A 50,858-nucleotide genomic window follows, 5' to 3' on the forward strand; every position below is an offset into this window, starting at 1 on the left:
AAAAAAAAAAAAAAAATATATATATATATATATATATATATATATATATATATATGCCACCAGCTCTATAATTTGTGAGAAAGGGAATACTTATTTGGTTTAATTATCTTATTTATGCCAAAATATGTTAAGATTTGATTTTGAATATCCAAAGCCTTAATAAAAAGGAAAGCCTTCATAAAAACACAAAGCATAACAATATAAAGTAAAAGGTCATTCTAATGAGAAGATTTCTAAGACACATTATTAAGTTAGAGTAAGAAAAGAAAGGTACAGAACAGCATTGCTATCATTTGGTGCAAAAATAAATATATGCTGTGTGTGCCTGAACTATATCTGGAAGAATATTTTTATTTTTAAATGTGTTCTATGGAATTTGGTTTTTTTTGTTTTTGTTTTTGTTTTTTGGCACTGGGGATTGAACTCAGGGGCACTCAACCACTGAGCCACATCCCCAGCCCTGTTTTGTATTTATTTGGAGACAGGGCGTCACTGAGTTGCTTAGCACCTTGCCATTGCTAAGGCTGGCTTTGAACTTGTGATTCTCCTGTCTCAGCCTCCCAAGCTGCTGGGATTACAGGCATGCACCACCATGTCCAGCCTAGAAGAATATTTTAAACTGCTGGGCAGTTGATATTTCCAGGGAGAGGTACTTGGTTGTGGTGGGTATGCAGGGGAAACAAAGAAGGAAGGATTATTTTTTATATGCCCTGTAGCATCTTTTGAATTTTGTACCAGTGTGTCAATTACCTTTCCTTAAAAAAAAAAAAAAAAAAAATCAGTTCTAGCTGGGCACAGTGGCACATGCCTGTAATCCCAGTGGCTGAGGCAGGAGGATCGAAAGTTCAAAGCCAGCCTCAGCAACTTAGTGAGGCTCTAAACAATTTAGTGAGGCTCTAAGCAACTTAGTGAGATCCTGACTCAAAATTTAAAAATCAAGAAACGGGCTGGGGATGTGGCTCAGTGGTTAAGTGCCCCTGGGTTCAATCGCTGGTAACAAAAAAATTCAGTGTTAAAAAAAAATTCATCCTATGTGACCAGGGCATGACCAGAACCTAAACACAAAATTCTCATTTCTGATTGTTTCATTTGTTCCAAAGATGCAGTGAGTTGTTTGCACTTCATAAAAGGCCTCTAAAATGACTGACTTATCTCATTTTCAGCGGATCAATCCCTCTGCTGAAATGGTGATGATTGATAGAATGTTCAACCAGGAGGAAAGAGCTTCCCTATCCCGGGACAAACGTCTGGCACTTGTAGACCCTGGTAAGAAACGTTGGTGTACAAGTAGGGGAGGGTTACTGCCAAGCTCCAGGGACCTAAGAGTCTGGGGAATCTGTGTGGATGACCTCTGGGTAAGTCCAGAAGGTATGAATTCTGGGGAGGGAAAAAAAAAAACAGAACTGAGAGACATATGAATCCTCTTTTTTTTTTTTTAATATTATTTATTTTTGTGTGGTGCTGAGGATTGAACCTAGCACCTCACACGCGCTAGGCAAGTGCTCTACCACTGAGCCACAACCTCAGCCCCAAATATGAATATTCTTAGAAGTCTCTATTCTACAGAATTCAGATTGGAATTCTACATTTAGTTAAATGAGTCTTTTTTTTTGGATACTGGTGATTGAACCCAGGGGTACTTAACCATTGAATTATATCCCTTTTTTGTTTTATTTTTGAGACAGGATCCTTTTTATTTTGAGACAGAGTCTCCCTAAGGTGCCAAAGCTGGACTGGTACTTGCAATCATCTTGCCTCAGCCTCCTGAGCCACTGGGATTACAGGCTGCATTACTGCACCCTGCTAATTGAATGCATATTAGATTTGTTCCATATTCTGCCTTTTGAAAATGAGTCTGGAGCCAGGCATAGTAGCACGAACCTCTAATCCCAGATATTAGGCAGTTGAGGCAAGAGGATCCCAAGTTCAAGGCCAGCCTCAGCAAGTTAGCCAGACTCTGTCTCAAAATAAATGAAAAACTATCCCAGTGACTCAGGAGGTTGAAACAGGAGGACCACAATTTCAAGGTCAGCCTTAGCCATTTAGTGAGGTCCTAAGCATCTTAGTGAGACCCTCTCTCAAAATATAAAACCAAAAGGATGTAGTTCAGCAGCAAAACGCCCCTGGGTTAATCCCCAGTACCAAAAAAAGAAAAAGAAATAAAGAAAAGAAACTAAAGGGCTAGGGATGTGGCTCAAGCGGTAGCATGCTCGCCTGGCATGCGTGCGGCCCGGGTTCGATCCTCAGCACCACATACAAACAAAGATGTTGTGTCCGCCGAAAACTAAAAAAAATAAATAAATATTAAAAAAAAAAAAAAAGAAACTAAAAACAAAGATGTTGACGATGTAGCTCAGTGGTAGATTCCTTGTCTAGCATATGCAAGGTCTTGGGTTCAATTCCCAATACCACTAAAAATAATTTTTAAAAGAATAGTAATGAGTTCTGGGCTGGGAACGTACCTCTGTGGTAAAACTCAGGCTTGGTATGCAGGAGGCCAGCATCAAAAAAGAAAGAGTTCTCTTTATTTTTTTCTAACTTCTAAAATTTTGTTTTGTTTTTATTTGGTTGGTTTTTTGAGACAGGCTCTCACTATGTTACCTAGGCTAGTCTTGAACTTCTGTGCTGAAGGAATCCTTCCATATCAGCCTCCCAAGTAACTAGGACTACAGGCTAAATATTTTTAAATCAAATAACACTGTGATAATACACAGAATGTAAATTTTACCTTTATAATACCACCTATAAAAGAGATGTTTTAGTTCTTTGCTGTTCTTCCAGTTCTGGTTCCCATTTGCATACTTTATATATAGTTATAACCATTTGTCTTATACTAGATATTATTTTGTATTCTATATTTTTTCATTTAACACATCTGAAGTTTTATCATGTTATCATTTCAAAAATAATTTTTAATACATTTGAAGACATTAGCATAATGCATTTCCCCTGCTGTTAGACTGTTATCTTCCTGTGGCTTTCATTCCACTGATGTCTTTCTGATACTTTCATATTAAGGTTCTGCCTTGGGTTTGATGTGACTCAAGAATATTTTACAAATAGAATATATGATCCTCACACTCATACTAATGGGAAAGTCTGAAAGAAACATTATGAACCTAGCAAGAGCCAAAAAGGAAAAGAATAATATAGTATATATTTCTGTCCCTTTTTCTTAGAACCTGATGTCTCCTATTGCCTTTTGGTGAATTTGGCTTGTTCATAAACCCTCATACTTTGTCATAGGACCCTGTCATGAGCACCACTTGTGCTGGACTGTGTTTCCTTGTCCCCTGTGTGGTGTCTGCACAGCCTGTCTTTGTTGGTAGAATCAACTTTTTAGATTTCAAACTACATTCCCTGGATCTCATATTTTGGGCTTCAGTGAACAATTCATGTTCATCGTATACATACTCTTTGTGGTTTTGTAGATGTCATCAAAGCCCTACTTCACTTTCGTTACTTCCAGAGTTAACACTTTTTGTTTCCTTCCCACCACCAGCTGTACTGTTGACACACCAAGTCCTCATTTGTCTTGCCACCCACTGGCTTCTCCAGCCTTGCACAGTTCCGTGCTCACCCACAGACACAGTTCCTCCCCATCCCACTGTTCTTCTAAGCAGATACCATTTTGGATGTGTGTTGGCTATTCATTTGTGATCTTCAAAGTAATTGGTCCCTCACATGTGATCAGAGGGACTGAAGTCCATCCCCTTCCTCACAAAGCCCCATCAGGAAGAAACCAAGCTGATACCAACAACAAATTTCTGATTTCAGACTGTTTCAAAGCATTCATTAGCAGAAAGCTAATTTAAAACATTAAGAGAGGTGCTGGCTCAGGGGGACAGTGCATACTTAGTGTACAACAGGCTTGGGTCTCCATACCTGAGTATGGTAAAAAGATGATAACAACGGGGCTGGGGAATATAACTCAGTTTAAAGCACTAGCCTGGCATGTGTGAGGCCCTGAGTTCAATCCCCAGCACCACAAAAACAAACAAACAAATCCTATTAAATTATGCGTATATCTTTGAAATAATAATAATAATGCCACCAAGAAATCTGGATCTAATGGAGCTTTCTGCCCATCAGATTTTCCCATTGGTCTCAAGCAGCTGCCTTTTCAAAGAGGCTAGGCTTCCTTCATGGAATCTGTGACTTCAGAGCCTTGTTACCTTTTTAGGATGCCCTGTCAGTACCACATTGTGCTGAAACACTGACTCAGGGTGGGGCGGGGCTGAGTGGTACAGTCGGGGTCGCCCTCAGTACCCGACCACTGGAGTTGGCTACCTAGTCCTTGATCTTCCACTCACTCATTAATGTTCTTTCCATCCCCATTTCCAGAGGGGTTTCAGGCCGATTTCTGTTGTTCCTTCAAACTTGATAAAGCTGCTCATGAGACACAGTTTGGCAGGAATGACCAGCATGGCAGTAAAACAACCAGTTCTATACATCTGGCAGCCAAGGCCCAAAGCAGAGACCGAGCCAAACCAAGCGTGACCGAACCAACGAATCATGACCAATTTCATCTAGTGCCTAATCACATCGTGGTCTCTGCAGAGGGAAACATTTCTAAAAAAACGGAATGCCTCGGCAGAGCCCTGAAATTTGACAAAGTGGGCTTAGTTCAATACCGGAGCTCATCTGAAGAGAAAGGCAACCGGAGAGACCCCATGAAGACCAGTGAGTGCTCTCCTGGCCCTGAAGGCCACCGCAAAACCTTGTCCAGACCAGATCATGGTACTGAGAACAAACTCTCCGGTATCCTAGTAGACTCCCACTTGGAGATGTCATGTAACGATTCCTTCCAGGACAAAACTCGGAGGAATTCTCCAAAGAATGAAGTTTTACACACAGACATCATGAAAGGGTCAGGTGAACCCCAGCAAGATCTCCAGCTCACCAAGAGTTTAGAAACAACATTTAAGAACATATTGGAACTCAAGAAGGCTGGGCGGCAACCGCAGAGTGACCCCACGGTTAGCGGCTCTGTTGAATTAGATTTCCCCAACTTTTCTCCAATGGCTTCGCAGGAAAACTGCCTAGAAAAGTTTATCCCGGACCACAGTGAAGGCGTTGTAGAAACGGACTCCATTTTAGAAGCAGCTGTAAATAGTATCCTAGAGTGTTAATAGCAGCAGTCCCTCCCCAGCCCCCAGCCCTTGCCCCGGACAAGTTACATTCTCTCCTGGCAAAAGCAAATGGAAATGGTCTCCTGTCTCCAGCCTGCTTGGTCTTTCATCACAGGTTATTCTTTTTAATCTCAGTCCTGTTCTTTGTTTAAGAGCAATACTTGTCGTGGTTACAGGGAGATCCTTTAGTAAAATTCATCCTTGTTAGAGAGCAGTCTGGTAGGCCCTACACATTTCAAGTGTTATGAAAGTGCTTATGGTCATTTTTTGTTTGTTTTGTTTTTTTTTTAACACTGTCTCTCCATGAGCCCACAGTACACTTGACCCTGAGTAAAGTTTTGACAATCATAAGTCATTTGAAAAGAACAGACTTATTAAAGAAAATCAAACAGGACTGATAGAAGCTACTTTTTAAAGAATATCTCACTGCAGCTCCAAATTAGTGTTTTTTCTGTTTTGTTTTTTTTTTTTTGCGGGGGTATTGTTCGGGGAAGACCACCTCGTTCCTCCCCGCTCAGCCCTCTCTGAGCAGTAAGTTGCTGACTGCTCTGCCAAGGACTCTACAGCCCTGGTGTCAGAAGTCAGTAGCACATAAGCAGGGCATTTGCAGGGCTTCCCTGTTGATCATTCAAGTGCTTTTCCAATGCTCCTGGAGCAAAACCTCATGCTTTTCAGCATATCTATGTCAAATTTCATCTAGGGAATGCTCTGTTCTTAGTTGTAATAGCATGACTTGAAATAATTTCACCAGGCTGAATAAAGGAAAATGGAAACCAGTTAAGTGGCACAGTGTACAGGGGAGGCCGGGATAGAGCCATGAGGATTATAATATGTATATATGTAAAAGCATATATATGTTAACTATGAAAAAAAAACAAAGAGTTTTGCATTTTATAATTGGGTATAGTCAACATACAATGTATGTTTTGTTTGTTGCTGGGTTTGGTTTTATTTAACCTCTCTGTGTACCCTCTCCCACAACAAATAGCCAAGCATCAAAAGCACTTTCATTTGAAAACTAAGTTGCAATTTTTCAGTTCATACTTTAAGGGGACTTTGGCCTTGTTTCTGCTTCTTGTTTTCTGAGAACAGTAGTCACTCCTGTCAGCAATCATTACCAAAACACAGACAAACCAAAGGTAACCAGCCAGCCCATCACTGAAAGGAAAGAGCTGAGACATAGGATTCCCACTTGAGAGCCAAAGGATATGCCCTGTCATAGTTTGTGTTTGGCCTGTGTTCATATCAGTGAACACGACTTATTGCTTTATTTATTTATATTTCTTTTCAGGGAGCATTCCCCATTTTCCTTTCTTGTATAGCTGTCCCAGATCATCCCATTTCTGTTGTTTCTTTCATTTTCCATGTCATTGTAACCACCAATGGGAAGGTTACACACTGGTAGGTTATATGCATTCTTCTCTCACAGGGCATGCACATGTGTCTGAGCTGTTGGGATCCAAGGTCATTTTGGTTTCAGTGTATGCACACTTGCTTACTTACTCTGCTCATCTCCTTGTCCATAGAGATGTACCCATTGGTCTCCACTCTAACATATTCCCAGAGTGGGGATGATCCCCATTGTCATCATGTTGGGCATTTCTTTTCCAGATTGGCCTGCAATGGAAAAGAAGGCTTCTGATCATTCAGTACACAGCAACAGAAGACCTATATCTTCCCTGCCCCTCTGTCCCTCCTTACAAAGAAATCCCATGAGATACCCAGTCTGCATAAGAGCAAAGTACCTTCTCCCTACCCCCAAGCCCTGGCCAATTGAAATAGGAAAATGTGGGCCATCTAGGGTTTCCATTTTTTCCTTATTTGTGCCAATGTCCAAGTTGCGATTTCCCCTTCTTACTGTATTATAACATGTTAGAAAGATAAGTTGGTATTGCCAGTTGGACCTTTCTGTTTGGGCAGCCCTGGGTTAACAGCCCACCCTGAACCCATGATTTCACAGGCTCTTCTTCTGTTAGGGCTCACACTCCCCTAATTCAAGATGGTCCCTCCTGATCAAATTCTTCTCATTGTGGAACTTTATACCTGGAAGCCTTCATGTGGGCTGCTAATGAATTACATTAATTACTGTGAATCAGTGGAATTCTTAAGAGATAAGCTTCATGTACATTCGTCACCTCTCTTTCTGCCCTCTCCTGCCCTCCTACCCCACTTCAAGCTTTTCTATATGCCATCTTCAAGGGTTTTTAAGCCCTAACACTTGTCAGCAAATGGAGAGCCTAATTTACCAAAATGAAACTTGTAAATTTTTGTGTCCTTGTATGTAAGTTTACTTTTTATGGAGGAAAGATTCTAGATAATGACAAATGAAGATTACAAAATGTATTTTACTCCTGTGATTAGGTTACGTGCACATGGGTCATGACTCGCATGTCGAGCCCCTCTGGCGAAGGATAAGAGAGCTCAGCCTTGGACGCCAACATTCAGTTGTTCAGGTTCATTAGTCAAAGTTAAGTTTTAGAACTACTTGTACTCAGTAACAAAAATCATTTTCTTTTCTTTTCTTTCTGTTTGTTGTTGTGAAAAAAGTGTGAATTTGTTATTACGCATTTGATTTTCTGTGTCCTTAAGTACTGCCTAAAGATAAAGCAAATTTTAAACTGGCAATTACGAAAAAGAACTATTTTAGCTCTGAAGAATTTAGTAGACTCTGTTAGATTAGGGAGGCCTTACAGACTGACTTGACCTAAAGAGGACGCGTCACTCGCTGTCAGTGTGGTGTGGCTTTATTTGCTTAAATACCTTCATTTGTATAGTATGTCTCACTTGAAATTGCTTTGTATACATTTTGTAAAAATATTTATAAAATGTTTTGTAAAAAAAAAGTATAACAAATTGCAGTTTATTTTGTTATGTTGGATAAATACTGTTAAAAGAAACCAGTCAGTAACTATATTGTTAATCCATGGTTAGGAAATGTTTAGTTGGAGATTACAAAATGAAACAACCATTGCAATACAGCCAAAGATTTGGGAAAATGTGCAACTGTGATTGTCTTGATTTTGCAAAGAGGAAAGGATGCTTTCCACCCAAAAAAGGGTAAGTATTCAGCGGGAGTTCTATTTCAATATTACCATTCCCAAAAAAGTAATCTAACCAGCTGAGGAGACAGGATTTGACTTGATTGGCCTTTCCAAACAGTGACAAATGAAAGAAACAAAGTTGGTCAGTGAGGAATTTTAGTCACAAATGTGTGAGGCCTCCATCCCTAGTCCCGTCACTTGGGTCCTTAGTAAGAAAGGGAAAATGGGGGTCATTTGAAAAGTTACATAAGTGAATCATATTCTGCAGGAAGTTTTCTTCAATCTTTGTTTCTACAAAGACAACAAGAAAGCTAAAGGATAAAGAAAAATATTTTATGTAGACTTATTCCAGAATTAATGTTTCTCTTTGGATTCCCATATTTGACCAAGATGTATGGAGAAATACCTCTGTAACCACATCTGTAAAATCAGCCCCAAGAGATCCATTTGTGACTTCCTACCTTCACAAGTATGACTCAACCCAAAGTGTTTATTGGGGAAACTTCCAGAGGGTAAAATGTGTTTCAGGAAGGAAATTTTTTCTTTGAGATCCAGAATTTATACTTGCACTCCTTTATGGTCTAACTGCTTCCTCTTACCCTAATAGTGGTTGAAAAATCAAGATTCTGTAGTAATTAATGTAAACTAGATGTCATTCTCATAATACTGATAGAAGTTAAAATAATTATATCAGTGGACGAATGGATCCTTTGATGTCATTTGCAGTGTTGCCCTGAGATCACACTTTTCTTCTTGCAAAGGATAAATGTCTGTCCAGCAGGACTTCTTGCCCTGTTCAGGCCGCTTGCAATGGAAATGCCCGAGAAATGGAGTTAGAAGGAAGGACTACCTGGCTGCTGGGTTAGAATCAGGGTCTCTGCATTCCCCACGGGGCATGCACAGAGCAAAGACCAGACATCTTCTCTTAGAACAATGAAAACCCTCAGCCCTGTGTATAGGAGGTCATGTTCCAGGAAAGGGGGCCTAGCTGACACAGAAAAAGCAGTCTGTGGGTTATTGGGGGAAATGTAAGGGAAAAGAAAGAAACCCCCATAGCTGGGGGCACTGAAACAGCATTGCTCAGACTAGCTGTGCTATCTTCAAGAGGCTAGGACCTGGGCTGTATGGTCTGGCTTGACTCAGCCTCAAGTGTCCTCTTCAGCATAGAGAAGACCTCTTGGAATCCAGCATTGACTAGACTACCAAACCGTTCCTGAGGAGTTGACTCTGTGACAAGCACTGTGCTAGACTTTGGGATAGGTGGACAATACAGGAGTGATTTCTTCTCTCAAGGAGCCCACAGTCTTGCCAGGCATGGTGGTACACACCTGTAATCCCAGACAGAGGCCCTGGAAGCAGAGGCAGGACCACAAGCTCAAAGCCAGCCTCAGCAACTTAGTGAGGTCCTAAGCAACTTTGCAAGACCCTGTCTCAAAAAATAAAAAGGGCTGGGGATATGGTTCAGTGGTTAAGAACCCATAGTCTAGGGTCTGGGATTGTGGCTCAGTGGTAGAGCGCTCATGCGAGGCCCTGGGTTCAATCCTCAGAACCACATAAAAATAAGTGAAATAAAGATAGTGTGACCAACTACAACTAAAAATAAATAAATAAACATTAAAAAAAGAAGAAGAAACCCTAGTCTTGATAGGGAAGAACAAATACACAAGTTACTTTTGAGAACTGCCTAGAGTCCAGGAGAGAGGAAAATGGGATGTTGAGACTCCTTCTGAACTGTCACTTGGTAGAGAGCTGCCATCTATTTCCATGCCCTGGCTCTTCAGAGTTATGTCTGAGAAAAAAGTATGATACTTTCTACAGGAATGAAAAGAATGGATTTTTGTCATTATAATGTTAAATAATACAGAGATCTGATTCAGCATACATACAAATAGTAGGAGCACATTCAGATTATGAAGTGGATTCTTACTTGCCTAGCATGCAGGAGGCCCTGGGTTCCATTCCTAGCATGGTGCTCGCCTGCGTGTGCATACTCACACACACACACACACACTGAATTGTGTAAATATAAATAGCCTGTCCACATTGCTGCAGGTGAAAGACCTTTATGAGAAACCCTGATCTGCATCCCTCTGGAGCATGTGCTGGTGTGGCGTGGCCTTTGAAAACACTTGTGAAGGTTCAAGATCCTTGGGGGGGAAATCACTTCTTTTCAAGGTCAGAGAAAAGCAGTGCAACTAAAGGGACAGGAAGTGCAGCAGGAATGGGTTCCAGTACCTCATCTAACACATAATCAAATACACCTTTCTATAAGTTACTCTTAATCTAAGTTTCTTTGCTCGTAAAGTAAGAAGACTCATCCTGGCCCTCTACTTATGGGTAAGAAATAACGTTCCATTGTCCCTGAAATAATTCAGAAAAGGTTTGGTGTTTTCTGTATGGCTTTTGGTCCTTCCTGATATGCACTATTTCTTAAGCTCATTTTCTTTATCTATCTTCAACCCTCAAAAGACTGCTGCCCTCACCTCTTATCTCCCTTTTCTTTCCACATGCTTAAGCATGTTTTTCATCAGGATCAAAAGCTGTTGTTCACGTTGTCTTCCCCAACTCCAGGTTTATCTGTTCATCTCTCCTTCCTTCTGTCTAATAACCCCTTGCCACTCTCTGCAGATGCCCCGAGCTGCTCCCTGAGGCAGGAGGACTGCACTTTGAAGGCCACCCTCAACAACTTGGGGAGGCCCTATTCAACTTAGCAAAAAACCTGTCTCAAAAAATAAAAAGGACTGGGGATGAATCTCAGTGGTTAAGTGCCTCTGAGTTGAATTCCCATATCAAAAACAAAAAGACTGCAAGGAGAGTTATAATCCAAGAAAGAAAATTGGGGCAGAAAGGAACCTACAGATGGCTCCCCATTTAGGGTATGTCAGGGGTGGCAGTTTTGCCTGTTTGAGAAGGCATTGCTTAACTATCTCAAGTTTAAAAAAAAAAAAAAAAAAAAGATTCCAAATAATCCAGAAATGCAGCAATACTGAAATAATTTACTCAGAGATATTAGGAAACGAATCCCTGGAGTTAAATAACCACAAAATACTGTCCTAAAGAGTAAAAACGCTGGGTGTGGTGGTACATGCCTATAATTCCAGCAACTGGGGAGGCTAAGGCAGAAGGATTGCGAGTTTTGAGGCCAGTCTCAGCAAGTTAATGAGACCCTATCTCAAAATAAAAATAAAGACTGGGGATGTAGCTCAGTAAAGCACCTCTGGGTTCAATTCCCAGTACAAGGGGGGGAAAAAAGTCTAAAAACATTGTCACTGGGTATGGTAGGTGCACCTGTAATCCCAGCTATTCTGGAGGCTAAAGCAGGAGAATCCCAAGTCAAGGTCAGCCTGGGCAATTTAGCAATTTCTCAAAAAAAAATTTTTTTTTTCAAAAAGGGCTGGGAATGGGCGCTGGGGCTATAGCTCAGTGGCAGAGTGCTTGCCTAACGTGTGAGGCACTGGGTTCAATCTTCAGCAGTACCACATTAAAAAATAAATAAAAAGTTTTTCATCCATCTACAACAACAACAACAAATGTTTTTAAAAAAGGACTGGGAGTGAGGCTTAGTGGTAGAAGGCTTGTCTAACATACATGAAGCCCTGAGTTCCACCCAAGTACTGCAGAAAATAAACAAAAACATAGCCAAGTGATTTCTAAATCTGAAGAATATAATTACTCAACAAGCTTTATCATTCATATGTGATAAACAAAAAGCATACAACAAAAACATGGCTTCCCCTCCATTCTAGATTCAATTCCCACTTCCCCAAATAACAAATAACTTCTATCGGCACCACTTATATTGTTCTAAAAGTGTTACATACAAATAAAAACAAAAAAACCTGGAAAGATTCTGTTCTACCCTATTCTGTATCTCAAGTTTTATAACCAATTATCTGGGACTATTATAGTCAGGTTTCTTTGGCTGTAAGCAACAGAAACCAATTTTGGTGACTAGCATAAGGGATTTTATAGGGAGGATAAGGATTGAAAAGAAGATGGAAGAAACACCAAAAGGTCCTGGTAGGTGGAAATCCTTAAAAAGTCTTTCCCAGAACCTCCTACTTTGTTCTATAATCACTTTGCTCAAGATTCAAAATCTGGGGCTGGGATTTGTGGCTCAGTGGTAGAGCACTCGTCTAGCACATGTGAGGCCCTGGGTTTGAATCCTCAGCACCACATAAAAATAAATAAAATAAAGGTATTGTTTCCAACTACTTCCAAAAAATAAAAAATGTTTAAAAAATGATTCAAAATCCCAGAGAAGTCTCATACCCCATTCCTCTGGGAAAGTGAAAAAGTTTTAAAAATCTTGCACTGACCCTCTAAAACTTAAGTATTGGGAGGACAAACATTTGGATTTGATATCCCCCACCACTGCCAAGATTGTACTCAATAAGAGAGAGAGACCATTTCACAAAAGGAATGGGATACTGTTGGAAATGAGAATGGATGTTGGCAAGCCAAAAGGGTAAAAAACAACTACATCATCTTCCACAATTTATTTAGCCATTCTCTAACAATGAACAACTGAAGTAGCTAGAAGAGAACAAAGCCTATGAGGATACGCTAAAAAGAGTTAAGACTTTATTTTTTGTTTTGTGGTGCTGGGGATCTAACTCAGGGCTTTGCACATGTTACAGGAGTGCTGTCCCACGGAGCTACATCCCAGCCCCAAGAGTAAGGTGCTTAAGGCTGTGGGAAGCCATGCTACATTCATTCATTAACTTCTTGAGGGGAAAAACCTTCTATCTCCCCAGTGCTAAGACACACAGTCAATGCTCAATAAACACAAATGCAGTTAGTGAATGACTTTTCCTCTGGGTCAGTCCGGTACAATGATGGCTTTGCATTTTCTCCTAGCACCATCTACTGGCAGGGGTAAGCTACTTCCTGAATCCTTTCCTTCATATTGTCAGTTATCACAGAATACCATTTATCCATACACAAGGGAGGTTACAAAATATTGATTTATCTTTGTCACTTATTTGCTATTTAATGGATGTCTTACACTTTGGTGACCCTTCTGTTTTGCCTCTTTACAAAGTAAGACACATGGCAAAATGCTGAGTGAGAATGACCTTCAGGCTAGTGATTCTGAACACTGTGTTGTCCTTTTACATTTATTTATTGGTTAAGTAGTGAGCAGCTCAGTTCATGGCACTGTTCTTTCTGGTGGACTTACTTAGCACACACTAATATGCCTTGCATTTCTAATCAACCACTCATTGAATAAGTCCCTGAAGAAACTCATTGTAATAGGTGTTGTAGAAAATAAAGTATGATCAAATCCCCAACTCTCAAAGAGTACTCAACCTAGTTAGAGAAATAATAAGCCAAGGTACAGGATAAAGTCTGTGGTGATATCTTTATGTGTGTGGGGCACGATATGAAGACTGAACCCAGATGTGCTCTACCACTGAAATATGTCCCCCTGATTTATTTATCAGTACTAGAGACTGAACCCGCGGCGCTGAACCACTGAGCCGCCTCTGGTTCAAAATGTTGAAGGTGCCAAGATTGAGAAACTGGGGACTGGGGAATATAGCTCAATTGGCAGAGTGCTTGCCTCACGTGCACAAGGCCTTGGGTTCAATCCCCAGCACCACAAAAAAGAAAGGGAAAAAAAAAAAGATTGCGAAAACTGGTTGGACCCTTAGAATCACGTGGTGAGGGAATAAATACACCTACAACCAAAACATATAAAACACAACTTGGGCCACTCTCTGGTTTTTTGCTTGCCTCATTTTTTTGAGACAGGGTTTCACTATGTTGCCTAAGTTGGTTTGGAATTTCTGGACGCAAGCGACCGTCCCAGCAGCTCAGACTACAGGCGTGAGTCACGGAGCCATGCTGGAACTATCCTTTTACACTCTAAAAGAAACTTAGAGAAAGAAAAGAGAACTCGAGAGCCTTGCTAGGTCAAGTGTAGCCCATAGACCAGCAGCACTGATCTGTAGAACTTATTAAAAATGAAAAATATTGATCTACCTCAGCGGCCTCCTGAATAAAAATCGGCATTTTAACAAGATGCTCAAGTGACTCTCACACAAATGAATGTTTGAGAAGGGATTTGATGGTCTCCAGAGATGAATCGACTTTTCAGGATTTTATGTAGACAGGGAAAGATGAAAGCATATTCCAGGCGATGAGAGATACACAAGGGAAGGATGAGGTGGCAAGGAGGCATTTCTAGTTCGGGTACTTACAGTAATAAGTAATATAATGTTGACTGCTTACTCTTAGGCATTGTGCTATAAACACGTCATCGAATGCCATAACCCTCACAAGCTATCAGTGTTACCACCCTAGCGCATTCCCTCGTTTGCCTATTTCTTATGCCGGCAGGAGCACGAATCCGGCCAGCCCAGGATCCAGGGAGGGTCCTCACCTCATGAATAAGGAAACCGAAGTACAAAGGGGTTAAATAACTGGCTTAGGGAGTCACTGTGGAACCGAGCTGATGGGAGCTACCTTCTTTAACACCCTACGTCGTCCACAAACACCTCCACCCATTCGTAAGAGCCAAAGCCAGCCCGCCAGCTCTCTGCGGAGGACAAACACCACCCCAAACTTCCTTCGCAGAGCCACGCAGAGCCACGCAGACGCCGCTGCACGGCGCAAGCCGGAAGGGTGGCGGCGGCGCCGCCACAGCGGAAGCCGAGTGCATTGTGGGAAGCGCTTTATAATTCACCGCTAAGTTACCGGGAGCCAGGAGAACGTAGCTTAAAGGAGACGTTGGAAATGTCATAGACTGTAAAAAGCTTGAGTTCGCACTCAGGCATCACGGGGTTTTTAAGGCTTTGGATACGAGCGAATATTAGGGATACATTTTGAAGACTGGAGTCAAAAACTTATCTCCTAAATAGGAGTTTGAGGCAGCAGTGTTCCCCGAAGCCCAAGTTTTGATTTAGTTTAGAAATTTGTTGAACATTCGTCTCCTAAATGTTATTATCGCTGACCTCAATTTTCTGTATCCAGAAAAAAAAAAAATATATATATATATATATATATAATCTCCATCCCTTTGGGTCTAGAAAAATTAATTCCTGAAAAAGGAAAATAATTAATTAATTTTAAAAATTCCTGAAAAAGCTACCCAGACAAAGCAGGCACTTTGGGGAAAGAAATGGTAATGCTGGGGAACCAGGAGGCTTTGTGCAGCTTTTGGCAGTAACCAGGGTTAGCAAATCTCCATTGGGGCTGCTAAAGTGGGCTTTGGCGGCCCGAGTCCTCCAGCGTGAGCTAGAAGAGACGTCTCTATGATCAGTTAAACATAGAGTGGGTCCTCTCTTCCCCGCCTGGCGGACGTGCACGCGAGCTGTAATTGCAGCACTGGAAAGATGGCGGAGGAAGAGTAAGTGTTTGCGTCTTTGAGTTTTTCGAGGGGAGAGGGAACTTGAATATCCGATGCCATCCACGGTGTTTATGCTGTTCTGTTAGGAAGTAAGGCATGTGTGGACTGTAGGAAGAGAAAACAAAAGGCTTCAGATTACAGAGAGTAGGAGTGAGGTCCTGTAGGGCTGGGGCTAGCGGAGGGGGCCGCGGTTAGTTCTGGTTACCTAGAACAGCGAGGATTGACTTTCAGGCAGGCGGTTAGGAAACACAGGTATGGAGGGGACAGCAGCTGAAGAGTGCCAGAGTTGAGTTCACCCAGCCTGACTTTCATTATTTGCCCTGTAAGTAGACTTCCACTCGCCCCAACCCCACGGGTTCTTTCTAGGATCTCATCGCTGTGAGTTGATGAAAGCCTATGGTAGTAAAAGTTCTGTTGTAATCGAACCAGGAACCAAGAGGTTCTTAAGATTTTAAGGCTTTGGATACGAGTGAATGTTAGGGCTTCATTTTGAGAATTAGTCAGAAACCATCGGTTTTAGGAGAAACTCGGTGCTCAGAAGTTTGAAGGCAGCAGTGTTCCCAGGAGTTTGTAGAGTGGTTTGGAAACCCATTGAACTTTCATTTCCTAAATGTTATTATCTCTGATCAATTTTCTCTATTAGGCAAAGAAAAAAGATCCCTTTGGTTCCAGAAAATCTCCTGAAAAAGAGGAAGGCTTATCAGGCCCTCAAAGCTACCCAGGCAAAGCAGGCACTTTTGGCAAAGAAGGAGGTAATATTGGGGGACCAGGAGGACGGTGTTAGAATTTGTATTGCATGAACTACATTTGGTGTTGTCAAGCCCCTCTCCCAGTTTTGTTTTTAATGTTTTTGTGGTTTGGGGTTTTTTTTTAGTTGTAGTTGGATACAGTACTTTTATGTATTTGTATGTGGTGCTGAGGATGGAACCCAGTGGCTTGCAAGTGCTAGGTAGGCACTCTGAGCCACAACCCCAGCTCCCCCCTCCCCAGTTTTTTAATAGACAAGGTATCTGGTTTGTGTCTTCACTTAGCAAAGATTTATCCAACACCTGTGCAAGCAAAAATCTGGAATGCAGCTTAAGAAAAAAGTGAAGTGTGAAGTGGAAAGTGCTCCTTCTAGATTCATATTGAATGATTTTATTTTAGAGAACAAACCTGGCAAAAAGTGTATACAACAGCTTTTGTTGTTTACTAAATGTGTGGTGTTTTTTGTTTGTTTGTTTGTTTGTTTTGGTACCAGAGCAAAAACCAGGAGTATTTAACCATTGAACAACATCCCCACCCTTTTTTTTTTTTTTTTTTTTTTTTTTGGTGGTGTTGGGGATTGAACCTAGGGCCTTGTGCATGTGAGGCAAGCATTCTAACCAACTAAGCTATATCCCCAGCCCTTTATTTTTATTTTGAGACAGGGTCTTGCTAAGTTGCTGAGGCTGGACTTGAACTTGGGATCTTCCTGCTTCAGCTGGGATTAGAGGCATGTACCACCATGCCAAGCCACTAAATGTCTCTGAATATACGTGTATTTTGGAGACAAGGAAACAAATGCTCACAGTTTGTACCTAACATAATGTTGGTAAACATTGGTTAACAGCATGTAAACTAATTTTTTGTTTGTGTATCAGGAACTTCTCTAAATAGCCAGGTGCTGTGGAGCATCTCTTTCATCCTGTCAATTCAGGAACCTGAGGCAGGAGGATCTCAATTTTAAGAATCAGCCTCAGCAACTTAGCAAGACCCAGTCTCAAGTAAAAAATTTAAAAGGCTGGGGGATGTCACTTTATAGCAAAACACCCCCCAGTGAAATCCAGTGCCAAAAAAGAAAGGAACTTCTCCCAGTAATTCTAGAATTTTCTCAACTCCCTGTACTTGGGTTTTTCATTTTTCATTGTATAACAGAGTCAGCTAGGTGTGGTGGCATATGCCTGAAATCCCAGTCAATTGGGAGACTCAGGCAGGAAGATCACAAGTTTGAGGCTGGCCTGAGCAACATAGCAATACCCTGTTTAAAAAAGATATAGAAATATGCTTATTTGCTTTCCTTTGAAGAACATGAAACTCATGAATTACTGTTTTGGAATTAAAGATGAGTGTAGGCACAGAGTGATGATGATGGTCTGTCTTCTCTGTAACAGAGAAAAGGAAAAGAATTCAGATTTAAGCGACTGGAATCATTCCTACATGATTCTTGGCGGCAGAAACGTGACCACGTGCGCATCAGACGACTAGAAATGAAACCTCATGCTTTGGAAGTACCTGATAAACATTCCTTGGCCTTTGTTGTACGCATCCAAAGGTATAGTACTGGTGTCTTTTCAGATTCCCTGAGGTTGGGAGTTCTTTTAGGTCCCTTTCTAGGGAGATACAAAGATAGTAAGGGCCTAAGCCACTATGGAAAATTATGCAAAGAATTCAGGGATGAACCCAACAAATATGGTCTTTGTCTGCAACATTAGGAAAATAGATTTACTAATAGTGTTATTAGAGTAAATTGCAGGATTGGAGATGGTGCTTGAGGACACTTTCTCTAAAGCAAGAACTTAAATCTGCAACTGGAAAGACATGGATGGCGTTCACCAGTGTTGGGAAATGGCTTTCCAGCCATATATATAATGTCCTGAAATGAAGGGATTGAGACATCTTTCTAGGAACTAAAGCAAGGCAGAATGGATGGAGCATATTCGGTGCTATAAAGAAACTTATACATTTAATGGCATTTCCCTTATGTCCCTATCCTTACATACAATAGTGTACTTCTTACTGTGAAGTCTGTGAGTTTTAAATATTTACAAGCTCTGTCTTTAACCCTCCTACCATGGCCTATAATCTCTTTCATGACTGGATTTCTATGCAATCTCAGATCTGACCTGTAGGCTGCCTCTAGTAATGGTCAGAGATAAATCGGGTCATCTCCTTTTTGCTCAAAATTTTCAGTAGCTTTTGCTGCCCATAGAACAAGTCCAAGTTCCTTAGCCAGAGATGCAAAATCCTATGTACTCCTTTTTTCACAAATTCATGGACCATCTCTGTTGTCCCATAGCACCTTAGGCACTGTTCCACATAACAGGAAAACCATCAATTTATAAACCGTCTTCCACTAAACTGAACTCTCCCACCAACTTGGAAGGCTGAGGCAGGAGCATCACAAGCACAATGCCAGCCTCAGCAACTTAGCAAGGCCCTGTCTCAAAATAAATATAGGGGGCTGGGGTTATGGCTCAGTGGTAGAATGTTAACCTACAACATGTGAGGCACTGGCTTCATGCCTCAGCACCACATTAAAAAAAATAATAACAAAGTTATAAAAATAAATATAGGGCTGGGGATATAGCCCAGTGGTAAAGTGCCCCTGGATTCAATCCCCAGAACGGACGGACGGACGTACATACATACATACATACATACATACATATGCAAACAAACTGAGAACTTTAAGGCATGGTCTCTTTTCTCTGCCAGTGTGGTGGCACAAATTTTATAAGTGCTTACTGAAGTGACATAAACTGTAGAGAGCCTGATTTCTGTTACCATTTGTTTCAGGATTGATGGGGTGAGTTTACTGGTGCAGAGGACCATTGCAAGACTTCGTCTGAAGAAAATATTTAGTGGTGTCTTTGTTAAAGTCACCCCCAAAAGCCTAAAAATGCTACGGATAGTAGAACCTTACGTGACCTGGGGGTAAGTAAGGTTTTCTCTGTGAATTCACAATAGCTTGTATTTCAGTGTGTGAGTGTGCACAAGATATTACTTTCATGTTACTATGTTGGACATTGAGTGTGATCATAGGCACCAGAAATCAAGAACTTTGGCACATGGGACAGGCTGAGGGAGGAGATCAGTGATGCTAATAATGGTCTGACATTACCATAGCAGGGCTTAGGCTGAGTAAGATGAGTAAAAGAGCTGGATATAGTGGCACATGACAGTAGACAGGGAGGATGATTTCAAATTGAAGCCAGCCTGGGCAAATTAGTGAAATCCTATCACTAATTTTAAAAGGGGGTAGGGATGTTGACTCAGTTGTTAGGCACTTGCCTAGCATGCAGAGGCCCTGGGTTTAATCCCCAGAACCCACCCCCACCCCCGCCCAAAAAAAAAGAGAGAGAGACCACTTGGAGTCTTGAAACTGAACTAGTAGCAGTGCTTATAGTATTCCTCAAACATTAAAATCCAACAGAAAGGTAGTGAATACTTTAATTCCAGATACTTGAGAGGATTGTGAGTTCGAGGCCAGCTTGGGAGAGCAGTGAGAACCAGTTTCAAAAACAAAATAAGCTGTGCGACACTGTACCACCTGTAATCTCAGCAGCTGGGAGGCTGAGAGAGAAGAGTCACGAGTTCAAACTAGCCTTAGCAAAAATGAGGTGCTAAGCAACGCGTTAGACCCTATCTCTAATATGAAATAGGGCTGAGGATGTGGCTCAATGGTCAAGTGCCCCTGAATTCAATCCTGGTACCAGTAAAATAAAATAAAACCCCCAAAAGGCTTAGGTTTAATTTCTAACTCTTGCACCATCTTGAGTAAACTGTAAGCCAGGTAGTGGTTTTGTTTTATCTGGGTGTTTTTATCACCCACTCCACTTTCTACCAGATATACACTACTAGTGAGCTGCACCTACAACCCTGTCCTTTTTTTTTTTTTTTTTTAATACCTTCATTTTATTTATTTATTTTCATGTGGTGCTGAGAATGAAACCCAGTGCCTCATACATATAAGGCAAGCACTCTGCCACTAAGTCACAATCCCAGCCACCCCCTTTATTTTGAGGCAGGATCTTGCTAGGTTGCTCAGGCTAACTTTGTAATGATCCTGACTCAGCCTCCTGAGTAGCTGGGATTATAGGCATGTGCTGTTGCACCTTGCTAGAAACAATTTTTTTGCTTGATGAACACCTATATCTATAAATTTAAATTGCTGGTTTCCCTTTCCTAGCCAGGGCTACTCTGGTTAGTTGTTTTGTTGTTGTTTTTGTTTATTTGGTTTTACTTTTTTTTTTAATTCTAATTAGTTATACATGACAATAGAACGCATTTTGACATATTGTACACAAATGGAACACAACTTCTCATTCCACTGGCTATACTTGGTGCAGAGTCACTCCAGTAGTGTAATCATACCTATATATAGGATAATAATGTCTCTCATTCTACCGTCCTTCCCATCCCCACAGCCCCGTTCCTCCCCTCACTCACCTCTACACAAACCAAAGTTCATTCATTCTTCTCTACCCACTCACCCCACACCCTGTCCTGCCCTGCCCCACCCCACTATGGATCAGCATCTGCTTCTCGGAAAACATTAAGCTTTTGTTTTTTGGGGTTTGGCTTGTTTCACTTAGCATGGTATTTTCTAGTTCCATCCATTTACTTGCAAATGCTATAATTTCATTTTTTAAGGCGGAGTAATATTCTGTTATATATGTGTACCACATTTTCTTTATCCATTCATCTGTTGAAGGGCATCTAGGTTGGTTCCATAGTTTAGCTATTGTGAATTGAGCTGCTGTAAGCATTGATGTGGCTGCATTACTATAGTATGCTGATTTTAAGTCCTTTGGGTATAGACTAAAGAGTGGGATAGCTGGGTCAAATAGTGGTTTCATTCCAAGTTTTCTTTTTTTTTTTTTTTTTTAAAGAGAGAGAGAGGAGAGAGAGAGAGGATTTTAATATTTATTTTTTAGTTATCAGCGGATACAACATCTTTGTTTTGTATGTGGTGCTGAGGATCGAACCCGGGCCGCACGCATGCCAGGCAAGCACGCTACCGCTTGAGCCACATCCCCAGCCCTTCATTCCAAGTTTTCTAAGGAATCTCCATACTGCTTTTCAGATTGGTTGCACCAGTTTGCAGTCCTACCAGCAATGTATGAGTCTGCCTTTTTCCCCACATCCTTGCCAACATTTATTATTGCTTGTATTCTTTTTTTTTTTTAATTCCTTTTTTTAAATTTATTTTTTACATACATGACAATAGTGGAATGTCTTACACTCATTATTACCCATTTACAGCACAATTTTTCAAAGTATATAATATATAATTTTTCAATTATATAAAGTATGTTCACACCAAAATTATGCCATTATACATGTACTGCTTGTATTCTTGATAATTGCCATTCTGACTGGAGTGAAATGAAATCTTAAAGCACTTTTGACTTGCATTTCTGTAATTGCTAGAGATGTTGAACATTTTTTCATACACTTGTTGATTTTGTACTTTTTATATTTATTCTTCTGTTAAGTATCTGTTCAGTTCCTTAGCCCATTTATTGATTGGGTTATTTGTTTTTTATGGTGTTAAGTTTTTTGAGTTCTTTATTTATCCTGGAGATTAGTGCTCTGCCATTCTGGTTTTTTATCCCCTCCTTCATTTGTGTATTCACAAGCATTTCAGCCTCTGATGATAAAATACTTCCTGGTAAGGGGATAGGCAGGATCACTTCTCCCACCTTTTCTTCTCAGACTGCAGAACTGAGTAGCCACTGTAATGCAGTATGCCAGGTGCCAGTTAAGGCTGTGCTTTATTCTGCCTCACATAGATTTCCAAATCTGAAGTCTGTCCGGGAACTCATCTTGAAACGTGGACAAGCAAGGGTCAAGAATAAGACCATCCCCCTGACAGACAACACAATGATTGAGGAGCATCTGGGTGAGTGCTGCAGTTTAAGGATCAGTGGGAGCAAAAAGCAAGCATCTTCAGTGGCTTTGATTTGGGGGTCCTAACAACATGCCAGGGTGCCCAGCTCTGGCATATAAAAGCTTGGTATATGCTGAACAAATGGTGAATAAAGGAATATATGCCTTTATATATTTTAGGGAAGTTTGATGTCATTTGTCTGGAAGACCTCATTCATGAAATTGCCTTCCCGGGGAAGCATTTTTGGGAGATCTCTGGGTTCTTGTGCCCTTTCCACCTCTCTGTTGCTCGTCATGCTACCAAAAATAGAGTGGGTTTCCTCAAGGAGATGGGCTTACCTGGCTATCGGGGTGAACGCATCAATCAGCTCATCCGCCAGCTGAACTAAACCCAGGTGAGGCAGGGCTGAAAACTGGTCTGACTTTTAGTGAGCCATGCTTTGTCACTTGGTAGAGGTCTTGCCTAGCATGCATAAAGCCTTGGGTTCAGTCCCCAGGGCCACATACACAAAAAATTACAGGCTAGAAAACTTCTCTCTTGCTGTGGTTGTTTAACTGAACTAGGGAGAAACTAATTCAAAAAAGAACTTTTTCTTTCTAATTATTTTATTGGTGCATTATTATAGTTGTTCCCAAAAGATTTTTTTAAATATTTTTATTAGTTGTTCATGGACCTTTATTTACTTATATAAATGTGGTGCTGAGAATCAAACCCAGTTCCTTGCACATGCTAAACAAGCACTCTACCACTGAGCCACAACCCCAGCCTCCAAAAAATTTTGAAGATTTAAGTCATCTGTTATTGTTTAATCTTTTTTTTTAAGTTGTTGATGGACCTTTATTTTATTCATTTATTAATATTTGGTGCTGAGAATCAAATCCAGTGCCTCACACATGCTAGGCAAGAGCTCTACTACTGAGCCATAACCCCAGCCCAAGTCATCTGTTTTGTGGAAGGAATCTTAACTGTTTGAAAATGCTTTTTATTGCTGCAGATATTACTATTAAGTGTCAGATTTCAGTGAATTTGTATTGATGCAGTTGTATTTTTCTCCCTCAGAATATCTGAAAGCAGTGCATCGGAAGCATGTGTTCTGTTGGATGGAATTGTTGTCAAGTATCTTCACAGAAGATTATTTTCTGCCTTAAGAAACTGGAAGGAAGGAATTGGGGAAGAGACAGTAGGTTATGATCATGGCAGGCACCTCTCATCACAGCCCAGTTCCAAGGAAAATTGTTTTCCACGTTGACCACCTCTGCTCTGCTGTTTAATATTGGTGAATGAATAACCCAGGCATGTGTACAAGTCTCCCTAAGCCTCTTGCAGCAGTGGACCAAGTCCAGGAGCATACTTGAATCTAGAGGTCCCAAGAGCCTTGTTTTGAAAAGACTTAAAATACTTGGGAAGAAAGCACAAAAACCAAGTACTCGTATGTCTCTGTTGTTTCGCCTGACAGTTTTGTGAACTATCATACTTGCCTTGGCTCTAAGTGTATGGGGAGCTTTTCTATCCTATCCTGCAACAGACTTAAGTTCCCTTCACTAGCTCAAAGGTTGAGAAAGGAGGAACCTTTCACCCTGAACACAACGTACTCAAAATTTTGCTTAGAATTTCAGGGTGTTCATAGACCCTTCTCTTTCAGGATTTACACATCTTCTCTGAGGAAGTCTTGTTCTTATTAGCATGTGGTCACTCAGGCCGTGATCTTGCTAGTCTTCTGGTTCCATGACTTGCAGAAGACCAAAGTTCACCCAGCCAATTGTGTTTCTATAAAGAACACAGTGGCGGGCCAGGTGCAATGGCACACACCTGTAATCTCAACAACTCAGGAGGCTGAGGCAGGAGGATTGCAAATTTGAGGCCAGCCTCAGTAATTTAGTAAGACCCTGTCTCGAAAATGTAAAAAAGTGTGTGGGGGGATGTAGCTTAGTGATAAAACACCCCTGGGTTCAATCTTCAGTGCCGAAAAAAGAATAGAGTGACGGGTTTTTCATTTTCTACGTCATCTATAATTACATTACTGACTATTTTCTCCCCTGGGATTCAGGATGCAATTTCCAGGTTTCCCTGATCAGCATTCTGCTTAAAATCCAGATTAGGAAGAAGGGAGCCATTTTCTTGTTTTGGCATGAATGAAATTAGCACTATTTTGACTTTTTAGGACCCAGGCAGGCAACTCAGTTGGATTTTTTCCCCCTTATTCTGGACTTAGGAAGTATTGTCCTTTATCTTTCTAGTAATGAGGGAGATCAACAAAGCTTCTGGGGATGCTAATCCTGAAAAAAAGTGGATACTGTTTATCTTCATCAGTGTCTACCCTTAAAAGTGGTACTTCCCTCTTGATTGTTTTAGTGTTGCGTTCCACAACTAAACACTCAAGGTCACTCCAGGTGAACTGGGCTGACAAATATTATCACACAGAGACAGAAATGCCTTTTTAGGAGTCTGAGGAAAGCCAGCAAGGAGCATGTGCTAAACCCTTTTATTGGGGATAAGCAATTCAAATGAGGCAAGGGATCAGGTTTCAGGGAAGGTTGAGTCTAGCTTTGTGATGTCTGCTCCCGGCATATTGACTGACTTTCCGGAAGGCCATGCCCATCTCATGAGCTGTGTGGGGATCATGGCAGAACAAGTAAAAAGACCAGAGTGAGGCCCGCCCAGAGAAGCAACATCAGCTCAGTCCACTTTGTGCGCTCAATGCTCAATAGTTCACACACACACACAGCCATGACTGGCTTGCCACATCCCACATTTTTATCGCTCAGGGCTAAGGGGCACTCAGTTCCCATATGGCAGCTCCCAACACTTCAGCTTACCATCTAAGAGCCCAGTTAAACAGAACATGCTTAACCATGTTCCTTTGGGATCAGCTCTGCAGCAGTTTTGGCTCTTAAGACCCTCGAGTACAGCTATGAAAATTGAGTGAAAGGTATAAGAATGCCTTAAAATGTGCCAGGTTATGAGGTAATTAATTGGGTTTGGTTCCAGAGTTTAACCTGCCAGAAACAGATGTTGTTATAAATATTACTTTTTAATATTGGAGAGCATTGTGAAATTGGATTATTTTTAAATGATGTATTGCAAAGTCATGGAGAAATAGGTGTAGGAAGGGAAGCCTTGGATTTATATCCCAGATCTCTTACTAAATATGGAAACAGGCTGGGCTATAGCTCAGTGGTAGAGTGCTTGCCTAATATGTGTGAGGCCCTAGGTTTAGTCTGCAGCACTGCAAAAATAGAGCTGATATCCTCTAGCTTGTTTGCCTCGCACGGTTGTTAAAACAAAAATGTTGTAGTTGTACACAATATCTTTATGTGGTGCTGAGGATCGAACCCAGGGCCTCACATGTGCACGGCGGGCGCTTTACCACTGAGCCCCAGCCCCAACAAAAATGGTTTTAAATTTATAATCCTACATGAGTAAACAATTGTCATAAATTGTGCCCTTACCTCTGTGATTCATGCTATAACATTACTGAGCAAGTTGTGGGACTATCCTTATTTCAGGGAAAACCTGTATGGTCTAACCATGATATGCTACTATGGGCTTTTTTGGGGGGCGGAGGGAACAACATATACACCAGGTATGCTCTTGGTTTTGTAGGGAAAACAATTTAAAAATCAAAGAGTAGTGGCTCAGGAGGCTGAGGCAGGAGGATTTCTAGTTCAAAGCCAGTCTCAGCAAAAGTGAGGTGCTAAGGAACTCAGACAAAGTAAATGTGTGTGTGTGTATGGTACTGGTGATTGGACCAAGGAGTGTTCTGCCACTGAGCTAGGCCCTAGCCCTCGTTTTTTGCCCCTTTTGAGACAGTCTCACTAAATTGTTGAGGCCAGCCTCAAATTTTGAATCCTTCTCGGGCTTCCCAAGTTGCTGGAATTATAGGTTTGTGCCCCACACATATCCTCTTCAGAAGGTGATTTTGTGAACTTTTCCTCTGCTATAATCCTCGAGCCCCTTACCTGACCCAGCTGGCTCTAGGAACCAAGGTTTTGTTTTTAATGCTTTGGAGTTATATTTAGTATTCTTCAAAGTCATTCTGAGGCCAAATTTTATCATCAACTTTAATTGCCCTCTGGAAAATGAGTGTCACTTGAATTATTCTGTTACTACAAGAATAACGGGATCAGGTTCTGCACGTTACTAACAGGTCAGACCCATTAGTGTTTTCAGGTGCTGGAATGAGCAAGCACCCTGGCCCTTGCAGGAGCTAGGCACGGGCTCTGTAAGTGAGCTATACAGCCACCCACCCCCTACCCCCTCTGGTATTTTGGAACTGAAAACAGCGTCGCAGGTAGTAAAGTAGGAGACTTTAGCCGACTGGTACAGAATTTTTTAGAACTGATAAACATGGTCCTGAAATACCAATACAGAGCAACCCCTACGAGGCTCCCGAGAGAATCAGGTCCAGCTGAGACAGGTCAGGGCTTTGTTGGGAATCCAGGGTCGCAAGTTCGTGCCAGGCGCAGACCCCAGCTGCAAAGGACCTCGAGTCCGCCGAGCTGTGCTATTCCGGGGCTGTTCTTCTACCCGAGGGTCTGCGAAGCGGATGGCAGGGGCTCCGGGGCCGCGGTGGCTCTGGTAGAGTTTGCGGAACCCGCGGCTTCCCAGGGCTTGGGCCTCCGCGGGAGCTGGGACGCCGTGGGGTCGCCGTGAGTCGCCGTGATGTGGCGTTTCTCCAGGCCCGGAAGCTCCCGGCCGTTCTGAACCAGATAGAGGAGCTGCGCCAGGGTCACCGAGGCCGGGGCTGCTTCAGCAGGTTGGCGGGGTCTGCCACAGCTGCCCGAACTGCCACGCCGCTCCATCCTCGGCCACGAACCCTGGTTACGGTAACAAGAAAGCACTTCCGGGTGTGGTGGGTGCAACCACCGTGGGCGGAAACGAAGGGGAGGACGTAGACCACACCAAGCTGCCAAGACGGGCGGAGTGGGGGCACTGGAAAACGCTGACCAATTCCGCGCAGAAACATTTCAAACGCAAAAATTTTGCCCACCCCGGAGTCCTCAACGTGTAATGTATTTCAGAATAAAAAGGGAAAGACGCACCAAAATTTGAAGGCTTGCCCAGAATGGAACGTGCAATCGGACACATCTTTGCAAAGATGCAGAGGCACTACGCACACACCCATTTTCATGCACACACACGCAGGCGCGCTTCGCTTCCTTTTCTTTTTGCAGTGGTGATATTTGCTTTGTTTTGCAGAGCTTCTTGCGTGTCTGGCAAGCCTCTACAACTGAGCTACACCTCCAGCCCCTAGTGAATTTTTTAATCTGAGGATTGTGGGGACCCCCGAATTTGTAACAGACGAATGGGTGACTTAGGGACTCTAAATTTACAGCTGGCACCTGAAGTAAAAGCTGCCTTGTTGGGAACAGTGCCTTTTAACTTGCAGGCTCTTCACTAACTGGATGGTGAGTGCCAAGAATTGCCGCACACCATTTGGTATTTAACAGAATACTGAATGAAGTGGGAACTCAGCCCTCTCTCTGTGGCCAGGGTCAGTTGCCTGGGCAATCTCCTGCTGTTCTTGCCTCAGAATTCCTTCCTCACTCACCAGGTTCACTTTCTTCCTCAGAAGAGGTCATGGCTCCGCTCCCACCACCCTTACTTCGAAGCTCTGGTTTTCTGCTTCCTTATTACCATATGCCTACTAATCGAGTGCAGGATGATCACATCTCTGTGAGGTTAAAACTAACCTTGGGTGTCCTTGAAGCCACAATAAATATGGAATTTGCTCAAAAATAAGGAGAGTACAATATATGGGTTTGGGAAATGGGAGTCATCTCAGCATTATCATTCTTATATTTTCATTTTGTACCCAAGCAGGACAAGGCAACGAATTATGGATTATCAGGAGGGACCTCAAACACCACTAGTGCAACCCCCCTTAATACAGTAAACTGAGCCCAGGAAAGGAATAACCGAGCTGGGTTTGGAACTTAAGCCTCCTGACTTTTAACCAGGTGCTGTCTCCCTGTAATAGCTGCATCTTCATTGTTAGGGCCCAGTGGCCCCTGTCCTGTGGACAGTCATCCATGTGCATGAAGAAGGCAGGGAAACAAAACAAATATAATTGAGCTGGGTGCAGTGGCGCACACCTATAATCCCAGCAGGTCCGGAGGCTGAGGCAGAAGGATCAAGAGTTCAAAGCAAGCCTCAGCAAAAGCGTGGAGCACCCCTGAGTTCAATCCTGGGTGAAAAAAAAAAAAAAAAACAAGGATAACTGAATAAAGCAAAGACAGAGACACAGATAAACCTCATCCAGGTGTGTCCAGAGCCTTTCTATGTATCAACCAAGACCACAAAGGCTTAGATGTTATTTCAGCAGAAAGTAGCAAGCAGAGGCATCAACCTCCATGACTAGATAGACTCTGAATACCTTTAAGTCATGTATAACTCACTAGACATCTTTCATCCATGATTTAATATTTTTCTTTTTTGGTCCTGGCAATCAAACCCAGAGTTTTGCACATGCTAGACAAGCACTACCACTGAGCTACATCCCCAGCCCCATGATTTATTTATTTTTTTATAGACACAATATCATTATTTATTTTTATGTGGTGCTGAAGATTGAACCCAGTGCCTCACACATAGAAGGCAAGCGCTTTACTACTGAGCTACAGCCCAGACCCACATGATTTATTTATATTTATTATTATACTTTAAAAAAAATTTTGTAGTTGTAGATGGAAAGCATGCCTCCATTCCATTTGTTTATTTTTATGTGGTGCTGAGGATTGAACCCAGTGCCTCACACATGCCAGGCAAGCACTATGCCACTGAGCCACATCCCTAGCCCCCAGCCCCTATTTTTATTTATTATTATTATTTTAATTCTAGGGACTGTGTTCAATGATCCTCGGCACAGGGAGAAAAAAAAAATCTATCACAGAAGGAAATGCCTTTCTGCTCCCTTGTTGTACCTTAGTTCATCCTTCAAAGGCTTTCCCTCAATGAGCCCGCAATTTCCATCCTTTCTTAGCCTCAGAATTAACCAATCCTGTTTCTATGCCCCCACAATCCCTGGCTCATCTCACTATGACCACGAATCTTACTCTAATCTATCTATATGTGCTTAGACCAGCACCTGTAGAGACCTAGTGGTGACTGTCAGCTGAAGTCAGAATGTGTCCTCTAAAGCTCATGTGCTGGAAACTTAATCATCAATGCAACGGTTTTGAGAGATAGGACTTTTAAGATTTGATTAGCCCTCATGAATGGATTTATCTTGTTATCAGGAGAGTGGTTCATTATGCAAGAGTCTTTTTTTATTAATTTATATTTGCATGCTGGTCATGAAAATGAGTTCAGATCTCTACCCTGTTATGATGCAACAAGAAGACCCTCACAGATGCAGCCCCTTGATCTTGGACTTCCCAGCCTCCAGAATTATTTTTTAATTTATATCTTTATTTTTATGTGGTGCTGAGGATCAAACCCAGGACCTCACGCATGAGAGGCAAGCAGTCTACCACGGAGCTACAACCCCCAGCCTCCAGCTCCCAACCTCCAAAATTATAAGAAGCAATTTTTTTTTCTTTATAAATTACCTAATCTCACCAGGCGCGGTGGCGCTCACCTATAATCCCAGCAGCTCAGGAGGCTGAGACTTGAAGATCACTAGTTCAAAGCAAGCCTCAGCAAAAATGAGGCACTAAGCAACTCAGTGAGACTCTTTCTATAAATAAAATACAAAACAGGGCTAGGGATGTGACTCAGTGGTTGAGTGCCCCTAAGATCAAACCACAGTAACCCCCCCCCCCCCAAAAAAAATACCTAGTCTCGGTATTCTGTTAAAGCAGCACAAAACAGAATAAGACACTGACTGATTGAGTGGGTTTGTTTTGTTTTGATTTGATTTGCAGTGCTGGGGATTGAACCCAGGGGCATTCTACCACTGAGCTACATCCCCAGCCCTTTTTGTGTTTTTGTTTCTATTTTGAAACAAGGCCTCTCTAAGTTGCTGAGGCTGGCCTTAAACTTGAGATCCTGCCTCTGCCTGAGATGTATCACCATGGCAGGCCAGATATTTTCTTATAATAGATTCAAGTGGGCTGGGGTTGTGGCTCAGTGGTAAAGCACTTGCCTCATATGTGTGAGGCACTGGGTTTGAATCTTAGTACTGCATATAAATAAATGAATAAAATAAAGGTCCTTCAACAACTGAAAAAAAAGTTTAAAAAAATATAATAGATTCAAGTGCAGATTCAAGTCATGACTGAATGCAACTCCAAGCAAGCTTGATGGAGAGCATTTGGCCATACACAGTGCCAAGTGCTGGCATACAGATCCCCAGTCTCAGGGGCTCACAGCCTACCAAGGGAAAACATTACAGAAGTAAGTCATTATGATGATTATGATCTACATACCTCATAGAATTTATTAAATAAATAATACAGTGCAGTACTGCGTGTGGTAACAGTGTTATATGCCAAGCGAAATAAGGGGTTCACACATTATACTGGTTTTAAGGTGTATTTGATTTTCTCCACACACAAAATGTTCTTGTGGTCACTTCCTAGCCTATAGGGCTAGGCCCAAGTCTGACTTGGAAGCCAGACCAAGCCCCAGTCCTATTCCACTTCTAAGCTGTGAGATTTGGGTCATGTTCTCCCACTTATCTCCGCTTCAATTTCCTATCTGCAAAATGAGGAGGATAATGGCATCTCCCCCGCAGGACTGTCCGCTGGGTAATTGGGATAATGAGTGATGTTCAACAAAGGCAGTTATTAAGATCTTTCTCAGAGGGGCAATTAAACCAGTCTCCTCCTTGGCCCCACCAGGCCCTCTCTACCCTTGCCCATTCAGCCTCCTGGACACCAGCATCCTCAGGTGCCTTCAGTAGGCTCATTGCCCCCTGGTTTGGAGGCTTGGGGGGTTGGCCAAGGGGAGGGGGAGAGCAATAGAAGGAGGGAGGAGAAAGATGCCAGTGTATTTCTTCCTCAGTTTCCCTCCCTGCAGGGTCACCATGGGCAGCAGGGTCCTCCACAGACACTGCTTCCTCCCCTCACTCCTTCAGGCAAGTTTCTAGACCCAGATATTACACTCTTAGGGTCTCCCTTTGCCCTGTCCACACCTCTGTAAATAGATCCTTTATTAAACTCTCCTCAAATTACCCAATGTCAGTGTATCATCTGTTTCTTGCTCATACTCACCCATAAAGAAGTTGACTCCAGGAGCAGCCCCAGACCAAGTACTGGAATTGTATCAATTACAAATTCAAGGAGTACAGGAGAAGCCTTCCTGTGGAAGGGGAAATGCACCCAGGCGATTCATGGCATGTGGAGATGATATCATTAGTCAAATTATCTTTGGGGATAGCAGGGACTGATGCATAGGGAAAGTGGGGAGATAGGAGACGAAGTGACTGGTTCTTTTTTAAAAATATTTTTAGTTGTAGATGGACACAGTACCTTTATTGTATTTATTTTTATGCGGTGCTGAGGATTGAACCCAGTGCCCCACACATGGTAGGCAAGCGCTCTACCACTGAGCCACAACCCCAACCCCGTGACTGGTTCTTTGTGGCGTGGAGTCAGTCACTGACTTCTTCTGATGGCCACAGGGAACACACAGAGGGGAAAGGAGAACCAAAAGTTATCTTATCTTACAGAGTTGTGAGCAAGCACCAAAGCACCTCGATGGTAGCATGGAGGAGTCCCCTTCTACACACACAGGGCATAATGCAGCTGAGGGCTGGCCAGGGAGGTCATCATAAGGTTCCCCAAGTTTCAGCTCTCCAGGTTTAAGTAAAGGTCTGTGAGAGTAGGAGCCCTAAGATGGGACAGAGACTTTTGTGTATGTGTGTGCTGCTGGGGATTGAACCCAAGTTCTTGTGCTTGCAAGGCAAGCCCTCTACCAGCTGAGCTATACCCCCATCCCAGGACAGAGACATCTGAGCAGCCATGAACAAGGCCAAGAACTTATAATTCTCAAATTTCTTGTCTATGAAGATAACCACCTGCAACCTACTTCCAGGACATCAGAATGTCATCCTCAGAGCCCTCCCTGCCCCTATCCCTCCTGGGTTCCAGGACCTTCATGAGTTGGATCCCTGCAGGAGCTGGATACACAAACACAAGCCCATGCTGAGAGGAGGCTGCCCAGGCTGAAGGAGCTACAGGCCTTGCCTGTCTGTTGCTGGGCAGGCGCTGCGGGGGCATGTATGGAGTGGATTCTAAGCGAACTAGACCCAGGAGGGTGGAATGTAAGGTTCAGCTGAGCCAAACTCATTGTCATTGCTCATCCAAGTCTTGGTATTTAATGTGTTGGCTCAAGCACCTGGGAAGGGCAGTAATCGTCTGCTAGGTTGGTTAATTAAAACCTGGATTTAGTGGTAGCCTACAGTTAATGGGCATGAAATGCCAGAATGTTGCTGGCATGTTATAGAATGAATCAGAGTTCAGAGAGATGAGTGTGCCGGATTGGGTTTATTATGTGCCACCCCAGCCACCTATTTTTAGGGGGTCCAGAAAACGTTTGCTTTACTAAATCATTAAGAAACGCAGGGCTGGGGATGTGGCTCAAGCGGTAGTGCGTTCACCTGGCATGCGTGCGGCCCAGGTTCGATCCTCAGCACCACATACAAACAAAGATGTTGTGTCCACCGAACTAAAAAAATAAGTATTACAATTCTCTCTCTCTCTCTCTCTCTCTCTCTCTCTCTCTCTAAAAAAAAAAGAAGAAAAAAAGAAACGCAGTGGGGGGAACTTCAGTGGGGGGTGCTTGCTGGCATGGCGGGTTCGAATCTCAGTACCGCACATAAATAAATGAACAAAATAAAGATCCTTAAACAACTTAAAAAAATGTTTAAAAAAATATAATAGATTCAAGTGCAGATTCAAGTCATGACCGAATGCAACTTCAGGCAAGCATGATGGAGAGCATTTGGCCATACACAGTGCCAGGTTAGATTAGCTGTGCGGTCAGGCCTGGGACATTGTCTGGTCTGGTAGCCTCGGGCGAGTTCCTTGCTAGCCCCAGTCTTGGTACGGTGCTTGGATTGTAACTATGTCCGTGTGTTCTGATGCCATCTCGCACTAATCTGGCTACTGGAATCCCCAGTAGTAAAGTAAAATACTCAAGGTACTCCAGCACAGATGATGGCTACATTGATCTTCAATTTAAGAAAAGCCCGCCTAAGATCCCTTGTAAGGCCATTGCACTTGTCACTGTGCTGTTTTTGATTGGCGCTTTTCTCATTATCATAGACTCCCTCCTGCTGTCAGGCTACATTAGCAAACGGTGGGGCAGACCTGTCCTGATCATGGTCATTCTGGTGTTCCTACCAGGATTTTACCATCTGTGCATTGCCCACTATGCATCTAAAGGCTACCCGGGTTACTCCTATGTGACATTCCAGACTTGGATGATTAACACTTCATCCCTGAGACAAGTCACAGTGGAACTGAACCCAGGTTAAAGATACTGAACAGAAACTATGGCAAAGGGCTGATGAATTATGCAGTTTGCAGATGTTTGACAAAACAATGGCCAGAGTTTATGGGTCCATCCCAAAAATATTCATTGAGCTTAATTAGCTAATTACAAAACACTGTGTTTTTCACCTGGCCCTGGCAAAACTCAACAAGTTTTTCCATATAAATTTGTATCATGGGAGTCATGGCTCAGTGGCAGAGAACTTGCCTGGCATGGGTGAGGCCCTGGGTTCAATCCTCAGCACCACACAAAAATAAATAAATAAATTTAACTTAATTTCTATCATGAAGGAATAGCAATGCTAATCGGGAAAGCAGGAGGTTATTTTGTTGTGGAAAGTGTTACCATTCCCTCCCTCTTTAGATTGAGCATTTCTTTTAAATAGTCTTCTTTGTCAATTTGTTATCATAAAAAATGGAAGAGTGTGGTATGTCTAATTTCTTAGTTACTAAGTAATTTCTTTTTAAAATATCAAAAGATCTTATCCCCTACACTTAACTCTACCTTCAACATTCTGGTGGAAGACCTCTGTAAAATCACACGTTAGTGTGGATCCATCAGTAATACCTTTTACTTTGTTTCTCAGTGACAGGAGCCAGGAATTTTTTTAAGCCACAGAGTAAGTTTTCAAAGTATAAGCACTGTCTCTGATAACCAATCCTTGGCCAGCTCTGATCTTATTTCCCAATAGGTTGGCCTGATTATAATTTGGGTCATTCTATCCTTTGTAGATCAAGATGTTCTATATATCATGCCTTTAAAGACTGTACTTTTGGCTGTTGGCTAATGAAAAATGAAGATAAGTGGTTGCTATTTAGAGTGTCTAACCCTATTGCTAGCACCTGGTACTATAGTGTCATTCTGCTGAAGATATCAAGACTTGGCATGGATCCCTGGAAGGGATTGATTCTGTTTCTTTGCTTGAAAAAAAAAAGTGACTTATATTCAAAAGAAATTAAAATGTTGGAATCCAAATCCTGGACTTAACATGAGTTAACTTTAGACGTAATTCAGAAAACATGTTATAAGGCATACAGGAGTAACTCTGTATTGGGGTAACTGGCAGCATGAGTCAGACTCTACTTTCCAGTCATTCATTTACTCTGAGGTTATATATTTGAACAACTATCAGCTTGGAGGTACTTATTCACAGCCTTCCAAATTTCAGTTGCTGAAATTTGGAAGGCTGTGAATAGGGCAAGTTTGGGGGTAGAGATGAGTTCATTTTGGGACATGTAAATGCATATGTCTCCTTGACATCCAGTGGGTGCTGTGGAGGCTCAGGAGTTCACAAGAGAGGGTTCAAGCTAGACATAGAAATGTGACGTTATCTTCAGAAACTTGGGGATGGATGAGATCACAGGTGGAGTTAGTGAAGAGGACTCAGGAATAAGCGCAGACTCCAAGTTTGGGTGCATTTAGTAATGGGAAAGGAGCCTAGGGAATCTGGCATTCTGAAGTTGTTGGGCCTTGTCAGTGAAAATGTGAGGCGAAGTATACAAAACTTTATGTTGGTCAGTGCTTGCAAAGCTCACACAAGGTAGTTTTAGCCAAATTAAATTATTTGGTCTTTTTTCCTTGTAAGGAAAAATCAAGATGAAACAGAAAAGCATAAAGTCAAGAGTAAACATTTGCTCTCCCAATTCACCTCCAAAGGTTGTCTCCTTATATGGTTTACAGAAATGTTCTAAGCCTATAAACATGGATATCTTTTTTTCTTTTTTAAGAAAAAAAAAAAAAAAGAAAGAAACACAGTGAGGAGGGCCACCAGGGTCCTTACCTTGATCTGAAAACTAGAGTCATTAGATCAATCAGTGGAACTGGATTCTCTCATTTTGGTGAGAATAATGGCAACCTGGTAGCATGGAGGCCAAATGGTGATGCTTAAGACTCAAAGGCTGGGGTCGAGGCTGGGGCTCAGTGGCAGAGCACTTGCCTAGCATGCTTGAGGCACTGGGTTTGATCCTCAGCACCATATTGAAAAATAAAATAAGTAAACAAATAAAATAAAGGCATTCTGCCCATCTACAGTTACTTAAAAAAAATAAAAATAAATAAAAAAGAGTCAAAGGCAAGGGTGGTACATACCTATAATTCCAGCTACTCAGGAGGCTGAAGTAAGAGGATTGAAAGTTCAAGGTGAGCCTGGGCAATTTAGCAAGACCCTGTCTCAAAAAGTAAAAAAGGCTGGGGATGTTCTCAGCGGTAAAGCTTCCCTGGGTTCAAACCCCTATACCAGGGGGGGAAAAAAAAGCAAGGTTGAGGCCTGAAATGCATGAGACCCTGGGTTTGACCCCCAGTACCACTATAAATAAATAAATAAGCGATGTTCCACAGTAAAGCAAAAGGACAAAGTGATCATCAGGTAGACAATATGATAGCCCTGTGGATATTTCTTTTCACAGTGCCCCTTCCCTAGGGCTCCTTCAGTGTAGCTATGTATAGATGGTAAGCAAGGAACGTCAGACATGGAAGCCCTGCTTTGGCTCAGTCACTACTGACTGATGTGGTAAGGCCAATGACAAATGTCCAACCCCCCAAGTCCTTGTGCATGCAAGGCAAGCACTCTACCAACTGAGCTATTTCCCCAACCCCACCAATAGCCGACCTTTTTGCAGCCCAATGCTAGACCCTGATGGGGCACCAATCTCACATGGTTATAGATTGCCATACAATGTGACTACCATAACATTGGGACTGTACCTCATCCTTGCAAGAGCAGGCATGTAGTTCATTTATGAATCTACTTTCTTTTCCTATGGCCCTACTGTTAGCACTGTTTATGAGCTTTCAGAATGCCATACCCAACACCATAACATTCCACGTCAAATAACTTCCATTCAGGTCACAACTGCTACAGCCAAGGGAATGTACAGATGAGCCCATGCCCATAGAATTCACTGGCCTTACTACTGCCTCATGACCCAGAAGCAGTTGGCTGGATCGAATGGTGGGCCAACCTCACTAGGAAAACTAGGAAACTAATTCCTAGAAATTGGGATGCTATCCTGCAGGCTGCTACAGAGTATTTTAAGTCATAACTAAAATTATATGTAACCTCAAGAGGTAGGAGTGGCAATGGCCTCCTTGCTATTACACTATAGAAGTTTATGACTCACTAGAAGAATTTTTGCCATCCATTCCCATAACCTTTTTCCTTGTAAGGGGAAAATCAAGATGGAACAGAAAAGCCATCCATTTCCATAACCTTTTGAGTTTTCAATAGCTCACTGCCAAAACTGATCCTAAAACACATACTGTTCCAGGGTCCTAGAAAGGACCTCAGAGGATTTGGAGAGCCCAGTGTTGCAGGGGGAAGCATTTCCACCATGAACAATCATAGTACCAATGACTTAGAAGCTGAACTAATCCTCAGCCATTTTGGTTTCTCATGATACTGAACCAACAGGTGAAAAAAGTGATCATTGGGGCTGGGGATGTGGCTCAAGCGGTAGCGCGCTCGCCTGGCATGCGTGCGGCCTGGGTTCGATCCTCAGCACCACATACAAACAAAGATGTTGTGTCCGCCGAAAACTAAAAAATAAATATTGAAAAAAAAGAAAAAAGAAAAAAGTGATCATTGTTATATCTGGGTTGATGAATACCAGAGGACAGTTAGTTGCTTCCCTGTAAGGGAGGTAGAGATGAGATCTGGAACCCAGGGAAGTCACTAAGATGCTTCTTTAATCCTTTATCCAGGGACTGGGGTTATAGCTCAATGGTAGAGTACTCACTTGGCATGTATGAGCCCCTAGGTTCAATCCTCTGCACCACATAAAATAAATAAATAAAATAAAGGTATTGTATCCATCTACAACTAAAATATATATATACATTTAAAAAAAATCCTTTATCCAGTTGCCTCATCAACAGAAAATTTCAAGGTGTGTAGCTCAAGTGGTAGAGCGCTTGCCTGAAATGCATGAGACAGAACACTTGGTGGCAGAACACTTTTCTCTCATGGGATCTGGTTTACAAAAACCACACACACAAAAAAAACAACAACAACAACAACAAAAAAAAAAAAAAAGACAGAAAAATTTCATCAGCCCAACAAAGTCAGGACCACCAAAGACTTAGACCCTACAGGAATAAAGATTTAAGTCACCCACCAGGTAAAGAACCTTGTCCAGCCACAGTGTTGGTAAAGGAAATGCGGGTACTGAGGGGCTTCGTGACCCTCCAAATCTGGCCTCCCCACCTGACACTAACAGGCCCTGGGCTCCAGGAAGCCAAGCTGCATCCAATTACCACCACACTGCTCCTCTTGCATTCAGGCAAAAGAGGAGAGGATGGTGAGGTCAGGGAATTTATTCTGCTTTCCTCTGCGGAGTCACCACCACAGCAATGTCAGACACTCTTCCACAGCTTTCTCTGGCTCCGGGTTCCTGTAAATGCTTCCTCCTTCCCCTCTTCAGACCTCAGTGCTGACACCCCACAGCCCCTGTGTTTTTTCTCTATCTTTATAAGCAGTCCCTTTATTAAACTCGCTTCAAATAACCCATCTGTTTTCCTTTCTAGGCCCCTGGAACAGTATATGTTTTAGGATCAGTTTTGGCAGTGAGCTGTTGAAAACTCAAAATAACAGTAGCTTACACAAGATAACAATTTTTGTGTTTCTTATATAAATTAAAGTAGGTATTGCGTAAGTCAAGGCTGGTGCAGTGACACCATGAACATTATATCATACTGCATGTGCTGTCATGTGTCAATGGTGAGGACAATTCTCTCACAAATGAAATGTGTGGTTAGATTAGGTGATTCCATCATTCTACAAATGTCAGAGAATATACATACAGAAACTTAGATGGTCTAGCCTAGGCTATGAGGCATGGCATATTACCGTGCCACATTGCCCTGATTTGCTCTGCCAGGTTGCTCTTGCTGGATTTGCTCAGGCAAGTAACTTTGCTCCACAATCAGCTTAGGTAGGGTTTCCAAAAATTCTTCAGCTGCCTTGACATCAGCACGCACATATTCACCACTTACTTTCACATGATGTAAGAATGAAGAACAATGCTTGAATCGTTGAAGCCACCCAGAGATGCCTGTAAATTCAACAGCATAGTTAGTTCCAGTCTTTTCTTTCAACATCACAAGCAAGCTTTCTGCTTTGGCCGTGATCATTGTGGTGCTGGGAAGTATGTGCTTTTTGGACTGGTCTTTAACCAGGGTCATTAGAAGTTTACCCATGTTCAATAAAGGTCCTTCTCAAATTTGTATTAGTCTTGTTGCTTTTGATGAAGCAGATCCTCTAACAGCTTCTGTCACTTTGTTATTGCTCTTCAAGAGAGTAACAATGTGGAACTGGATATGCCTGAGTGGGGAGCAATAACCACTGATTTTCCACCATCATAGTCCTGAATCACTTTTCATTTCCAAGTGTTCCATGTGGCCTCTTATTGGCAACATTAGCAATGGAGTTTGCACACTTAGGGTTCATGTTGAACAAAACAACAGGAGATTAGAGCAAACACAAGAGAAAATGATGTAATCAGATACTGCTGCCAGAGTAACAGGACATAGTGTTTTGGGGGATTTTGCTTTTTTTTTAATCTTTTGTTTTTATTTGTTGTTATATTGCCAGGCTAATTTCAAACTCATGGGCTCAAGTGATATTCCTACCTCAGCCTCCCCAGTAAATGGGATCACAGGCATATGCCACCACAACCCAATGGCAGCACATTGTTTCACAATAATCTTTCTTTTTTATCAGTACAAGAAGTGCACTCTAAAGTAATGATAAAAAGTAACTGCTTTCTGATGACCGTGTCTGCTTTCCTCTACCACATGCTTCCCCCATGATGTTCTGCCTCATCTTGGACCCAGAGCAATGGAGTTGGCCGTCTAGAACTGAGACCTCTGAAACCATGAGCTCCAAATAAACAATTCTTCCTCTAAAATTGTTTTTGTTAGGTCTTTTGGTCACAGCAGTGAAATAACTAACTAAAATAGAAATTGGTATTAGGAGTGCGGCCACTGCCATGTGATTCAGAAGCTTTTGGAGGTTTTTGGAATTAGTGGGAGGAATTTTGGAGAGTTTAGAGATGCAAGCTGGAAAGGTTTTAAATTGTTGTAAGTGGAACTTAATAAGCAATTCTGGTGGGAGTCCAAAAGACCAGAATGCCAATAGGATTATGGACAGTAAATCCATGAGGATTTAGAAGAGGGCTAATGAGGTTTCAGAAGAGGAGGACTCTATTGAAAATTGGAATAGAGGTGTTTTGTATTATGTTCTGGCTAAGAAATTGTCTATATTTTGCCCATGTCCAGAGACTTGTTGTGAGGTTGAATTTTTTTTTTATATACACAAAGAATTCTTTTTTTATTTTTTATTTTTTTAGGTGTAGATGGACACAACAGTATGCCTTTATTTTTATGTGGTGCTGAGGATCAAACCCAGGTCTCACCAGTGCTAGGTGAGCACTCTACCACTGAGCCACAATCCCAGCTGTGAGGTTAAATTAAAACATGATGTACTAATTAATCTCACAGAGGAAATTTCAAGGCAGCATAGCATTTGGATGGTGGCATGGGTATTGCTGACAGCTTTTAGCCAAATTTACTGTGTTAATCAGGAGTAGAAAGCAGAGCAAAAAGATTCAGGAAAAAAAAAACTTGAAGTTTGGCTAGAAAAATCAAGAGTAAAACTGAGGTAAGGAAGTTGTGGTTATTATTAAAGACTACAGGCACTAAAGAGATGCTAACTATGTTACCCACAGACAACAGAAAAGAAACCTTGAAAGCATTTCAGGAATTGGCAAGACCATACCCAAGTCAAGGCTCAAGGGTATAAAAGTAAAAATTCCTTTGAGAAGAGACCAATGGGGATGCCTTGCTTACACAGGGGTCCAGGAAGTTGCTTCACCATGCTTAACCACCCAGGCACTCACAGGCTGCTACAGCTATGATTCCAGGAGGCTTGGCTACTGCTCAAGATGGTGGCAGACCTTGGTACTGGTTCTGCAGAAATGTAAGGGATTATGGAGGCTCTGCCAAGATTTCAAAGGAAAGACTTGGAGGCCCAATAATGTGCAGCTGAATCAGAGTTCCTGTGGGTTGCTTCTGAGAGGGCAATACTTAGAGAAGTGAAAAGGAAGCCAAAGCTGCAGGGGTGACTGAGATTAAAAGACACCAGTACCATGGCATGTATGCAAAGGAAAGCCACAGGAACAGAGCAGAAACAAGCCAAGAGAGAGGCTGTGTGGACTTCAACCAGCAAGGCCATGGGGCAGAGTTACACAAGCCAGTTGGAGATAACCTCACAATGCCAAGTGCCCCAGATGCTGGAAATGGAGTTACAGAATTTGTTTGCCCAACTGGATTTCAGATTTGCTTTGGTCCCGTCCCTTCTTTATATGCCCCTATTTCTCCGCATGGAAATGTTTACTCTGTGCCTTTATATATTGGATATATATAACTTGCTTTGATTTTTACAGGGGCTCACACTAAGAGTTTACCTTGAGTCTCAGGAGATTTTGGAGTTGGATTTTTGAATAGTGCTGGAACTGTTAAGACTATGGGGACTCTACCAGGCATGGTGGTGCACACCTGTAATCCTAGCAATTCAGAAGGCTAAGGCACAGGGTCACAAGTTTGAGGCCAGCTTCAGCAACTTAGCAAGGCCCTAGTGAGACCCTGTCTCAAGATAAAAAAATAAAAAGGGCTGGGGATGTGGCTCAGTGATAAAGCACCCTTAGGTTCAATCTCCAATAACCTTCCTCCCAAAAAGAAGATTATGGGAACTCTTGAAAATAGATCAGATGGGGCTGGGGTTGTGGCTTGGCAGTAGAGGACTCACCTAGCACGTGCAAGGCCCTGGATTCAATCTTCACCACCACATACAAATAACTAAAATAAAGGTGTTGTGTCCAACTACAACTAAAAAAAATAAATATTTTTTTTAAAATAAATACTTTAAATATTAAAATATTTTTTTAAAAAAGAAAATGGATCAGATGTATTTTGCATTGTGAGATGGGCATGGCAATTTTTCAGTTCCATTATAATATCATGGGACCACAGCTGTATATGCACCTGGTCATTGACTGCAATGTTATCATGTGCATGCAACTGTATTTTTTCTTTATCTTTTTAACATTCACATCATAACACAGACATTTTTCCAGGTCATTATGCACTCATTAGAAATAATCAAGGCTTGGCTCAAGTATTATTTTCCAAAGCACTTTTCAGAATCTCTACCCCCAGGTTCATACTCTGCCTCTACGCACACACACACACACACACACACACACACACACACTCAGATGCACACACTTTTGCTCAGTTACTCCAAGTCACCTTCCTGTCATCCTCCCACTAACTGCTAAAAGTATCCCTTGTTTTAATATCCCCAACCCCAATTCCTGGCATAAACAGAGACCAATAAATGGTTTAGAATGAAAAAAAAATGGATATGGGCTGAGGTTGTCGCTCAGTGATAGAGTGCTTGCCTAGCACATGTGAGGCACTGAGTTTGATCCTCAGCACCACATTAAGTAGATAGTTAGGGCTGGGGATGTGGCTCAAGCGGTATCGTGCTCGCCTGGCATGCGTGCGGCCTGGGTTCGATCCTCAGCACCACATACAAACAAAGATGTTGTGTCTGCCAAAAACTAAAAAATAAATATTAAAATTCTCTCTCTCACTCACTCTCTTTAAAAAAAATAAGTAAATAAAGTAGATAGATAAATAAATAAATAAATAAATATGGATATTTAATGGGGCTGGGGTTGTGGCTCGGCAGTAGAGCACTTGCGTAGCACGTGTGAGGCTCTGGGTTCAATTCTCAGCACTCATATAAACAAATAAAATAAAGGTCTACCAATAACTAAAAAAAATTTTTAAATGGATATTTGACTGCATAATATTTCCTCATGTAGATGCACCATAATTTATTCAGCCATTTTCTTATCTTTGAACATGTAAATGATTTTTTTTAATTGTAAGTAACAGTGTAGGATTTCCTTTTTCCAGTGCTGGGGACTGAACCCAGACCTGGCACAGTGCCACTGAGCTACATCCCCAGCCTTAATTAACACTGTAGGATTTTTACTTGGTAAATGGAATGGCACCCCGTCAGAATTCCTGTAAGAAACTTCTATTTGACATTTCAGTACATACATAGGCTGGTCCCTGTTCGTCCTTTTGGTTATATTCTTCTAATTGGTATATCAGATTCGCAATCCATAATTATTTGGTAAAATTGGCAATCTTCTCTAACACACAGTTACTTTTCCCTGATTTTCCTTTTCACATCCCATGTGTCTCATATCAGCTTAATAAGGGTCTTTGGTTTTCTACCTGTACATATGGAAGAGGGAAAGGAAGGAATGACAGAGTGAGCACCTACCAGGTGCCAAGCGCTTGAATATGTACTCCTGTCCTGTCTTCAACCAGCCATAAACTGGGGAGGAGCCCAGGATCTCCTTGCTAGGCAGGTGCTCTATCCTTGAGCTACAAGTCTAGCCCTTTTATTTATTTTTTTAAAATATTTATTTTTTTAGTTGTAGTTGGACACAATATATTTATTTTTATGTGGTGCTGAGGATGGAACCCAGGGTCTCGCACGTGCAAGGCAAGCGCTCTACGGCTGAGCCACAGCCACAGCCACAGCCACAGCCCTTTTATTTTGAGACAAGGTCTTACTAAATTGCCGAAACTGCTCTTGAATTTGAGATCGTCTTGCCTTAGTCTCCTGAGTAGCTGAGATAATAGGCCTGTGCCACCACAGCTTGGCTGGTGTACTTAAAACTCTCCCAACAACCTTTGGGAGCTTTGGGGAGAGCGACCTGCAAACACATCGCCCTAGTGCATCCAGGGTTCATCATTGACTGCTGGAATATCTTCAGGGATGTAACTTGGTGTTTCTACAAGTAGGAGGCTCCAGGGGTGGAGCGCAAAGGTCGCTGTGCGTGTGCATCCCTATCCATCCGGGAAAGCCCTTCAGAATCCGCAAGACTGTGGGGGCAGAGGAAAATTCCCGGGGTCCTAGAAGGCGGGAACCTATGTGGGCAGCAGACAGAAAGCTTCCAGACTGACCCTTGGCCAGGGTCGCCCGAGCTGCCTTGGCAACTGGGAGTGTGTAAAAGGAAGGGTAGCTTTGGCACAGGGAGGCGACCGAAGCGGGCAGCTGGGAGGGAGGCGAGGCGCCCTGGGGAGGTCCTGAAACCTAGGAGTCCAGGGGGCTTTTCCCCCATCTGTAATGTGGTAACGGAGCTGGGAGGCACCTCCCCCGGCTGGAGGACTGGAGAGTCGTTAGGGACACCTGCCTCCTCTCTTCCCCCTCCCGGCGGGAACCCACCACCACAGCGCACCTGGGCGCAGCGGGGCCTGGGAACACGTGGAACCCGCGGCCTCCAGGCAGCAGTGGGAGGCAGGGTGGAGCGCAGCGGGCAGCCCAGGTTCCCTGGGGACGGTCAGGAGCGCGCGGCCAACGTGGTCATTAAAATAACCATCCCCGAGAGCTGGGGTTGTGGTCCAGCGGTAGAGCGCTCGATCCTCAGCACCACATATAAATAAATGAATGAATGAATGAATGAATGAATGAATGAATGAATGAATGAATGAATGAATGAATGAATGTATTGTGTCCAACTACAACTGAAAAATAAATATTAAAAAAAAATAAAAATAAGGGCTGGAGATGTGGCTCAAGCGGTAGCGCGCTCACCTGGCATGCGCGGGGCGCTCGGTTGGATCCTCAGCACCACATACAAATAAAATAAAGATGCTGTGTCCACCGGAAACCAAAAAATAAAATAATAATAATAACAACCATCTCGGCGCAAATGGATGAGGATGGCACCAGAATAAAGAAGTCAAAGATTCAAGAAGAAATAAACCTGTCTATATAAAAGACATTAACATGTAAAAAGGAACATTTCAGAAATATTGGGATCAGGAAGGATTAATCAATAAATAATCATCCCGGGATAATGACTAGCTCTTTGGAATAAATGTGTGCTTTAGATGCACAGCTTCTACCGTACACACACCTGGTAGAGTTAAAGTGGGGGTGGGTAAGGTTAAGCCAAACACGTACAAAAATACAATAGAAATGAGAGTGTGTTAATTCTCTAGAGGAAGGATTTCTAGGCTTAAAGGGGATGAGTAAATCCTACAGTGGATTGTTGGTTCATACAAAATAAAAAATTATAGGTTTGAAAAAAGTGGAAGTAGTTAATGAATTGGGAAACAGCTCCAGCAAGTGCAATAATACAAAGATAAATATGTAAAGTTGTGCTGTATGTGAAAATTTTATTCTGTATGTAAAAATTTTAACAAAACTAAGACAATGCAGTGCAGGAAATAACAAAATGGGAAAATGTTGTAATCAGGGAAATGAAATACTATTTTTATTTTCAACTGATTAAACTAGTTTGGGTGGGGTGGGAAAAGGTACTGGGGTAATCTAGGACTTTCTGCATGCTAGGCAAAGGCTCTACTTCTGAGCAACAAGATTTATTGATTTATTTTTTTTTTCCTTTTAAGGAATGAGAAATCCCTGTAGGATTGAATCATTCATTGCTGCGGAACATAATATAACGGATGTATAACGGAGAGCCTTAAAATACCTTACTGAAGCTTTAGATGCTCTGCATCACTAATCATTTAAGGAAGTACATATCAAAACCACAATTAGATACCACTTCATTCTATGAAGATAGCCAGTATCAAAAGGACCAGAAAATCAGATGCCGCAGTCCGGCTGCAACAAAATAATCGGGGGGTGACGAATAACTTGTGTACGTTGATACAGCAGGAGTAGGAGCCGTTTATTGCAGGACAGGAGCAGTATTTATACATTCCACACAGCTTATCTAATTAGCATAAACTAGATACATCAGTCAACCAATCAGGAATCTCTACACCTAATGGCTCGGTTTTGTTACTTCTCAAACCACTCCCTCTGACATTTTGCCAGGCACCATCCAGACTTGTTTACGAACTTTAACATTCCCCTGGCAAAATGCCAGGTGTTATTTTGACTTGTTTACAGACTCTAACAATCAGATAGGCTTGGTAACCCAAGACTGTAATCTTAACTACTTGGGAGGCTGAGGCAGGAGGATTGCAAATTTGAGGCCAGTCTTAGCAATGCAGTGAGACCCTGTCTCAAAATAAAAAAGGCTGGGGATGTAGCTCAGTGGTAGAGCACTCCTGAGTTCCATCAGAAAAACCCAAAGCAAAACAAAATCACAAATGTGGGTGAGAAAGTAGAGAAATTGGAATCTCTGTGCACAGACGGTAAGAATGGTAAAATGATGCAGCTGCTATAGCAAATGGTCTAGCTGTTCCTCAAACAATTAAAAATAAAATTGCTATTGAAGGGAAAGTGAGGAACGGGAGACGGGTAAGAGAGAAATGAAAAACAGACGGAGACCAGGCAGAGCTGACAAATAAAGTCCATCTCTATATAGGAGGGAGAGGCCTGGAGATGTTTGGGTGTTGAGCTTTTGTGGGGTGGGGGCTTGGAGTTGTAGCTGGGGCGCTATGGGATAGGATCTGGGGTGCTTGCCAGAGGTAGGCAGGTGGGAATAGCATGGTATTGGCTTAGGTTGATGGCACCATGGGGCTTTCCAGAATCAAGGGTCGTGTCCTGGGATTGGCTTACGGTTATGGTACCATGGGGTAGGTCACTAATTGGGGTGGGGAGAGTTTGGGTAAGAGGAAGTACAGGAAAGCAAAACTTATCTCATAAGGTGGTGGTTAACATTGGTTAACATTTAAGATGGCTGCTCAGATGTTAAATCAAGACCCTTAGAGCCATATGATCCAGCAGTTAATTCTGCTTTGGGGTTTATGCCCAGAATTAAATGCAAGATTTCAAAGAGATATACAACACTCATGTTCATTTTTTTTTTTTTTGTACCAGGGATTGAACTCAGGGGTCCTTTACCACAGAGCTACATCCCCATTGCTTTCTATCTTTGTTTTTTTCCTAGCAAACAAGAAGTAGATTTATTGAAAAAAGAGATATGGAGAGAGACTTCTCCAAAGAGAAGAAGTCCAGAGCTGGAAATTCCTTTCTATTTTTCATTTTGAGACAGAATCTTGCTAAGTTGCTGAGGACCTCATTAAATTGCTGAGGCTGGCCTTAAACTTGTGATCCTACTGCCTCAACTTCTGGAGTCATTGGGATTACAGGTGTAAGGTACTGTGCATCTAGCTTCAAACCTTCATTCATCCAACCTTTTTTTTTTTTTTTTTTGGTGGTACTGAGTATCAAACCCAGGGCCTTGTACATATAAAACATACTCTGAGCTATATCTCTAATTATTATAGATATATAATAATTTTTAGATATAAAAGAACATCTTTGTGTATCAATCTTTGTTCTACACTGGTTGAATATCTTACTTTCTCGTTACAGTATATGCCTAGATGGGGAATTTTAGGATCAAAATGACAGCTTTAGATAAAATTTAATGGAGTCGATTAAAATGACATTATAAAGAGTTTATTTTTAAAAAGGGCGTTTGAGCTGGGCATTGTGAAACATGCCTGTAATCCCAGTGACTTGGGAGGCTGTGGCAGGAGGATCTCAAGTTCAAGGCCAGCAGCAACAATTTGGTGAGGCTCTATCTCCAAATTAAAAACATAAAAAGAGCTGAGAATGTAGCTCAGTGGTAAAGCACCCCCCCTAGGTTCAATCCCCAGTACCTAAATAAATTAATTAAAAGGAAGTTTGAAGTTGAGCATGGTGGTGTCCCAGCTACCCAAGAGGCTAACTAGAAAGATCACTTGAGCCTAAGAGTTCAAGCCAACCTATACAACATATCAAGAACTTGTCTTAAAAATAAATAAATACGGGGTGGGGCTGTAGCTCAGTGGTAGAACGCTTATCCTAGTGCATGTGAGACCCTGAGTTCAATCCTCATCATCACATAAAAATAAATAAATAGAATAAAGATGTTGTGAAAAAATACAATGTAAATAAAAAGTTTTTATTTATAAAAGGATTTGGAGGCTGAGACAGGAGGATGGCAAATTCTAGGCTAGCCTCAATATTTTTCAAGGCCTTAAGCAATTTAGCAAGACTCTGTCTCAGAAATAAAGAATAAACTGGGCATGGTGGCACACACCTGTAATCCCAGCAACTGGGGAGGCTGAGGCAGGAGGATCGTGAATTCAAAGTTAGCATTAGCAATTTAGTGAGGCCCTAAGCAATTTAGGGAGACCCTGTCTCTAAATAAAATATAAAAATGGGCTGGGGATGTAGCTTGGTGGTAATGTACCCCTGGATTCAATCCACAGTACCTAAAAAATAATTTTTTAAAAAATAGGGTTAATTGGTAAAGCTCTTGCCTAGTATGTGTGAGGCACTGGGTTTGATTCTCAGCAGCACATAAAAATAAACAAATAAAATAAAGGCATTCTGTCCATCTACAACTATAAAAAATAAATAAATTGGGACTGGGCTTGTGGCTCAGTGGTAGAGAGCTCGACTATCACGGGCGAGGCCCTGGGTTCGATCCTCAGCACCATTTATAAATAAAATAAAGGCATTATGTCCATCTACAACTAAAAAAATAAATCAAAAATAAATAAATAAATAAATAAATAAATAAAATCTTTTAAAAAAAAATAGGGCTGAATGGGCTGAGGATGTAGCTCAGTGGTAAATTGCTTGCCTCAAATGTGTGAGGCACTGGGTTTGATCCTCAGCACCATACAAAAATAAGTAAAGATACTGTGTGTTTATCTACAACTAAAAAAGAATATTTTATTTTTTTTAAAAAAAGGGCTGAAGATGTGGCTCAGTGGTAAAGAGTCTGCCTGGCATGCATGAGACTCTGGGTTTGAACTCAGCACTATAACTAACTAACTAACTAACTGAATACATAAATAAATAAAATAAATAATGAGCCAGGCATCATGGTACATACCTGTAATCCCAGCATCTGGGGAGCCTGAGGCAAGAGGATTACAAATTCAAGATCAACCTCAAGAATTTAGTGAGATACAAAGGAACTTATTGAGTCTTTATCCCAAAATAAAAAATAGAAGGAAATGGAGATGTAGTTCAGTGGTAAAGCACCCCTGGCTTCAATCCCCACTACCAAAAAAAGAAAAAAGAAAAAAAAAAGTGAGGGCTGTGGATATAGCCTAGTGGTAGAATGTTTGTCTAGCATGTACGAAGTCCAGGCTTTAATTCTCAGAACCATTAAAAAAAAGAAGATAAATAAATAAACAAAGGCTTTTTTTTTTCCTTTTACACCATATAGCAAGAAGTCTCTTGGGTTTTTATTTTTATTTTTTATTCTTTGCCTATAAGGCCAGCCATCTGGAAACAGTTCAAGTCCTGGCTCTGCCATCTGCCAGCTGTGTGACCTGGGGCAGGTCACTCAATCTTTCAGAAACTCAGTTGCCTCACCCTCCAAATAGAACTCCTATTACAAATTCAAGATCAACCTCAAGAATTGATCCAGTGAAGGGCCAGGATGAGTCCCTGACATCCCTCCTGGTGTGTGTGACCTGTGGATGATAGTTGTCCTCTAGTGAGTCAGTGACTGGGAAAGGGCTTTGCAGACTGTGAAGTGCTCTTCAAACAGGAGAGAGCATGGAAGATGATGGGTGAGCAAGAGCTTTCTGTGGGAGTGGCCCCTGAGTTCCCTGGCCCCCAGAGAGGACTGGGATTGGGGGTGGGGAAACGGCTTAGCTCGTGGTGGAGCAGCTGACATGCAGCTGGGCCTGTGGCCTGGGAGGCAACCTCAAGGGTTGTTCCCCCCAGGCCTCAGGTCTGCAGCTGGCTTCTGCCTCCTCCAGTGGGCCATGGCTGGGCCATGGCTGCTGCTTCTCCTGGCCTTTGAGTGTCCAGCGCTGCCCACAGGTAAGCACCCCCTTCCACTGTGCATCCTCTCCGCCGCCCCCCCCCCAGGGTATGGATGGAATGCAAGGAGACAGGACAACAGCTAGTTAGCAGCCCGCACCCAGGGTCACACCAGAAGGCATCATCCCTTTCCCACTGGACTCCATCTCCCAGCCACCTGGCTCAGGGGCCCCCAAGTCCTGCCCTGGAGGAGTTGATAGGGAAGGCAGTCCCTCTTGGAGGGATGGAGAAATAAGAGCAAACTGGATGGTGTCCATGGACGTTGGGGGTTAGTGGAGCCAGGACCGTGTTCCTTGGTAGGAAGTGATGGTAATGGGACAGGGGCAACACTGTGAGGCTCTGTGCTGTCCTTTCTGCCCTCACAGTGCTCCATTCCTATAGGGCTCAGGGTGTCTCAGGTTCCCTTCCAGCTCTCCCCTTGCCAGTGGTCTCAGGAGTGGTTCCAAGGCTTCAGTGACTTGCCAGGGTGTTTATCCTCAGCCCTCCAAAGATCAAGGCTGGAGCAAAGGGCTCTGGTTTAGGGGAGAATTCTAGCTTCATCTGGAATCCTGGGCATATTTACATAAGGGAAAAGTCCTTGACCTTTGAGTGGGAGAGTCTACTTGATCTAAAGCTAGATCCCGGGGTTTTACTGGTATTCCCTCCCATAGGGAAAAAACAACACCATGTGGAACAGAGAGCGCCCATGGCAGGAGGCCTGAGCTGTGGGAAGGAAGCAGCTAGGGTGAGGAGGAACAACCCTGGGAGGCTTCACAGAGGAGGTGGAAGCTGCACTCAATTTAAGAAAGTCTTTATTTGTGCAGCTGAGAAGGTTCAGAAAGTTGAGGGTCCTGGGGCTTACTCTCAGCCTTCTCTATTCCCTTTGTTTGCAATACCCTAGTAATATTAATATAAATAATAATAAAACCAAAATGTAATTTGGTAAAATAATAATACCAAAATGTATAAATAATAATAATAATTCCTAGGATCTTTGGTCTTCACAATATTTTGCTGGGGTGGTATTATTAACCCTGTCTTACCACTGAGCTACATCTCCAGCACCCCTGCCTTTTTAAATATTTTTTAGTTGTAGATGGATACAATATCTTTATTTATTTATTTTTATATGGTGCTGAGGATCAAACCCATTGCCTCCCACACGCGAGGCAAGCACTCTACCACTGAGCTACAGCCCCAGCCCTCCCCAGCCCTTTTTATTTTTGTTTTTATTTTGAGACAAGTTCTCACTAAATTGCTGAGGGACTCTCAAAAGTTATTGAGGCTGGCTGGGAACAGGAGTATATGCCTGTAATCCCAGAGGCTAGGGAGGCTGAGGCAGGAGGAGCACGAGTTCAAAGCCAGCCTCAGAAAAAGCAAGACAGTAAGCGATTCAGTGAGACTTTGTCTGTAAACAAAGCCAAAAAAAAAAAAAAAAAAA

General features: G+C 42.3%; 4 protein-coding genes and 1 pseudogene across 9 annotated transcripts in view; 4 read left to right on the forward strand and 1 right to left on the reverse strand.

Annotated features, from left to right (window-relative positions):
* Bicral (BICRA like chromatin remodeling complex associated protein) overlaps positions 1-8,128 on the forward strand; it is a 78,382-nt gene extending 70,254 nt beyond the window's left edge. For all 4 annotated transcript variants that reach the window (XM_048805327.1, XM_048805326.1, XM_015487740.2 and 1 more), the window contains 2 exons: positions 1,164-1,266; positions 4,345-8,128. In XM_048805327.1, coding sequence (XP_048661284.1) covers positions 1,164-1,266; positions 4,345-5,132 — 891 coding nt within the window. In that variant the 3' untranslated portion in view covers positions 5,133-8,128. The remainder of the gene's footprint in view (positions 1-1,163; positions 1,267-4,344) is intronic.
* A 7,247-nt stretch (positions 8,129-15,375) lies between these two features.
* On the forward strand, positions 15,376-24,159 carry Rpl7l1 (ribosomal protein L7 like 1). The gene is made up of 7 exons (XM_015487741.2): positions 15,376-15,527; positions 16,171-16,279; positions 17,660-17,820; positions 19,065-19,202; positions 22,064-22,173; positions 22,341-22,555; positions 23,221-24,159. Exons 1-6 carry the CDS (start codon positions 15,514-15,516, stop codon positions 22,547-22,549), a joined length of 741 nt encoding a protein of 246 aa, XP_015343227.1. The 5' UTR covers positions 15,376-15,513; the 3' UTR covers positions 22,550-22,555; positions 23,221-24,159.
* A 2,315-nt stretch (positions 24,160-26,474) lies between these two features.
* CUNH6orf226 (chromosome unknown C6orf226 homolog) lies at positions 26,475-27,817 on the reverse strand. Its single transcript, XM_048805329.1, has one exon. It carries the CDS (start codon positions 26,961-26,963, stop codon positions 26,685-26,687), a length of 279 nt encoding a protein of 92 aa, XP_048661286.1. The 5' UTR covers positions 26,964-27,817; the 3' UTR covers positions 26,475-26,684.
* Positions 27,818-32,794: 4,977 nt separating this feature from the next.
* LOC107144075 lies at positions 32,795-33,537 on the forward strand (annotated as a pseudogene).
* A 15,363-nt stretch (positions 33,538-48,900) lies between these two features.
* Ptcra (pre T cell antigen receptor alpha) overlaps positions 48,901-50,858 on the forward strand; it is a 7,674-nt gene continuing 5,716 nt past the window's right edge. For 2 of the 3 annotated variants that reach the window (XM_048805331.1, XM_048805330.1), the window contains exon 1: positions 49,276-49,438. In XM_048805331.1, coding sequence (XP_048661288.1) covers positions 49,288-49,438 — 151 coding nt within the window. In that variant the 5' untranslated portion in view covers positions 49,276-49,287. Of the gene's footprint in view, positions 49,183-49,275; positions 49,439-50,858 lie in introns of those variants that run through there. The other variant, XM_015487742.2, reaches the window with a different exon arrangement.

Source organism: Marmota marmota, unplaced genomic scaffold, assembly GCF_001458135.2.
Source record: "Marmota marmota marmota unplaced genomic scaffold, marMar, whole genome shotgun sequence".
In the NCBI taxonomy this organism is placed as follows: Eukaryota; Metazoa; Chordata; class Mammalia; order Rodentia; family Sciuridae; genus Marmota; species Marmota marmota.

Bases quoted from the DNA above. Each gene is read 5' to 3' on its own strand.
- Rpl7l1 (XM_015487741.2), top strand. The intron at 16,280-17,659 runs GTAATATTGGGG...TCTCTGTAACAG, and splicing joins CACTTTTGGCAAAGAAGGAG to AGAAAAGGAAAAGAATTCAG. The intron at 22,174-22,340 runs GTGAGTGCTGCA...TATATATTTTAG, and splicing joins AATGATTGAGGAGCATCTGG to GGAAGTTTGATGTCATTTGT.
- CUNH6orf226 (XM_048805329.1), bottom strand. From the start codon at position 26,963: ATGGAGCGGCGTGGCAGTTCGGGCAGCTGTGGCAGACCCCGCCAACCT.